Here is a 72,089-nt window from a genome sequence, read left to right as displayed (position 1 = left end):
GATGAATATGGTATCGACGACAGTGATTAGTGATGGTTGTAACTATGAATTTAGGGCAAACTTCACTTTACCTCCCTTATAGTTTGGGCCATGTGCGGATTACCCCTAACGTTCGAATATCACCACATAACCCTATGTGGTTAATGGAGTAAAATGCACAGTTAACACGGTTAATGACAAACATAAAAAGACTAATTTGCCCTTGTATATATATATATATATATCTAACCTTACTTACCATTTTCACTTCCAACAATCTTGTGTGGGAGTCGAATATATTTTTATGTATAAAAGCCAAATGAATTTGGGGAAAATCAGGATATAGGTTATTCGGCTTCGCCCAGGGGGGTCATCGAGCCGGATAGATAAATCGGCCATAGAACCTTTTGAATAAGCAGCCGAGTGGATATTGGCGTACGATAAAAGAGGCCGAATGAGCAATCATGCGATGGACTAAGAGTGGGCCCGACCATAGGGCCCAGAAGCAAATATAAATAGAGGAGCATTAGCCAAAGAGCGGTATGTGAGAATAGATTCAAGTAACTTAAGACACAAGCAAACGAGAGACATATACTAATTTGTCCATCGGAGTGCTACTTCCGGCACCCCGACCGGAGTGTTAATCCCTTTTTGAGGTGGCAATCAGAGGATCAGGAGCGTCCTTTAGGATCCAAGAGTATTTCCAAACCACATCACCACAATTGGTGCCGTTTATGGGAATACTCAAGCATATCCATGGCGGGCGTCACAGAAAATCCTCTGATAATCACTGATGAAACTATGCCAAGAGACGACTTCACTCCAAGAAACATGCTTGGATCGGAGAATATCGTCGCATGACGGGCTTTGAACTTCAATTCAGTAGCTCAGACCTCACCCTCAACCTCAATGCATGAGACAATGCAAACGATTATGGATCAAGCAAAGCAAAATGAACAGCGACTGGAGAACATGATGGCTGAGAACGAGCGCCTGCGCCAGGATTTGGCCTTGGAGGTACTGAAATTCTAACAAGCCGTATGCCAAGACCGGGGTCGACCTTCGGGAAAGAAGGATGGTTGACGACGTCGACTTCGGAAACACAATAATGATAGTGATTCTGACTCACCATCCCCGGAACCTAGAAAGAAATGATGAGTTGATGTATCCAGCTCATCTGAAGAAAGTCTGTATGTACGGCACAAACGAGGGAAGAGCGATGACTCGGATGAGGAAGATAAGCATGACCCCTTTGTGCGACGAATTGCAAGGGTTGTACTACCCAAAAAGTTCAAAGTATCGTTGTTCACCCTCTACGATGGAAAATCGGACCTTACCGATCACATTCGCCATTATAAGCAAGTAATGACACTTCATGCTGACGATGAAGCCCTCATGTGTCCAATATTTCCAAGCAGTCTGGGATCGCTGGCCGTCAGGTGGTATTATAAATTGGAGCCGGCGTCGATTAAGAGTTTTCATCAGCTCCAGAAGTCCTTCAGGGCTAGATTCATGGCTAATGAGATCCAGCCAAAGCAGGCCAATTCCCTCTGGGGGATGCAAATTAAAACAAGCGAAACCCTTCGTGAATATTCGGCATGCTATTGGGAATGCTTCAATCTGGTAGATGATGCTTGAAATGACTCCATGGCTATCACCGCCTTTAAGATAAGATTGCATCCCGATAGTCCCCTCCGCAGTTCATTAACCAGACGGCCCCCTAAAATAGTCTGGGCGTTAATGAAAAAGGTCGAAGAATATTGCAAAGTGAAAGACGATGCCCTACGGGTTAAAGCCGGACATAAAGCCGTTGAGACGACCGCGTCGGGAATCGTTCAGCTGATTAGCGTCATGCCATCCAGAAGCCTTGAGCCGCAGAATCGAGCTAAACGAGACAAGAGGCGTGACTCGCATTGATCAAACGATCAATGTTCACATCGAGCTAATGAACAGTATCAAGTGGATAGCAGGTGCACACGGCGCTTAGGCAAGAAATACACGAAGTTAACAGAACTGGTCAGTAAGATTCTGTCGAAAGTTCAACACTTTTCGTTTTTCAAGTGGTTGCCCAAAATGATGGGACCTTCCGATACAAGAAGACGGGATAAACGGTGTGAGTATCATAAAGACCACGGTCACGACACTGATAGTTGTTATGCACTGAGGGATCACCTGGAGGAGTTGGTACATGACAGCCGTCTTACACAACACGTCCGAAAGAATAATCCAACAAATACAGTAGCTCTACGGCCAGACTCACCTCCTCTTGGTGTAATTCATATGATATACAGCTCGTTGATGTCACCCGAGGTGCATACGATTCAGTTGCAGTCTAGCCCCAATAGCTGAGTCACGCCAGCGAAATGACCCCATGAAACTGGAAGGATTAGTTTCGATGATAATGACTTAATTGGAGTAACTCACCCCCACACTGATCCCCTCGTCATCGAGCTACACATAAACATGTTCACTATTGAGGGTGTTCTCATTGACCAGGGCAGCACTTCGGAAATAATGTATTACAAAACTTTTGTCAAACTTGGCTTCACTGACTCAGATCTGTCCCTGGCTGATTACCCGTTATTTGGCTTTAATGCTAACCCGGAGTATCTTTTGGGAAAAATCACACTACCAGCTCGGGCGGGCACCAAATCAGTAGATATAGAATTTCTGGTTGTCAAGCTTCCTTCGCCGTATAATCTTATCATGGGAAGAACTTGGTTGCACACCATGCAGGTCGTACCAAGCACCTACCATCAACTACTTCGTTTTCTGACTAAGTACTGTATTGAACAAATTCAAGGTTCTCAGAAGTCGGCACAGGCATGCTATCTTCTTGCTACAAAGAGACCAAAGGAGTTGGAAGTGCATTCAATTGAGGTACCGGATAGGGAGAGCCTCGAAGACATTGGGAAGACTCCAAGTGAAAAGGAAACTGAAGCCCTGGATCGGGTCGAAATTGACGGGAATCCTGATAAGTTCTTCATGATCGACGCTTCCCTAGATAAAGCTGAAAGGCAAGAGTTTGTATCATTCTTACTCGATAATATCGATGTGTTTGCATGGTCACCATACGAGACGCCAGGAGTGGATCCATCTGTGGCCCAGCATCGTTTAAACGTTGATCCGAAATGTAAGCCAATTATTCAGAGAAGTTGGCGAGCTGCCGTGGAGTATACTTCGGCCATTGTTGAAGAGGTAGATCAGTTACTTGATGCCGAGGCAATTCGTGAAGTAACCTATCCTACATGGTTGTCCAATACTGTGGTCGTAAAGAAGAAAAATGGCTCTTGGCGTGTTTGTGTGGATTTCACGGACTTAAACAAAGCTTGTCCCAAGGACTATTTTCCCCTGCCCAGAATAGGCTAACTCGTAGATGCAACGGCACATCATCAACACATGAGCTTCTTGAGTGCCTACAGGGGCTATCATCAAATCGCCATGCATCCGGAGGATCAAGAAAAAATCACATTCCTCACCCCAAGAGGAACCTATTGCTACAAGGTCATGCCTTTTGGGCTGAAGAATGTGAGGGCAACTTATCAAAGACTAGTGACTGCTATGTTCAAGGAACAACTTGGCTGTACCATGGAAGTATACATCGACGATATGGTGGTCAAATCTAAGGAAAAACACTCCTATCTAGCCGATTTGGCAGAGACATTCGGCATCCTACGAAAGTACAAGATGAAATTGAACACCTCGAAGTGTGTATTCGGCATCGAATCCGGAAAATTCCTTGGCTACATCATTAACCACCATGGAATCGAAGCCAACCCGAGGTAAATAACGGCAATTCTAGAGCTTGGCTCCCTTCGGTTAGTCAAAGAGGTTCATAAGCTGATGGGAATGGCCGCCGCACTCAACAGGTTTATTAGTCATTTCACAGATCGCTGCCGACAATTCTTTCACACACTTCGGCATGGCAGAGCATTTGAATGGACCCCCGAATGCCAGGCCGCTTTGGACGACTTGAAGTCTTATCTCCGATCAGTACCACTCTTGTCAACACCTGCGGCAGGTGATCCAGTCATTTTGTATTTGGCGGTATCATACCGGGCGGTCAGCACCGTACTGTTAAAGGAAGAACTTGGGGAGCAGTGACCAGTTTACTATGTGAGCAAAGCAATGGCTGACGCCGAAACGTGATACCTTCTATTGGAAAAGCTTATCCTTGCTCTCGTTATGGCTGCAAGAAAACTGATGCATTACTTTCAGGCGCATACCATTGGGGTACTAATGGACTATCCCCTCTGGTCAGCGTTCCGCAGCGCGGAAGCATTGGGGCGTGTTTCGAAATGGGCTTTGGAACTCGGCCAGTATTATATCCAGTTTTTACCCAGAACTTCCATAAAGGGGCAAGTGCTCGCTGACTTTGTAGCCGAATTCACAGGATCCCTCGCCGACTTTAAGTCTGAGCAAGTGCAAACTAAGCCCAACTGAGAATGTATGTCGGAGACGTTTGGCAGATGTATTGTGACGGGTCATCCAACGAATGTGGCAGTGGGACTGGCGTAGTAATCATGACCCCCGAAGGGGCAATAATCTAACAGGCCGTCAAACTGGGCTTCGATGCATCAAACAATGAGGCCGAATACAAAGCACTATTAATTGGCTTATAAAATGCACTTCACCTCGGTACGTGACGTCTGCTTGTTTTCTATGACTCAAAGCTAGTAGTCAACCAGTTGAAAGGGGAATATGCAGCCAAAAATGACTGCATGGCAGCCTATATGAAAACAGCGAATTCTTTGCTCGTGAAATTTGATCACCACGAACTGAATCAAATAACCGGGGATCAGAACATGTATGCAGACGCCCTGGCTTGCTTAGCCTCTGCCATCAACTCAGAAATCAAGCGGACAATCGAAGTAGGGTTCGTCCCTGAGCCGAGCATTGCCTCTTCAGAATCAGTCCAGATCAACGTTATTGAATCGGGTCCAAGTTGGATGGACCCTATCGGCGTATTCCTATCCTCAGAACAGCTCCCAATGGCTAAGAAAGAAGCACACAAACTGCGAAACAAAACCCTCTGATACTACATGGATTTGCAGGGGAAGCTCTACAAAAATCTCTCTCTAGGCCATACTTAGAATGTGTTCACCCGAATAAAGTCAATGAACTTTTGTATGAAATAGATGAAGGCAGTTGTGGTGCCCATTTGGGCAGACGTTCTCTGGCCAATCGAGCTGTAACGCAGGGGTACTATTAGCCGACCATGTGAACCGATGCCGAGTGTTATGTCAAGAAATGTGAGCAATGCCAGAAGTTTTCCCCCTTAACTCATCTGCCTGCCGAGGAGTTAAACTCTATCACTAGTCCGTGGCTGTTCGCTCAATGGGGGCTTGATATCGTTGGACCATTACCATGGGCCCCAGGCAACAAGCGATTCTTAATTGTTGCGACGAATTATTTCACAAAATGGGTCGAAGCGGAGGCATTGACACATATTCAAGATTTCGATGTTAAGCATTTTGTATGGAAAAACATCATAACGAGATTCGGCATCCCAAGAGCCCTTGTCTCAGACAACGGTAACTAGTTCAACTATGGCGTATACCGAGAGCTATACAAAAATTATGGTATCCGACCCTACTTTTCGTTGCCGGCTTATCCACAAAGCAACGGTCAAGCGGAGGCCACCAACAAAGTCATTCTGGACGGCATCAAGAAAAGACTGGAGAAAGCTAAAGGCAAATAGTCCGAAGAGCTGCCTAGCGTATTGTGGGCTCACCGCACTACTCCAAGGCGATCCATTAGGGAAACTCCATTTGCTTTTTGCTTTGGAACCCAAACAATCATCCCCCTAGAGATCGGCCTTCCAACTTTGAAATAAAGGCTTTTTGACATGGGCCGAAATGACATGATGTTGGCCTTGAACTTAACTCTGATTGAAGAACGCCGGGACCGTGCCCTTGCATCCATGGCACGGTACCAGCAACAACTCGCTAAATCGTATAATCAACGTGTATAGCTACGTCGTTACATACTAGGGGAATTGGTCCTCAAGAAAGTGCTTCCCGTTACTAGGAATCCCGCTGACGGAAAGTTAGGTCCCAACTAGGACGGCCCCTATCAGATTGACTCAATCACAGGAACAGGGGCATATCGGCTTAAAGACATGGTTGGAAGAAGCTTACCGCATCCCTGGAATTCCACACACTTGCGCAAATTTTATCATTAAGCAAACTTGTACGACATGACAGCTTGTTTTGAATTTTCGCCGTATACATCTTTCTTTTTTCCAATACAATGCTTTTTCTTTCTTGCCTAGTGAGTTATGGTTGTGACAAAAAGCCTCCGAATTCGGAGTCCCATCTATGAATGCCACGTTTGGGCCGAATAATCCTCCGAATTTGGAGCGCCCTTCGTGGATATTATGATTGGCCAACTCAAAAAGCCTCCGAATTCGAAGCCCCATCCGTGAATGACACGTTTGGGCCGAATAAGTCTCCGAATTCAGAGCACCCTTCGTGGATATCACAATTGGCCAACACAAAAAGCCTCTGAATTCAGAGCGCCCTTCGTGGATATCACGATTGACCAACTCAAAAAGCCTCCGAATTCAGAGCCCCATTCATGAATGACACGTTTGGGTCGAATAAGCCTCCGAATTCAAAGCGCCCTTCGTGGATATCACGATTGGCCAACTCAAAAAGCCTTCGAATTCGGAGCGCTCTTCGTGGAAATCACATTTGGCCAACTCAAAAAGCCTCCGAATTCAGAGTGCCCTTTGTGAAAATCACGATTGGCTAACTCAAAAAGCCTCTAAATTTGGAGCCGCATCAATGAATGACACGTTTGGGCCGAATAAGCCTCCGAATTCGGAGCGCTTTTCATGGAAATCATGATTGGCCAACTCAAAAAGTCTCCGAATTTGGAGCCCCATCCATGGTTAACATGTTTGGGCTTAATAAACCTCCGAATTCGGAGCGCCCTTCGTGAACACGATTGGCCAACTCAAAAAGCCTCCGAATTCAGAGCCCTATGCGTGAATGACACATTTGGACCGAATAAGCCTCTGAATTCGGAGCGCCTTCCGTGGATATTGAGACTGACAAGCGCAAATGCGACTGACAAGCGCAAACGCGATTGACGTAAAGTAGTAGATGGTCATGACTTAATTTACAAGCATTGATTAAAATAACATAGAGACATTCAAAATAAAAAATTTTATTAAATAGATCGTGAGTATAAGATTTACACAAAAACGGAACAATGTACATTAAAATTATTCGGCTCCATCCTCGTCGTTAGTCTTCTCAGCGTCAAAAGCCTCAAACGGAAAAGTATAACTCTAATATAAAGGTGACACCGAATCAACGCCTGCGGCCTGGAGTGCCTTGATCCATCCATGCTTAAATCCACGATTTTCGCATCAACAGACTTCCTCGGCTAGTTTTTCCTTCATTTTGTCTATTCCAATTTTTCGGCCGTCATGGAAGCCCTTTTCATAGGACCTGGTCTTCGCAGCTTCTATTGTGAACATACTCGCCGTTTCTCAGTCGGCAATCACGTGATCCGAAATTCGCCAGTTTACTTGTTCTGCAACAATCGGGTTCACTTGACTCGTCGACTGAGTTTCAGAGGTATTAGCTTTCTTCAGCTCATTTTCGGCCTTCTCTGCGCGGGCTTGCAAGCTCTGAATACGACTGTCCTTTTGCTCTATCTCTCTTCGCGCGACATGAAGACGCATGCCGATTTCATAGGAGGTATATAACCCCTGTTACCCAAAAGACAACCTAAGAGGAGGGGTGAATTAGGTTTTTACAAATAAAAATAATAATACCCTAATAAAAATTATGACTAGCACAATAGATATATATAGTTAATGAAATAAAAATAATTAAAACAAGTATTCTAACAACTATGTCAGTTAATGATTTTAGCACAGTGAAAATGTGAAATATAGTTATGGCAATTGAAATAAAATAAAAAGATAAGGGAGAGAGAGACAAATAAATTTATAGTGGTTCGGCTTCAACTCGGCCTACGTCCACTCTTCAAGCTTCACTTGAGATTTTCCACTATACTCTAGCTTCACAGGGTGCTAGCAACCTTTTCACAGATGGAGCAATCCTCCACAGATTTTACAGACTTTGTAAGTCAAGAACACTGAGTGTACTACACTCTTACAAGGTTGACAAGAAGGTGTTTTTGCTTTCACAGAAAGCTATAAGAATTATCTCCCAAAGATAGATATAAAAATGAAGCTTTGGTTTTTCTGCAAACCTCATACAGGAAGGATGTGCTTAAAACTATACGTCTCAGTGTATAATTTCTGAAAGAGGATGTAAACAAAAATTGAAGAACACTTCTCAGAGAATTTTTCAGAGAATAGATGTGAGTGATTATAGATCAAAGAATATTTTTTGGTTTTTTTTGTAATTTGTTTACATTAGAGACTTTGGTATATATAATAAAACTTATAGCCGTTTATAGCCGCTGTATTCATTTCAATTTATAGCTGTTGTATGCATTTGAATATCTTCCACTCCATCATTACTAATTTGAATATCTTCCACTCCATCATTACAAATTTAAATATCTTCCACTTGAACCTTTTGAACAGCTGTTGTGCTGGGCTGTTTGAACCTCTGTTTTTGGGCTATTTGAACCTCTGTTTTGGGCTGTTTGAACTCCTGATTTAATCAATTAGTAAATACATTCTAACAACATTTAGGATAAAGGTTTAGGTGAGAAATAATGGAACAAAATAAATTTTGATTCTATTTTTTTCTTTCAAATAAATTAAAATATAATTAAATAAATCATCAAAATAAATGTTGATTCTATTTTTCTCTTTCAAATAAATCATCAAAATAAATTTTGATTTTATTTTTCTCTTCCAAATAAATTAAAACATAATTAAATAAATCATCGAAATAAATAAGTCTAACAATTTGCCCATTTTTGATGATGGCACACAATGATGTTTTGATTTGATTTGGGAGTAAGAAAAACTCCCCCTCAAGTCATGCTCCCTGAATTCCTTTCTAAATACATAGGTTAGCACATGTGTAATAAGTAAGCTTTAATTAGAGACATGATATGAGACTATGATATCAAACTATAAATACATAATCATCAGATTAGTTTTCAAATAATACCATAATTTGAAAATAATACCAGAATACATAATATCATATAATTTCTCCCCTGTGACATTATCAAAAGGAAATCATGGGTCAAAATCTGGAGGAGGAGAAGGAAAATGATAGTGATAAATGACATCTATACAATTCAAAACATATATATACATATATATACGATTCGCGCGCCTCTATCTTTTCTGTTGAAAATCGCATCGAACACGCGTTTTCTCCTCCGTCTTCTTCTTAATCAGTCTCTTCTCTTTCTGCTTTCTCATTCGCTTCCATTCCTTTATTCTTTTACATGAGAGAGATAGAATAGAGAGACTGAGCAAAGCAGAAAGGCTGCCAAAAACGACCCTCCTTTCGATTATATCTCTCTCTTCTACTTCATGGACTCGTCCTGTCCCCTTACTCTCTTTCCGAACTTGAATGATCCAGTAAGCGCTACTGGGCTGAGTGCCTCGGCTCCTATTCTTTCCAACCTTCCTATGATGTCGATTGAGCAAATAATGGCAGCTCAATCAGACATTGAAGCCAATCATTTCACAATGACGTCCTGTATAGAGACGGTGACTGCAGTCACAAAATTGGCTCACTGACTGCAGAACAGGACGAGTGAGCTCCACTAGGTCAACGCCCAACTCTCGCTGCTCCAGCGCATGTACAAGGATGCGCGAGCAGAGATTTGCGCACTGAAGGCCGAAAATAAAGAGCTTAAACGGATGACCACCTCCATGGCCCGATTTGGAGCAATGCCGTTCTTGGCCTTTGATAGTTAGTAGGGAGTCGTCGCTCTCGAAGAAAGCACGGGGGCAGGGCCTTCAAGGGCCTCCCAAGGTAATAAAAAGAGAAAGAAAACGATGGAAGATGCGAGTAATTAAGATCGGCGTATGGCTGTAAAAAAAATGAAGGGTTTTTTATTTTATTTTATGTAAATATGTTTATTTTGATCAGCGTATGGCCGTAAAAAAATAAAGAGTGTGTTTTTTTATGTAAATATTTGTATTTTGATTTGTTTTTGTTTTTATTTTTATGTTTAAGTACTGAAAAATGAAATTAAAAAGCAGAAAAAAATAAGAAAATTAAGCCCAAACAAAAAATAATAATGAGAAAAAAAATAAAAATAAAAGAAATTAAGTCTAATAGCAAAATAAATAAAAAAATAATACCAGCAGAAATTAAACTTAATGGGACGTAGGTGTTGCTGGAATGGTAATTCAAAAAAAATACCATGAGGGTTTAAAAAAAAATCAATGTATGCAAAGTTAATTTTACCTCAAGATGCAGAACCCAAAAAAAATTACACAGTTGAGAATAGTAAACTGTTAAGGAGAATAAATGTATGAAGGACTTGAGAGCATTCAACTGATATAAATGTTTCCATATCAATGTTGCAATACACATATATCATTTTAACAAAAATTCAAGTTTCAGAGTCATAACAAAACTTTTTAAGTAGAAATCGACATTCCAAACTCGCCACGAATAAAATTGAAATGATCCTCGCTTAGAGGTTTTGTGAAAATATCTGCCAATTGCTTGTCGGTGTTTACAAATTCAAGTACAATATCCCCTTTTTGAATATGATCTCTTAAAAAATGATGTCAAATTTCAATATGTTTTGTTTGTGCGTGTTGAACCAGATTACTGGTTAAATTGATGGCATTAGTATTATCACATTTAATAGGGATATGATCATAATGCAAATCAAAGTCCTCAAATTGTTGTTTCATCCAAACTATTTGGGCACAACAACATCCAGAAGCTATATATTCAGCTTCGGCCGTTGGTAAAGCAACATAATTTTGCTTTTTGCTAAACCAAGATACTAATGAGTTACCAAGAAAGTGACAAGTGCCACTGGTGCTTTTCTGTCAAGTTTGCATCCGGCAAAGTTTGCATCCGGCAAAGTCGGCATCCAAGTAACTAATTAAATCAAATGCAACACCTCTAGGATAAAACAGTCCCAAATTTTGAGTGCCAACAAGATATCTAAAAATTCTTTTAACAACACTAAGATGTGATTCCTTAGGATTTGATTGATATCTAGTACACATACAAACACTAAACATAATATCGGGTCTACTTACAGTTAAATAAAGAAGTGAGCCGATCATACCTCGATATTTTGTTTGATCAATGGACTTACCTTTTTCATTCTTGTCTAGCTTAATGGATGTGCTCATAGGTGTTCTAGCTATTTTTGAGTCATACATACCAAACGTTTTGAGTAGTTCTTTTGTGTACTTAGCTTGGTTGATAAAAATTCATTCCTTACATTGTTTGATTTGAAGCCCAAGGAAATAATTTAACTCCCCCATCATGCTCATCTCAAATAATTTAAAAATTCATTCCTTACACAAAGTTTCATTAGTAGCACCAAATATAATGTCATCCACATATATTTGCACAATAAGTAAATCATCATTTTTAGTTTTAACAAAAAGTGTTGTGTCAATCGTTCCTCTAGAAAAATTATTTTCAATCAAAAATTTACTTAATCGCTCATACCATGCACGGGGTGCTTGTTTCAAACCATATAAAACTTTTGATAGTTTAAAAACATGATTTGGAAAAGCATGATCTTCAAAACCTAGGGGTTGTTTAACATAAACTTCCTCATTTATAAAACCATTAAGAAAGGCACTTTTTACATCCATTTGATAAAGTTTGAAATCTCTAAAACATGCAAATGCAAGTAACATGCGAATGGCTTCTAATCTAGCAACCGGAGTAAAGGTTTCATCGAAATCAATACCTTCTTCTTGATTGTATCCTTGTGCAACAAGTCTAGCATTGTTTCTTATAATTGTGCCAGATTCATCAAACTTGTTTTGAAAGATCTATTTGGTACCGATAATGGTATGATCTTTAGGTTTTGGCACAAGTTCACACACTTTATTTCTCTCAAATTGGTTAAGCTCTTCACGCATAGCTATCATCCAATGTTTATCGAATTCGGCTTCTTGAAAATTTTTAGGCTCAATCTGTGAGAGAAAAGCCAAGTTACTACAAATGTTTCTAAGTGAAGAGCGAGTTTCAATACCTTGTGTAGGGTCACCTAGGATTAAATCCTTAGGGTGATTATGAACAAACTTCCATTCTCTTGACAAATCACCATTGTTTCCTCCTTCTTCTTGAGGTGGGAGAATAGGTTGTTCAATCTCTTTGTTCAACTTACATGGTTGGTTCTCTTCTTTGTAGATACTTGAATCTTCCACATTTGGGTCCAAATCTATGTTATCACTAACAATTTGCTTTTGAGCAGAGATGTTAGTTTCATCAAATGCCACATGTATAGATTCTTCCACAACAAGAGTTCTTTTATTAAAAACACGATAAGCTTTGCTAGTTAAGGAATAGGCAAGAAAAATTGCTTCATCAGATTTTGAATCAAATTTACCTAAGTTATTCTTACCATTATTATGCACAAAACATTTACAACCAAAAACATGCAAATGACTAATGTTGGGCTTTCTATCATGCCAAAGTTCATAAGGAGTCTTTTTGAGAATAGGTCTAATTAATGCACGATTTAAAATATAGCATGCGGTGTGAACGGCTTCGGCCCAAAAATATTTAGGAAGATTATTTTCGCAAAGCATTATTCTACTCATCTCTTCTAAAGTTTTATTCTTCCTTTCTACTACACCATTTTGTTGAGGGGTTCTAGGTGCTGAAAAATTATGTTCAATACCATGCTCATCATAAAACAATTCAAATTTATCATTTTCAAGTTCTCTACCATGGTTGGTTCAAATATTAGTAATAAGAAAGCCATTTTCATTTTGAATTCTACGACAGAGTTTTGTGAAAGAAGAAAAGGTTTCATCTTTGTGTGCTAAAAACGTAACCCATGTAAATCTTGAATAATCATCAACAATAACAAGACAATAATATTTACCACCTAGACTAGATGTCCTTGAGGGACCAAATAAATCCATATGCAATAGTTGTAAAGGTCTAGTTGTGGAAATGTGAGATTTTGATTTAAACGATATTTTAGTTTGTTTTCCTTGTTGACAAGCATTACAAAGATGATCTTTTTCAAATTTAAGTTTTGGAAGTCCAATGACCAAATCCTTTCTCAAAAGTTTAGCAATTTAATCCATATGAGCATGACCAAGTCTTCTATGCCATAACCAACTATTTTCATTATTAACATATAGATATTTAACATCACTAGCATAGAGATCATTGAGATGAAAAACATAAACATTATCGTGACGATTACCAATGAATAAAGCTTTATGATCATTTGTGCTTTCAATTGTGCAATGTGATTTATCAAAAATAACTCGATTACTTTGATCACATAATTGACTAATACTAAGTAGATTATGCTCAAGTCCATCAACAAGTAAAACATTTTCAATAGAAGGGTTAGGAGAAATACCGATGCAACCAATACCGATGATTTTTCTTTTCTTGCTGTCTCCAAAAGTAACAAAGCTCCATCTTTGGATGACAGTGTAGTAAAGAAGGATTTATCTCCGATCATATGTCTGGAACATCCACTATCAAGGTACCACTTCATTTCTTTAGCTTTGGACTTAAAGCAAACCTACAAGATGACAATCAAGTGTTGGTTTTTGGTACTCATAGTTTCTTGGGTCCTTCTTGGTTAGTTTTGTTAGATCCCTTAATAATCCAATTCTTTTTAATTCCCATGTTCGTATTCTTTTTGAATGGACAATAAGATATATAATGACGTTTCTTTCTACAATAATGACAAGTAATATGTGGGTGTGTCATGAGAGGTGCCTTTTCAAAAATTGTATTAGGATTCTTTTGTTTCTTAATAGGGTCATATCCAATATCCACTTTATCAAAAACACATCTTTGATTTCCAAGAAGCATGTTGAGATTATCTCTACCTTTTACAAAATTTTCAAGTGTTTTTGTTAAATCATCAACATTGTTTTTTAAAGTAGTTTTCTCATTAGAGATAGTATCAAAATCATTTTTCAAAACAATTTTTTCTTTCTTTAATTCTTCTACATTAATAGATAAAGATGCAACAGATTTCTTCAACACGTTATTTTTGGCACAAACTTTCTTAAATTCATCTTGTAGTTCATGGAATGCACTTTCAAGTTCTTCATAAAGAGTAGTTACCTCATCTTGAGTAGAGTCTTCATCTTCAAGAGCCATGTGTGGAGAGATTTTTGACTTCTATAATGGCCGTGACCTTTGCTTCCCAATTCTTTGGTAAACACCTAAGAATTTTTCTCACCAACTCACTGTTAGTATAAGTTTTTCCAAGAGATTTCAAAGAGTTTACAATTTCAGTAAATCTAATAAACATTCTTGAAATAGATTCATTAGAGTTCATTTTAAACAATTCATATCTATGAACAAGCATATCAATACGAGATTCCTTCACTTGGTTTGTACCTTCATACGTTACCTCAAGTTTGTCCCAAATTTCTTTTGCTGAATCACAACTTGAAATTCTATTATACTCCTTAGAGTCTAATCCACAAATAAGGGTGAGTTTGGCTTTAGCATTGGCTTGTAATAATTTATGATCCCTCTCTTTACATTCATCTTCAGTTTTAGGTACACTAATATTGTCTACTAATTTGGTAAGAATTCTTGGACCTTTGGTGACAATAATCCACATGGCATAGTCAGTGGCTTGTAGGTATAGGGTCATCTTATCCTTCCAATGACTATAGTTGTTTCCGTCAAACAGTGGTGGCCTATTTGTGGCTTGTCCTTCAGCTAAGGTTGCCATGGATCGAAACTCCCTGATAGTTAAATCTAAAACAAGAGTCTAGACTTTGATACCAATTGTTACCCAAAAGACAATCTAAGAGGGGGGGTGAATTAGGTTTTTACAAATAAAAATAATAATACACTAACAAAAATTATGACTAGCATAATAGATATATATAGTTGTGGGGGCCGAATATTGGAAGTCATAGGGATTCCGGATATTCGAACCTGGGAGATTCCAAATTCGTGGCACTCAGCATCGGCTCGCAAACCCGAATCCAACTTTACTCCGCCGAATGGTCGATTAAGCAAGGGGGGCCGAGTAAAGATCGTCATTACTACAAAATGTGCCAAATAATCAGTTGGAAATGGACCTTGTGGGAGCCGGATAATTGAAAGAATTAGAAGCGTACTCTAGAAGTCAGATATTATTCGGCTCTATCCGGCACAATCAGGATGCCGAATAAAATAGATAGATAGGCCGAATAGTTATTGAACTATGGAGCCGAGCAAATAAGAGGATAATGAGTGAAAAGTGGCCCTGGCCCCGAGGCCCAGGGAACAAGTATAAATAATGGAATAGCAGACTTAGAAAGGTATGTAAAAAAAATTGTTGTGCTTAACTTAGAATACAAGCAATCTTGAGTGCGAGACTGACTTGCCCGTCGGAGTGCTAATTCCAACACTCCCGACCGGAGTGTTCATTCCTTTTCAAGTGACTAGAAGAGGATCAAGAGCGTTCCCTAGGATCAGAAGAGTATCTCTAAAACCATTTCTCCACAATTGGCGCCGTCTGTGGGAATACTCAAGCATATCCATGGCGGGCGTGACGGAGGACCCTCCAATAGTCCCCAATGAAACTACATAGATAGCTGACTTCACTCCACCAAGCTCGCGTGGACCGGAGATTATCCCAGCAAAGACGCGCTTTGAACTTCGCCTCACCTTCAACTTCAGAGCATGAGGCAATGCGAACGATCATGGAAAAAGCAACACGAAATGAACAGAGATTGAAGAACACGATCGCTGAGAATGAACGTCTCCGTCAGGATTTGGACTTGGAGGTGGAAAAGTCCAAACGAGCTGCGCGCCAAGGTCCGGAACAACCTGTATGGGCGGGTGTTCGACAATCTCGAGCATGACAACACGACACTGATCGCGATTCTGACTCATTATCCCCGGAGCCTAAGAATAAAGAACGATATGAAGTTTCCAATTCTTTTGAAGAGAGTTCGCATATAAAGTGGTCCCTCCCGCTATTCACATGGCCAGCGAAATTGGAGGGACCTCCTGATACTCGAAGATGGGTTCGGTGGTGTAAATATCGAAAAAATCATGGCCATAAAACTGAGAGCTGTTATGCATTGAAATATCACCTGGAGGAACCAATGCAGGGTGGTTGGCTACAACAGTATGGTCGACGAGACAACCCAACCAAAGCAATGGCCCCAACACAGGACTCTCCTCCTCTCGGCGTCATTCATATGATATACAGCTTGCCAATGCCCCCAACTGTGCAAACAATTCAATCACACCCAGTACCCCAAAAGCAACTAACGCCAGTAAAAAGGCCATAGGAAGTTCTGAGTATTACCTTCGACGATTCTGATCTTATCGACATAACGGTCCCCCACATTGATCCACTGGTCATTGAACTATGCGTAAACCAATTTACCGTTAAGCATGTTCTCATAGACCAAGGGAGTACATCGGAGGTCATGTACCACAGGACCTTTCTCAAACTCGGCTTCAATGAGTCAGACCTGTCTCTGGCTCCTTATCCATTATTCGGCTTCAACGTAAATCCAGAGTATCCGTTGGAAAAAATCACGCTACCCATTCGAGCGGGCTCCCGAACAGTGGATGTGAATTCTTGGTCGTCAAGCTTCCTTCGCCGTATAATCTCATCATGGGGCGAACTTGGTTGCATACTATGCGGACAGTGCCAAGCACCTATCATCAGCTTCTACGCTTCTCGATTGAACACGACATTGAGCAAATCCGTGGTTCCCAACAAACAACACAGGCATGTTATCTCCTTTCTGGAAAGACGCCAAAGGAGTTGCGAGTTAATTCTATTGAGGTGCCGGATCGTGACAGCCTCGACGATGTCGGGCGACTCCCAAATGAGAAAGCCATGGAAGATCTAGACCGAGTTGAGATTGATGGCAATCTAAAGAGGTTCTTCATAGTCGGCGCCTTCCTGAGTCAGGTCGACCGACAGCAGCTAGTATCCTTCTTGCTCAGCAATCTTGATGTATTTGCGTGGACCCCGTATGAAATGCCGGGTGTAGACCCATCTGTTTCGGAGCACCGTTTGAATGTTGATCCTAAATGCAAGCCGACGCTTAGCCGTAGAGCACACTACCGCCGTCGTTGAAGAGGTTGACCGGTTGCTTGATGCTGGAGCGATCAAAGAAGTGGCTTACCCCACGTGGCTCTCCAATACTGTGGTTGTGAAGAAGAAAAATGGGACTTGGCGAGTCTGTCTCGATTTTACGGATCTAAACAAAGCCTGCCCCAAAGACTGTTTTCCTCTTCCCAAGATAGACCAACTTGTAGACACTACGGCCCGTCATCAACGTATGAGCTTCTTTGATGCCTATAGAGGTTATCATCAAATCGCTATGCATCCGGAGGACCAAGAAAAAACCGCATTCCTCACCCTAATAAGAACCTATTGCTATAAGGTAATGCCTTTTGGGCTGAAGAATGCAGGGGCAACCTACCAGAGACTGGTCACCACCATGTTCAAGGAGTAACTCGGTAAAACTATGGAAGTGTACATTGACGATATGGTGGTCAAGTCCAAGGAAGAGCAGAATCATATAGCCGATCTGGAAAAGACATTCGGCATCCTATGCAAATATGGAATGAAGTTGAACGCTTCCAAGTGTGCGTTTGGTATCGGCTCTGGCAAATTCTTGGGTTACATTGTCAACCACAGAGGAATCGAAGCCAACCCAAGGCAAATCACAACAATCCTGGAGCTCGGCTCCCCTCACTCAGTAAAAGAGGTTCAAAAGTTGATGGGGATGGCCGCCGCACTCAACAGGTTTATCAGTCGGTCCACAGATCGTTGCCGACAATTCTTCCATACACTACGGCAGGGCAAAGCTTTTGAATGGACCGCCGAATGCGAAACCGCTCTCAATGGCCTGAAAACCTACCTCCGCTCAGTACCACTCCTGACAACACCCTCTGTTGGTGACCCGCGCATTCTGTATCTAGTAGTTTCTGACCGAGTCGTTAGCACTGTACTGATAAAGGAAGAGTTAGGGGAGCAGTGGCCAGTGTATTATGTGAGCAAGGCCATGGTTGATGCCGAAACACGCTACCTCCCACTGGAAAAGCTCATTCTAGCCCTGGTCATGGCGGCAAGGAAACTGATGCATTACTTCCAGGGGCATAGCATTAGGGTGCTAACAGATTATCCCCTCAGATCAGTACTACGCAGTACGGAAGCGTTTGGACGCGTTTCAAGGTGGGCTCTGGAACTTGGCCAATACGACATTCAATTTCTACCCAGAACCTCAATCAAGGGACAAATGCTTGCCGACTTTGTCATCAAATTCACTGGGGGCCTTGCCGACTTCAAGTTTGATAAAATTCGACCGAAGCCGAGCTGGAGGATTTATGTTGGGGACATTTGGCAGTTGTATTGCGACAGATCGTCCAATCAGCGGGGCAGTGGAGCTGGAGTTGTAATCATGGCTCCCGATGGCGCAATAATTGAACAGGCCGTCAAGTTAGGCTTCGAAAAATCAAATAGTGAAGTTGAATATGAAGCCCTTCTAGCCGATTTGCGAAATGCGCACATTCTGGGTGCTCGGCGTTTGCTTGTTTTCTGCGACTCGAAACTGGTGATCAATCAGCTAAATGGGGAGTACGCGGCAAGAAACGACCGTATGGCGGCCTCCATGAAAATGGCCAATTCCCTGTTGGCAAAATTTGACCATCGTGAGTTGAACCAGATAACACGTGATCAGAACACCCATGTAGATGCCTTGGCTTGCCTAGCCTTCGCAATCAACTTAGAGATTAAATGGACCATCGAAGTAGGTTTCATCCCAGAGCCAAGCATTGGCCCTTCGGAGTAGGTCTTGATCAACGTTATAGAATCTGTACCAAGTTGGATGGATCCCATTGTTGCAATCCTATCTGCTGAACAACTCCAAAAGGACAAGAAAGAAGCGCACAAGCTGTGAAACAAAGCCATGCGATACTACTTGGATCCGCAAGGAAGGCTTTATAAAAAATCCCTCTCTGGCCCATATTTGGAATGTGTCCACCCGGACAAAGTCGAGGAACTTCTGTCTGAGATACATGAAGGCAATTGTGGTGCCCATTCTGGCGGATGCTCTCTGGCCCATCGAGCTATAATGCAGGGGTATTATTGGCCGACAATGAGAGCGGACGCCGAGTGTTATGCAAAAAAGTGTGAACAGTGCCAGAAGTTCTCCCCGTTAAACCATCTGCCTGCTGAAGAGTTGAACTCTATCACCAGTCCCTGGCCGTTCGCCTAGTGAGGGCTTGATATTGTAGGACCATTGCCGAGGGCCCCAGGGAACAAGCGATACCTGATCGTTGCAACAGATTACTTCACGAAATGGGTCGAAGCGGAGGCATTAACACACATTCGAGATGCCAACGTTAAGCGCTTTGTGTGGAGGAACATCATAACACGATTCGGCATTCCAAGAGCTCTTATCTCAGACAACGGTACCCAGTTTGACTGTGGCGTGTACCGAGAGCTATGTAGCAAGTATGGTATCTGGCCTTATTTTTCCACGTCGTCTTATCCTCAGAGCAATGGTCAAGCCGAGGCCTCTAACAAATACATCTTGGACGGCATAAAGAAGAGGCTGGAGAGAGCCAAAGGCAAATGGGTTGAAGAATTACCGAGTGTGTTGTGGGCTCATCGAGCTACACCAAGAAGATCAACTAGAGAAATGTCGTTTGTCCTCTGCTTTGGAACCCAAGCGATTTTACCCCTGGAAATCGGCCACCCGACCCTCAAGTCGCAAGTTTTTGATACGGGCCGAAACGACATGATGCTGACCTTGGATTTGATTCTGATTGAAGAACGAAGAGACCGAGCCCTTGCGTCCATGGCACGGTACCAGCAACAACTAGAAAAATCGTATAATCAACGCATTTAGTTGCGCCGCTACACACTAGGAGAGTTGGTCCTGAAGAAGTTGCTCCCAGCTGACAGGAAACCGGCCGATGGAAAACTGGGTCCAAACTGGGACGGCCCCTATCAGATTGATTCTATAGCGGGAGCGGGGGCATATCGGCTGAAAGATATGTCAGGGAGGAGCCTCCCACGGCCTTGGAATTCCACGCACTTGCGCAAATTTTATCATTAACCCGACTTGTGGGACATTATGCTTGTTCTGAACTGTCCACCATGTACATCTCTTTTTCTGTAATACAAAGACCTCAATTTACTCGTTACAAATTGCAGTTCAACGATGTTCCAAAAAAGCCTCTGAATTCGAAGCCCCATCGGCGCGTAACATTTTGGGGCCGAGAAAGCCTCCGGACTCGGAGCGCCCTTCGTGGATATCACGATCGGCCAAAAAGCCTTCGGATTTGGAGCGCCCTTCGTGGATATCACGATTGGCCAAAAAGCCTCTGGATTCGGAGCGTCCTTCGTGGATATCACAATTGGACAAAAAGCCTCCGAATTCAGAGCCTCATCGGCGTGTGATGTCTTTGGGCCGAGAAAGCCTCCGGATTCAGAGCGCCCTTCATGGATATCACGATCGGCCAAAAAGCCTCCGGATTCGGAGCGCCCTTCGTGGATATCATGATTGGCCATAAAGCCTCCGATTTTGGAGCCCCATCGGCGCATGACGTCTTTGGGCCGAAAAAGCCTCCGGATTCGGAGCGCCCTTCGTGGATATCACGATCGGCCAAAAAGCCTCCGGATTCGGAGCACCCTTCGTGGATATCACGATGGGCCAAAAAGCCTCCGAATTCGGAGCCCCATCGGCACATACGTCTTTGGGATGAGAAAGCCTCCGGATTCAGAGCGCCCTTCATGGATATCACGATCGGCCAAAAAGCCTCCGGATTTGGAGCGCCCTTCGTGGATATCACGAATGGCCAAAAAGCCTCCGATTTCGGAGCCCCATCGGCGCATGACATCTTTGGGCCGAAAAAGCCTCCAGATTCGGAGCGCCCTTCGTGGATATCACGATCGGCCAAAAAGCCTCCAATTTCGGAGCCCCATCGGCGCATGACGTCTTTGGGCCGAAAAAGCCTCCGAATTCGGAGCGCCCTTCGTGGATATCATGATTGGCCGAAAAAGCCTCCGGATTCGGAGCGCCCTTCGTGGATATCACGATAAGCCAAAAAGCCTCCAATTTTGGAGCCCCATCGGTGCATGACGTCTTTGGGCTGAGAAAGCCTCCAGATTCGGAGCGCCCTTCGTGGATATCACGATCGGCGAAAAAGCCTCCAGATTCGGAGCGCCCTTCGTGGATATCACGATTGGCCAAAAAGTCTCTGAATTCGGAACCTCATCGGCGCAAGACGCTTTTGGGCCGATTAAGCCTCCGGAAATGATGCCAGGGCGGTATAACATGTATGTTGAGTATATTTAATGAAGGGCTCTCCGTTACGACGAGCCGACAAAAAATTGTTTATTCCAACAGTGTTGATCCAACAAAGCTCATTTATGTAAAAAATGACTTTATTCAAGCATTTATGAAATAAAGCACAAAACATGGAAGCGTAAGTGTGCTAAAGCAAAATTATAAAGCAACAGGAATGAGCAAAATAAAGCATTTTTATTCATACAACCAATGATTACATAAATCCGCGATTGAACATTACAACGAATATCTTTATGCGGCGTCTCCCTCATCGTCGCTCTTCTCGACTTCATAAGCGGAAAAGGGCAAGTGATCATGTTGGAACAGTGGCAACGCCGAATCGACACCCTTTGCTCGGAGAGCCTCCGCGGCCTGAAGTGCCGCTATCCAACCGTGCTTAAAGCCCTAATTCTCACATCAGCAGACCTCCTCTGCAAGTTTCTCTTTCGTTTTTTCGATCCCAACCTTCCGGCCCGCATGGAAGCCTTGCTCATAACCCTTGGCCCTCGCATTTTCTACGGCAAACATGCTTGCCGTATCTTGGTCGGCGATGGCATGACTCAATAGTTGTTGGGTCACCCTCTCCCCTACGATCGGGTTAGATTGGGCCGCCGCATACAATTCGTCGGCCTTAGCTTTCGTAAGCTCTTTAAGCTCGCGCTCGGCTTTCTCCGCACGAGCTTCCGAGCTGCGGATTCGTTCATCCATTTTTCCTATCTCCTGCCGCGCGGCGCGCAGGCACATGCCAACTTCGTAAACAATGTACAACCCCTTCACTGCCCCATGGACGCCCTTTCAAAATACGTCGAAATCCTGTCGACCAACCATCGATTGCTGGACCTCTGGCGGAAAAATCTGTCAAGCAAACTCGAATGCCACACCTAGGTCCTTGATAATGGAGTCTGCCTCCATCATCGGTTTATTCCCTACAAAACTGCAAAGCTCAATGGCCGCAGCGCTACGTCGGTCTCATTCCTGGGTCGCGATCGCGGAGAACTTCCCCATTGCTGTTTCTCCTTTCGGGGTGATCTGCTTCGACGACTTGAAGGCTGACGTTTTTCCTGTTCTTTCGACGCCCAACTTCTTACACGATTGGTCTCTTTGCCGCGATTCATTACAGTATCAAGCTCAGCCAAGGTTCGAGCTTCGCCTCTGCTGTTGAAGAAAACTCTATTTGACATTCGGGACAAGTTGTTTCGAATTGAGTCTGAACGCAGAAAGTGAAGGTACTGGCGCCAAGAGCCCATCCCATTTATTTCTAATGCTTGCAGCAACCCCGAGGTAATTTCATTGACGCTACTCCAAACGACGAATGCCAATTGATATGTGCCACAACCACTCTATGTACTAAGTTTTGGCTTTATAAATGGCCTAATTATGTAAACGGCAGTTATAGATCAATGCCTTGGAGTTCATGCACTGGCTGGGGCAACGCCAGATTTATTAATTTAACCGGCCGACCATCTTGGCCCTATGCCGATTGATACGTGCCACAACCACTCCATATACTAAGTTTTGGCTTTATAAATGGCCTAATTATCTAAACGATAGTTATAGATCAATGCCTTGTAGTTAATGCACTGGCTGGGGCAAGGGCAAATTTATTAATCTAACCAGCCGACCATCTTGGCCCCATGCCGATTGATATGTGCCACAGCCACTCCATGTACTAAGTTTTGGCTTTATAAATAGCCTAATTATCTATCCGGCAGTTATAGACCAATGCCTTGAAGTTCATGCACTGGCTGCGGCAAGGGCAGATTTATTAATCTAACCAGACGACCATCTTGGCCCTATGTCGATTGATACGTGCCACAACCACTCCATATACTAAGTTTTGGCTTTATAAATGGCCTAACTATCTAAATGGCACTTATAGATCAATGCCTTGGAGTTCATGCACTGGCTGTGGCAAGGGCAGATTTATTAATTTAACCGGCCGACCATCTTGGCCCTATGCCGATTGATATGTGCCATAGCCACTCCATGTACTAAGTTTTGGCTTTATAAGTGTAATAGCGCCCGTGGGCCTCATGCTACAGTTCGGACTCGATTTGTGTCACGGTTCTAAATCTGAAGCAAAGAGTCCAAATCCGGCAAATCGTTTTGAGAAAATAGATTTTTTGAAAGAAGTGCCAAACATGGACTGCTTTGCCAGATACAGAGTCGCCACCTAAATATTTTTTTAATGGGAAAATTTAGGAAACCCTGACTCGGTGCCGAAGGCCACAGGTCCATCATCACCGGAGTTGTCTCGGCTCGGGAGCTTGGGTACGATCGGGGAAGGTCAGCTATGAGCACCCCCTTTCGCCCAGTTCGAAGACCGGCCTCTACTAACCGTGATATCCAATTTTGAAAACGTTATGTGTTCTTATTCCGGTTATTAACCTAGAATTACTATGTTATGCGCGCAGCAAACAAGTATAGACTAGATTGCCTAATTTGGAAATAAGCATTGCATATCCGTTCGTTTTGAAAAGTGCTTTGGGGTTTGCTACTCGCAAGTAGGCTAAAATACGGATTTCAACGAGTTTTCCCAACTCAAACAATCCAACCTTCACCCACAGGCATTCAAATAATTTAACACATAAGCATTTAGCTGCATGGCAAGCATACTGTCATGGCAACACTCACACGCATGCGGGATGCTAAAGCATAAATACTTACATCGTACTCCGTGCCAAAACAATAAACTAGTTAGCAAACATGCATGGCCTAGTTCATGTTGAAATGACTAATGCAACACATACAGGATGCAATTAGATAGGCTCGGCTAACCTAAGCATGGTATATGAAATGCGATCAACTATCACATATTCAATTTTTGAATTGAAGTACAAATGCAGTTAGCGTGATGTACCGAGCCTAATGCATGCAATACAAATGCATGAATGCACGCATGCATAGCATAAGGTATGCTAAATTAAATGTGCCCTAATATTAACCAACAAAGCAGGTAAGTAAAAGGGAAGAAAGAAGTGGGGATTGGAGGACATACACACCACTCACACACACTTATTACAGATTTGCCCTCACTCGGAGGGACCAAATAAATAATACAAATTAATTAACTACGCAAGCTAATTAAATATTACAAATTGCCTAATCAACTAAGCAAATTAACTAAAGCTAGAAAAATAGTAAACCGCCTCGGGAGGAGAGCCTAATGCAATGCATGTTCGATCCCGCTCGGAAATGCACCGCCATGCATAGGCTGCCTCTGTTTTCCTTCCTTCACTCCTCTGGAGGTTGCCAAAATCTCAGGACTGGTCCCTTGGACATTGGGGAACACCACCGGCTGAATGGAATTGCCACCGGCAGTGGGATGTGGCCACCGGCCATTGGTAAAGCTATCGGCACAGAAGGTATTGCCGGTCGGCACTTGACACTGCCGGTCGGCAGAGTGTTCTTGCAGAATCTGCAAATGACAGTAACAGAGGGCAAGGCAAAGCATGGCAGCACAATTCAAGGCATGTATGCACCAACCATGTCCCTTACCATGGTAATGACTCAAAGGGGCATGTGCCTCGATTCTCGGACCACCAATCACGCATTTCCATGCATGATGGCCCAAGTGATCAAATGTGCAACTTTCATGTCAAATGAAATGCAAACCAAACAAACAAACTAAGGCCCAATTCCCATCACCAAATCAAGGAATAAGGCATGCATGCAAGATGCGATGCAACCTAGGCATACAAGCTAAGGATGCAACATGGCATGGCAAGGCACTTATGCAAGCATACAAGCAAACATGAGGCAATGCTAATGGATGGCAAGATGGACTTAGGCATGATTTAGGAAACTCTAATAAAGCCCAAAACAGTAGCCAAAATGACCAAAACAAAAGACCAAAACACATACACATATGCACACAATTAAGGGCCAATACTTAGGCGCAAATTGGACAACTCTCAAGTGCACTTGAAAGAGGCATAACATGGACTAATTAGCATGCAACATAAGCTTTGAAAATCATGCTAAGATGGTATCAAACCAAGCAACAAGATAGGCTAAACATTAGCATGCAAATGGTCCAAGTACTTGGAGCAAGTCAAGGGGACTTGAACCATGGCTAAGCCAACCAAGCCTCACAAGGCTAAGAGGGCTTAAAATAGGTTCAAGACAAACCTAGACCATGCAAAGGGGACTCCCTAGATGGCATCTAAGTAGCTCAATTTCAAAGCATGCACTATGGCTAAAACATGGAGCATACTACACATGCTTTCAAAGCATTAAAGAAGCATTCAAGGCAAACACATAGGCATGAAAATGGGACTAAAATAACTTGTAGGGTGGCCCCAAATCACCAAATCAATGCAAAGATGTCATGCTATACATGCACATACTTAAGGCCAACAAGCCGGAATGCAAAGAGGCTATACTGAGCATGCCAAATCCGACCCAAACAACCATGGACAGACCTAAGACATGGCAAAATACGCACAAAATCTTCACAAGACTAAGCCCAAAACATGCTTGAACAAGGGCTAACAACCTAAGGCATATTAAGGCATAAACATGGCATTACAAGGTAGGTATGCCAAGCATGCATGGTGTACCAAAACCAACAATAAACAGAGGTATATTATGACATACTAAGCATGGAAAATAGCCAAGACATGATCAATACACACTCTAACATGGTGCTCCCTCAAGAGGCCAAAAATGGTCCATTTCAAGGACAACAAGGGGAGGGGATGGCCCTCCCCTTTTGGAGACTTCAAGGCACCATCTTTACCATTGAAATCCCTCAAGATTTCAGTGGTGAAGAGGCCCAAACACCAAAGTCTCGAAACTTGCACAAAATAGCACAAAATGAGGCCTTTTAAGGCCTAAGAGGGGTCAAACACCTCCAAACCACAAAACACCCTTAATAAACAATCAAGAGGGCCTAAAAACAGAACTTTTTTGTATTATACACTAAGCTCAAAAACGATTTTAAGATAGGTAAAAATACAATGCAAGATTGGGGTAAAATGGGACTAGATTCTCACCCTTGAAGACCTCTTCAACAATGATGCTCCAATGGCCCTCTTTGGCTTGAAATCAACTCCAAAACTTCAAAACAAACCCCTTAGAACCTCAGTAGCTAAGTGAAGGTGAAACACTATGTGTTTGTGTGCAATAGTAAGACACAAACACACTATTACACACACAAGAGGGAAAAAGAGAGAGATAATGTGTATCAAACCCTAACCCTAGAACTCAAACCCTAACAATGGCTGTCTAAGCTCTCTCAAGTGTCTCAAGTGTCTAACCCAGCAACAAGAGAGAGCCCTTCTCTTTATGGAAGCTTTTGTCTTGTAAAGCTTACAAGACAAGCTTCATAAGAGGGAGATCCCTCCATACACGTGTATGGAGGGGAGCAAAAAGCAAGACAACTGTCTTAAAATATCTGCAAAAGCAGATGCACAGTAGTCGGACGGCCAAAGATGCCATCTTGGCAAAAAAGAGTGCCGACCGGCACTAAATAGTGCCGACCGGCAATATAATATGCCGACCGGCAAACTATAGTGCCGATGGAAGCAAAAACCAGCCGGTGGCCTCTAGCCACTGCCGGTGGTGTGTGGGGATGCCTTACAAGGCATTCCCTGCCCTTCCAAGGCAAAACACAAGTGTTTGGTGCAAAACCAAACACTATACGGTCGAGTTCGGAGATCCTGAGGCAGGGCGCGTAGCCGAGACCTCCGGGAACTCCAAACGAACACAAACATAGATGATCACCGAGTGTTCAAACGGTGACGTCCAAGTCTTGAGGACGGTCAAAAATGGAGTGTCTACAATAAGTAGCCTAATTATCTATCCGGCAGTTATAGACCAATGCCTTGGAGTTCATGTACTGACTGGGGCAAGGGCAGATTCATTTGGTTTGTGAAATGGCCTAATCATCTAGTTGGCAAATATACAGAACATTTTACCCAAAACAGCAACAAAACAATACCATTCATTAATAACAGCAAAGCACAAAACAAATTTTCATTAAGTAAATTAGGCACAAATTGTAGCCACTTTACATATGAAAATTACTAAACAAAAAGTTGTAAAAAGCTGAACATTTCTAAACAAAATTTCTAAACACGCACAAATCCTAAAACAAAAACAAGAGCTGCCTAAATTAGCCATCGGAGTCAGACTCCAGCGGCTCAACATCCACTTGCTCAAATGGAATTGGCACAGCCAATGTCACATCAGCAGCAGCAAGGGCCTTGAGCCAGCTGTGTTTGAATCCCCGATTTTCAAATTTGGAGACTTCGTCTACATATTCATCAAAAGTAGATTTTCTCCCGGCGTCAAATGCCCTGGAAGTCTCCAGGTCGGTTGTTTCCTTCGCCTTCTTTATTTCCTCCAACTCAGCCTCCAATTTAGAGATCGCCTCCTGGGCCAATTTAAGCGCGTCGTCGCTCGCAGCCGCCCTCTTCTCGGCGACCGATCTCAATTCTTTAGCATTACGGGCTCTCTCTATCTCGGCCTCGGCCCCTTTAACTTCGGACTCGGCCCTACTCTTTTGTCCCTCAACCTCCGCTTGTAAACGGCCAATTTGCTCGATGGTATTGTGATGGCGACGGCCCATCTCGGCAATCCTTCCGACGGCCTGCAAAACAGGAAGTTAAGACCAAAGTAATATTTGCTTAAAGTGAAAAAACAAAGTCAAGATATATACCAAAAGAGTTGATTGCGCGGCCAACGCAATTGTAACCAGATCCGGCTCTGCCCGAAAAGCCGCCTTGTCAGCAGGCAAAGAAACGAACGTGGCCAAGCTGAGTGCGACCGCTGGATCTCTGATTACCGAAGCATCAGAGGAGATCGACGTATTTTTTATCTTCGGCTGAATAACAAAAGGTACATTCATGTCTGATTCCACCAAACGAGGTCATTTGTCGGCGTGGTCGTCTTCTGAGCCGGCCTCGAACTCGGCAGTGCGCTTCTCCACCCTCTTCTCAGCTTCTACACTTGCCTGCACAAAAGGTTCCGCCTCGGTACTTTCATTTTTCGCCGTTCCCTCCTCAACAACAGGCAAGGAGAATTGGGACTGAGATTCGGCAAGAGTCTGGGAGGGCTGAGATTCGGCAGCCCGAATCTCCTCCGCCCTTCACCGCACGGCCAACCTTTCCGCGTTTGCCTTCTTGGCAAGTTTAGTGAGGCTCAACCCAGCCATATCTTCTGAGTACGCGCCAGGAAGATCCTCCAGACCGTGAAAAATATCGTCAAGTGGAAGGTTCCCTCGACCCGAAGTGGACGGAGGATCAACCGAATTGAGGTCGGCCTTTTCAAATGCTAACTTTAAAGCCTCGTCGACCTCGACTTCTGATTGGTCTGATTCCGCGGCCTCAGCTACTTCCGGTTGCTCCGAATCTGATCCCTTGAAACTGACTTGCCTCAAATTTTTGAAATTAGTCAAGATAAAGGCAATAAGAAACTCCTTACCTTTTGGAATTGGGATGTTTTTCGCCGCCGAAAAGGTAGTATAAGTCAGCTCATAGCGAAGCAGAACATGGGCCGTCCTCCCCTGCTTCTGAAGACTCGGTCGGCCGAAATATTTGAGCGCAGCCTTGATATCTGAAAGGACGCCGTCATCGGTTGAGTTTAAGATTTTTTTCAAATCGTTTCCTGCAAATGCAAAGCCATGAGGTCCCGAAAATGAAGTTTTATAAGTATGACAAAGTAAATAAATAAAAGAAGACACTCGGCCACCTGGTTCACCCCTTCGTCTAGGAATACGATCAAGGCGATCCTCGTCTTCGCCGAATTCCTAGTTTCCTTGGACGATGACCATAACATCATCGACTCGCTTCCCAGAGCTGGAAAGCATAGTCACTAGTTGATGGTCGGTGTCTCTGGCCCTAAGGAAATAACGCATGTGCCGACCAGAAGACTTGGCCAAGGCGTAGCAGTGCCGAATAGTAGGAATGCCAAGGTTAAGCCTAAGGCGGCTATTTAGTGCGTTAATCCCTATCACGATCCTAAAGAAGTTGACGTTGGGCTGGGAAGGGATTAAGTCCCAATGGCAAAGAACAGCCCTAAGGAGTGGGTGAAGGGGGAAATGGACTCCACTTTCTACGATTGATAGGAGAGGGAAGAAGATCGTGGTTTCATCAACCCTCTCCATATCAAGGGTGCCGTCTGTCACAAATGACAGGCGGACGTCATCAGTAATGAAAAAGTGGCGTCGGAAGCCAGAAATTCGATCCGGTGAGAGGAGATCTTTCAAATGTTTCGCCATTTCCCCCAGCCAACAAGAATATGCTAAGCCCAAAAACAAAGCAAGAAAAGAAATTCAAAGCAAAGAAGGAGAGAACTTACAAGAGGTGAAGAAGATAGAGAAGAAAAGTTGCAGAGGTAACTCGGAAGGCAGTCCAACGACAAGCGTCTAAAAGTGTGTATGCATTTGAAAAGACGTTGAAATTTTAAATCACAATAAATAGAAGTGTACGAAGAGGCGAGAAGTTGAGGTGATAACTGAGAAGTGTGGGTTCAGACATTTGCATTGGGATACGGTCAGCCGCCGAGTTTCGGCTCTGACTTTTCGAGTTCGAAGCCAAACACTCCAGCCAACTGTCATTAGTGGAGTGCTTAGGGGGGCAATTGTGGGGGCCGAATATTGGGATTCATAGGGATTCCAGATATTCAAACCTGGGAGATTCCAAATTCGTGGCACTCGGCATCAGCTTGCAAACTCGAATCCAACTTTACTCCGCCAAATGGTCGATTAAGCAAGGGGGGCCGAGTAAAGATCGTCATTACTACAAAATGTGCCGAATAATCAGTTGGAAATGGACCTTGTGGGAGCTGGATAATTGAAAGAATCAGAAGCGTACTCTAGAAGTCAGATATTATTCCGCTCTATCCGACATAATCAAGATGCCGAATAAAATAGATAGATAGGCCGAATAGTTATTGAACTATGGAGCCGAGCAAATAAGAGGATAATGAGTGAAAAGTGGCCCTGGCCCCGAGGCCTAGGGAACGAGTATAAATAAAGGAATAGCAGACTCAGAAAGGTACATAAAAAAAATTGTTGTGCTTAACTTAGAATACAAGCAATCTTGAGTGCGAGACTGACTTGCCCGTCGGAGTGCTAATTCCGGCACCCCCGACCGGAGTGTTCATTCCTTTTCAGGTGACTAGAAGAGGATCAAGAGCGTCCCCCAGGATCAGAAGAGTATCTCCAAAACCATTTCTCCACATACATATATTTTGTTATATATATATATTTTTTTACCTCTAATGAAATATTAAAGTAAAAATAAGTGTGAAAGAGATTTAAGAAATGAAATTTGTTATAAATTAATGTTATATACATAAAAAAATATTATGTAAAATTAGTTAGTGTTATATATATGTAATGCTTGATAATTGTTTAAACTTATTCTTCAATCAATTAGCAAATCGAAACTGCCTAAATCGTTCAACCTGCGGTTTGGTTATTTGTCAATCTGCCATTCACGGTTTGATTTATAATTGGGCTCTTTTTTGATAAATCCTATTTGTAACTGTTTTATTCCATAAGACCCAAACTATTTCTGAATATTCCATTAGGTCCATTAATTGTAAAAGGACGAAATAACCTTTCTCTGCCTCTCCCGTGTGTAATCGATTCTGCAAAACCCATTCCCATTCCAACTATTCAATCCACAAAATTTCCAAAACAAAAACTGAATCCACGAAACCAGATGCACATTGCCTCCAGTAACCCTAGATTCATATCGCCTCACCAACGTCGTCGTCGTCCACCGTCCACCGTCGACCCCAGATTTCTCTTCATCTCATCGCTGCGAAGGTTCACATCGGAAGGAGGGTGCTTCGTCATTCGAAAATTCCTGTCGTTGGATTGAGTTTATTTCATCCACTGAGTGTGGTCCATACCCACCCACCATGAGGAACAAAAGTAAGCAATACCATTCCACTTTCTGCTTTTCAATCATAATGTGATCATCGATGTATACATTTACATTGCCCTATAACTGTTGTTGTTTTCGGATTTGAATTTGTAAACATAGATGTTTTTGGAATTGATTTTGTAAACATAGATGATGTGAACATTCACATTAGTGTTCATTACTGGCTAAACTTACATTAGTAGACGCTAATGTGAACATTCACATCAGTGTATAATGATGTGAATGTTCACATTACTGTCACTGTTGATATTGTTGATTGTTGATGTCTATAGAACCCCTAAACTTCACTCAACAATGTGATGGAATATGATGTAAATATTCACATTGTAACATCAATGTCAGACTTGTTTCTGTTGTTGGGTGTTGTTTGGTGCTGTTGGTTCCACCCTTTGATTTTTAGCTAATTATAACATAATGTGATCACCCATGTAAACATTTACATTGCCCTGTAACTGTTGTTATTTTTGGAATTGATTTTTGTAAACATAGATGATGTGAACATTCACATTAGTGTTCATTATTGGGTAAACTTACATTAGTAGACATTGATGTGAATGTTCACATTACTGTCACTGTTGATATTGTTGATTGTTGATGTCCATAGAACCCCCAATCTTCGCTCAACAATGTGATGGAATATGATGTAAATATTCACATTGTGACATCAATGTCAGACTTGTTTGTGTTGTTGGGTGTTGTTTGGTACTGTTGGTTCCACCCTTTGATTTTTAGCCAATTATAACATAATGGGATCACCCATGTAAACATATACATTGCCCTATAACTGTTGTTGTTTTCGGAATTGATTTTGCAAACATAGATGATGTGAACATTCACATTACTATATTGGGTAAACTAACATTAGTATACACTGATGTGAACATTCGCATCAATGTACAATGATGTGAATGTTCACATTACTGTCACTGTTGATTGTTGAATGTTGTTTGGTGCTTTTGGTTCCATCCTCTGTTTTTCAGCCAATTATATGTTCTTATTTGAACACCCAGGTCTTCCCCATAGATTTGATGGCAAGCGAAAGAGAGGGGAATCCCGTGCCAAAGCCAAACCTGATCAAACAGCTGTTCCTGAAGAAGTGAACATGAAAAAAGTTAACTACCGGTCAAATATAACTGGATTGGTCAAACTGTTAAAGGATACAAAATTTACAGGTAGCCAATTGAAGTGCCTTAGAAAAACATCGTTTTGGCCATTATTTGATTGCTTGATCAGTAATGAAGTTGACCTCAACCACTGCATGAAATATGATGATGTCATTGTACGTATAGTGCAGACATTCAAGCCATCTAGTGGGAGGTTTTACATTGGGGATAAGAACATCCAGATTTTTAGAAGCGATGTATCACTGATTTTTGGGGTAGGCTGCGACACCAAGTCGATGGACCTCTCTTATGGTGCAAAACCAACAACCGGCATCATACACCGAATGTGCAAGGATGTTAGTCGGTTAAGTGCTACCAAAATACGAGAAAATCTGAGCAAAACATTAAAGGGCACGAAGAAACAAGACAATGAAGAGGTCGCAAGATTAGTTTGCATGTATGCATGCGTCAAGCTATTCTTTTCTACGTTCGGAGAAACAATTGGATGGGCTTTCTACTCATACATGGACCCATTAGAAAACATGATCGAGTATGATTGGGCTGAGAGCATCCGGGCAACCCTGATGGGTTCATTGGGCCAAAACTATGGAAAACCAGGACAAGTCACAGGATGTGTGATCTTGTTAATGGTAAATCTCATAAAACTCTGAGGAAGTTTAATACTTAATGGGTTATTGGGTTTCAAATATGTTATTGATGAATTGATCATGAATATAAATAACAGAATTTTGGATTAAGTGGATAAACAAACATCCAAATTGCACCATTTTTTTTAATAATTTATATATCATCGAAATATTTTAATGAAACACTTCGTTTCTTATGTTATGATATGATGAGTCCTGGTTTGGCATAAACTAATAAGTACACACTTTTTATCTTTTTATTTTTTTTTTGGATCACATCACCTCTCTACTTTTTTGCACATCTTTTTGTAAAAAGTTAAAAAATATGTATAACTTATAGAAAGATACACATAAAAAGTATGGGAAATTTTAAATTAATGGGATAGTAAAAGAATATTTACATTTTCATGAAGGTTGTAAATTTTTTGTCCGCATGGTTCAAAATATTTTTCTATGTCAAAGTTGCACTAGAAATTTTTTTATCTATAATTTAATTTTTTTTTTCACAATTTCATTAATTTGTAATTTTTCCTAAAACGAAAAATAAAGGGAGAATTTTGTACAGGGGACTCACCACAGTTGCCACTTTGACGTTTGGATTATTCATTTTGTTAGACCAGAGTCGGCTTAAGCCTCTACGAGGCTTAAAGCAAAATTTTATTGCAATCCTTTTTATATTTTAAAGTTAAATGTAAATAACATTTATTATTTTTAGTAAATTATCATGTAAAATTCATGTCTCTTCCATTCTCATGACTAAAATTTAGAAGTTATTTAAAATATTTAGTTATGACCAAAAAAAAAATTAATCAATTAAAAGTGCCAAAAGTTATCAAATAAATAAAATTTAAAAATTCAAAACGAAAACCAATAAAGGTTTGAAGAACCTATTTTAAATTGGCGGCGTTTCTTTTAAAGTGAGCTGTCTTAAAATTATGTATTATATACTTTTTAAAATTTATGGAGCCCTTTTCACTATGAACCTTTATATATATATATAAGAAACAAAAACGAAAAAATGTGTGCATATGACAAACATATACAACACCGATGGACATTTTTACCAACATTTTAAAACTTGTATTTATGCTCATGGAAATATATATATTTTTTACATTTTTCTTGTGTTAGTTTTGTGGAGGCCTTCAACAAAGTAGTCCTTATGAGAAACAATTGAATTTTATTTGACTTATGGTTATATACGAAAATTTTGGGGCCATTTTGCAATTGAGGCCTAAAGTCATTGCTTCAATTGCTTTAGGCTTTAACCGGCCCTGTTTTGACCCTGTCCGCGGATCATTTATGATAGAGGTCATTCAACTATTAGGTCACTCAACATGTTGTCTAAAGTCACTAAAAAAATTGCAAAAAATTCTTATTGTTGAAGGATTTGAATTTTCAATGGCCCTGTAAAATAAGGTCTAGTTTTAACAATTAGCCTAAAGTTTCAAAAGAGCCTTGGACCGTTATTAATTTGTGAAAAATAAATCAAATTGATCTCATAATTAAATGATGTTATTATTATTATTATTATTATTTTGTACTTTGATTAATTTCAAAAAAGAAAAATGATAGAATCCCTAAATATTTTACCAAAAAATTTAAGCATTTAGTAATTTTTTTGATAAAATATTTAGCATCCCTAACATTGTTGTTCAACAAATACAACTGAAGAGTTTGATAAACTTAGACCTCGTTTGGAAACATGCTATTTTAGTAAATTTTTGGCTTTTTAGCTAAAATATGGAGTAAAAAAAATTATATGTTTGGAATGATATTTTGATTTTTTACGAAAAGATGTGTAAAAAGTAAAGAGAAAAGAGAACATTTGACTTTTTGACATAGGTTATAGGCTTTTTGATTTTTTTTAAGGGCTTTGATAGAGACCCCCTCCAATCACCATCCCCACCACCGCCACACACACGTGGCGGGTGGTGATTGGAGAAGAAGGAAAAAGAAAAAAGAAAAAACTAGCCAATCATGTTGAGAGGGGGTCAAAGGGGGTGGGGGGAAAGGGGGTCTGGAACATTTTTCTTTTTTTCAATAATTTTTTTGGCTTTTAAACTAAAACTATTATTTCCCAAATGAGACCTTAATTAGACTAGGCAAGTACATGAAACTCAAATTTTGTAAACCCAAATAAATGGTATAAAAGTTGTTTAATTTTGAATTTTTAAGGTAGATTTATGAAAATGGTTCCACTTCTAGTTGGCAAACTTAAATGGACCATTCAATTTGGGTTTGTGGCCTATTACTCTGGGAGCAAGATCATATGGTGTTTTATGGTATTATAATTGGTGAAAAAAGTATAGTATTATAAGTTTACATTAGGTGGTTGAGAAAAATCAGGAAGCATGGTGAATGATGAAATAATTTAGACACTATAAAAAATTGAGGTTTTCGAGACCAAAATTATTTTTTAGGGGCCTAATATTTTTGTTGCGAAAAGTGTCGTTATTATATTTTTTGCAACAAAAATTAGACATTAGTGATAAATTATTATCTTTTTTGGACCAAATTTTTTGTGTCAAAAAATAAACTATTTTGAGACTAAATTATTTTGTCCCTAAAAGTGTATTTATTAGTTACATTTTCAAAATTTTTTTGCTAACAGCCTTATTTTTTACTTTTCGGGACGACCTTTTAGTGACTATTCTCACGACGATAGAAATTGGTCCCTACATGTCTTTTGCAACAAAATTTTTACTTTTAGAGACCAAATTATATGTTGTAATGACACGTGATACTCCAAGAGTACCTATTAATTTTTTCATTATAACTACATCTACGATGATTATGCCTACTCATTTTTTAGGATTCTATGTGTTGGTTGGTAAGAGTATATCTCCAGCTCAAGCAAGTAGAACCCACGAATGAAAATAGAGGATAACTTGCCTTTCTAACTGAATCAGTTAGAGAGGTCTGTGTATGTATAGATTATATATATGTTTGTTAATAGTTGGTTAGGTTGCACTCTTGTATTATAAATACTTATGTACTGGTTTGTTGTGAAATGAGATTGAAGATTTCATTTTCTCATCATGGTATCAGAGCAAATTTACTCAAACGAGTATCGATCCTTGTTCATCTTCTTTCTCACATTATATTCTTGAGTTCGAGTTCTTGAATTTGTTTCAATGGCTTCTCTTCCTCCTAATCTCACACTTCTGATTTCAAGTCTCAATTCTTTTGTTACTATCAAATTGGATTCTACAAATTACATTGTTTGGAAAACACATCTCTAAAATATACTCAGAGCCATGAATGTTGTCCGCTATGTGGACGGTACTGTTGCTTGTCCATCTGCAACGATCACAGATTCAGAAGGTAAAGATGTGATCAATACTGAATTCTGAGTTGGACACAAATTGATTCACATTTGCTGAGCTGTATTACAGTAACTCTAACTCCCACGGTGTTTACATCTGTGTTTCATTGCAAAAGCTGTCAAGAAATCTGGAAGTGTCTTGATAAGCGCTTCACGTCACTCTCTAGATCTCACATACACTAACTCAAGAACAAACTCAGTAGTATCATGAAGAAATCTGAGTCCATGGAAGAATATCTTGCTCAGATCAAGAGTCTTGCTGATAAGCTAGCACTTGCTACCTCTCCTATTGAGGATAAGGATCTAGTCTTGATTACTCTAAATGGCTTTCCATCTGAATATAATGCTTTAAAAGTAGTTATTCGAGCTCGATCAGAGGCCATCGCTGTGGAGGATCTTGCTTCTCTTCTCTGTTCAAAGGCCTTGCATATTGAGGTCGATCATAAATCCTCTTCTTCAAATCTTACTTTTGCTTACACTGCAACTAGAAATGAGACTTCAAACAGGTCATCTTCTTATCAGATTGGGAGTCGTGGAAATATATCATCATACAGAGGCTCTTCTCATAGAGGAGGAGGTAGATATTTTTCTAAAAATACTTTCAATCGAGGTTGAGGAGGAAGATCTTCATCGTTCCATCATCCATCACATTTATCTTCCTCTTCTTTGGTCTGTCAGATTTGTGGCAAACCAAACCATACTTATCTTGAATGCTGGCACAGATTAGATACTTCCTATCAAACACCAACTCCAAATCCATCTCCTGACAAACCTGCTTTTCTTACATCTTCATCTCCTTCTTCCTCTAATTGGTATGTGGACTCTACTGCCACAAATCATGTAACTCCCGATCTTAATAATGTCCAAGTCTATAGTCCCTATCATAGCCAAGATCATGTGATTGTTGGAAATGGTAGTCATCTTCCTATTCACAACACAGACAATGGTATTCTTCCAACCCCATCTTTTCCTTTCAAATTGACTAATGTTCCTTATGTTCCACATATTTTATCTAATCTTCTCTCAGTTCATAAATTGACTTCAGATAATAATTTCACTGTTACTTTTGATGACAAATCATTTGTGGTTCAGGACAAGACTACCAAGATACCTCTCTTCAGAGGTATTCATAGTCAAGGCCTTTATCACTGGCCTTCATCTTCTTCACACATTTCATCACCATAGCATTCTTCAGCCTTCTACTCATGTTGTTTCTGCTTTGCCTGTAGTGGTTCAGTTTGCTTGTGGCCAACCTGCAGTTATTCAGCCTACCCCTTGGCCAGCCTGCTATTGCCACTGTCTTCCTTGGTCTGCTTACCACTGCCTTGATTCTATTTTCGGCTATATCCCCTTCTATTCATATTTCCTCTCTAACTATTGATCTCCCTTTTGTGCATCCTATTGCTGTTTTCCCTGCTCCTTCTCACTCTTCTCTAAATATTCATCCCATGACTACCAGGTCCAATTCTTCGTCTTCTACTCTTCTCTCTACTATTTCTCCTCTTGTTGAACCCACTTGTTTCTCTAGGTTTAAATACTATGTTTTGTTCATTGATGAATTTAGCAAATTTACTTGGGTTTGTCCTCGTTGCTATAAAAGTGAAGTGTTTGCCAAATTTATGGAATTTAAGGTGTTTGTTGAAAATCAATTTGAGACTACTCTTAAAAATTTTCGGACTAATGGTGGTTTGCGAGTACACTAGTTCTTAGTTTGAGATTTTTCTTAGAACACATGACATCATTTATCAAATGTGTTGTCCACACACTCTTCCCCAAAATGGAGTTGCCGAGATTACACAGGCATATTGTCACTACTACCATTGCTTTGCTACGGCAATCAGGTCTTCTCCTTGCTTATTGGTTTGATGTTCTTGCTACTTCTGTCTTTCTTATTAATAGGTTGCCCAGTTCTAAACTTCAAAATCAAACTCCTTATGAGGTCCTGTTTCATCATTTCCCTGATTTTGCATTTCTTAAAAGCTTTGGTTGTAGGTGCTTTCCTTGGCTTTAACCCTATTCTTCTCATAAGCTAGCCCCTAAGTCAATTCCTTGTGTCTTCATTGGTTATCACCCCTTTATCAAGGGATATCATTGCCTTGATCCAATTTCTAGCAAAATTTATTTGTCTAGGCATGTCACATTTGATGAATCGACTATAACAAAACTGAGTTTTTACGGCTCCACATTAACGACATACAGTAAATGCAAGCCGTGGTTTCTCACTTTTACGACTTACTTTTTTTGCATGTTGTAAATAATTTTCCAACCATGACAAGTCTATTGCGTAGGCTGTAAATGCTAATAATGAAGATTTTTTTACGGCTTGCAATGTTAGCCGTAACTAATAAAACTTTTTATGACGTGCATATGGCATGTCGTTAATACATTAACTATACACGACGCGCATATACCAGCTGTTAAAAATATTGAACATTTCACGGCGCACAAAAAGCCAGCCGTTAAAAATTACACTTTCCACGATGCACGAAGGCTAGTCGTTTAAAATATTACACTTTCCACGACTTGCAATTGCTGTCGTGAAAGGTACGACCGAAAAAAAAATAGCGCCAAAATAAAAATTTTGAGTGCCAAACACCAAAAAAATTTAAAAAAGAAAAGAAAAAGAAAACGATCGAAAGCCCTCTTCATCCCCAAACCAAAAGCCCCAACTCCTTATATCACAGATTCATATTATATTTTTTTCCCCAAACCAAAACCTAATCTCTCAGTAGCAGCCTCTCTCTTCTAGATCGTTCTTTGATCTCTCATCTCTCTCTTTGGCAATTGGTGAGGCCGGTGGTCAAACTTGCGGCAAAACCTCCAGCTACGACACAGTTGTCGTCACTCTTTCACTCTCTTTTACTCGTTCTTTCCTCTCTTCTTCATCAACACCTCTGGACTGGTTGCGGCTCCACACCATTGAGGTCAGTCAAATCAAAGACTCACTTGTGGAAGATTCTGAAGTTAAGCAATAGACTCACCTGTTTGGTTCGGTGAGCCTTTTTATCATCATCATGTATGTTTCTATATAAGTAGAACCCAAACAGCAATAAAAAATTCTCTCTTCCTTTTCTTCAATTGAGAGAAGCTCTGGAATTGTATTGGGTTTGTGTCCATTGACGATAATGTGGTGCAGCGGGTATTCTAAGAAGGGGGTCGAGATTTCTACCAACAACCCTCTAGTTCTTCATCTTCATCTTCAATCATCCAATCCCTACCTCTTCATGTGGTATGCAAAATTAAAAAATTTCTTTCTTTTAATCATTCTTGTGTCTGTTCTGCATCTGGGTTTCTTCAAGTTTTTGCAGATGTTTGATTCACTTTTTGTTTTCACTTGAAATTTGAATTTGTTCGTCTGGGTTTTCTTGCATATGTACATATTAGTTGGAGAATACCCATTTGAGAATTTCTAAGAATTAGATGTAGATTCTTTATGTGTTGGTGGTATTTTGGTTCCAATGGTAGGAAATTAAAAATGAGACTACTTTGAGAAATTGGTGTAAAATTGTTTAATTATAATTGGGTATGTTGAACGCAATTTCATGATAATTGACACCCATCTCAGGATTATTAGAATTTAGGATCTCTTAAAAGTGAAGCAATTTTTTGAGATATACTGAAAGTATGTCTCTGATTTTGTTGTTCTTTTATTGATTTTTAATGGCATTGAAGAATTCAAAATACCCATTTGAGAATTTCTGAGAATTAGGTGTGGATTTTCTTTGTATTGGTGGTATTTTGGTTTGAATGTAGGAAAAATTAAATGTGAGACATTTTTGAGAAATTGCTGTAGAATTGTTTGTCAATTAATTAATTTTTTTTATTTGGTTATGTTGAACGCAATTTCTTGATATTTAAGACCCATCTCAGGATTATTAAAATTTTGGTTCTATTGAAGGTTAAACACTTTTTTTGAGATATACTGAAAAGTGTGTCATTGATTTTGCTATTCTTGTATTGTACTTTTTAATTTCATTGAAGGTAATTTCATGAATCCTGTACCCACTTCTGATTTTTTGAGAACTTGCTGTGGATTGTATAGATTGGTTTAAGTGTTACTGACTTTAATTTTTCTAAATTTCTCTAAGCATTTAAGCTCTTTAGGGATTTGTGGTAAATGCTATACAATAATATAGACATAGGGGTTAACAAGGAAGCCATTTTTTAATGTTTGGGATCCACTTGAGATTTGGCGAGCATTTGGTTTGGGTGTTGTTGAGTGATATTCGTTAACAGATAATGTTTTCATTTTGGGCTTTCTTTGGTTATATTTTAGCAAGTAATACTACGAACCGAGACTTATCAACCCAGAAATTATTCAGAATTATCAACTTGTGGTTTAGATTTATTCTACACATGAACCTTACACTTTTCAAATTTAATCTTCATTACACAACACACAAGTTATGTCTGGGAGAGTAGCTTTTCTCTATTTTAGAAGGCCTCTAATGATGAATTGGAAATCATATTAGTTTTCTTGAAAATCAATTGGGCGTATAATGAGAATTTGTATTATGTGGGTTCATTTTCCTGAGAAATTATGAATTAGATTTTCTGCAGCCTTGAAGCTACTGTTTTTGCAAAAATTCTATACTCTTAGGTAGTGTTTGGTTTATTGGAATGAAGTGGAATGGAATGATCATTTCCTCAAAATATTCATTCTCATGTTTGGTTAGACTAAAAATATAATGACAAATGCATTACAAATAGAATTGTCTTTCACTATGTTAAGGGAATGGTCATTCCATAAGAAAGTCTAAGGAATCACCATTCCATTTCATTCCAATGAACCAAATAGAGCATTATTTATGTTCTTTTTCAAAGACCCTCTTGTGTTGTTTCACCTGAAGAAAGTGATAGATATTGTTTGTTATTTGGAAATATTTCACAAAGTGTTCTAATCATGTGGTTTGGTGGGCATGAATTAAGATGGGTATTGAAGTGCTTACTAGTATGTCCTCAAAGTGGCTTTGAGGAAGAAATTGGTGGTTACTTGTAGCTTGTTATAGTGCATATATGATTTATGGTTAAACACACTGCTTAGGCTTGCAACTTCTTGTCATGCGTCTCTTTTAAGTGTTGTTGGACTCCCTAAGGTTGTGTTTGGATTAAGGATTTGACTAGGGATTTGGAAATGGAAAGAAAAAGACGAGTAAAATGTGAAGGAAATATTAGCTAATTTTTTTTCTCAATTTCCCTCAAATTTTCCTTTCCCCTTCCAAATCCTTACCAAAATCCATGATCCATAGGGTAAGTTTCTCTTTGGAAGAGGAAAATCCTTTGAGATAACATTTCAGTTGGGAAGTTCTTCCTTTCATTTCTTTGTCTTTGTCTTTTTCTTTTGTAAAGATGTAATCTTTATTCTTTTATTTTCCATGTAAAATGTGTGATACCAAGCCGAGTGCCCTATGAAAGGGATTAAGATGCATTCTAAGTACCAAAAAAGACAAGGGTCCCTTGTTGTGTGAAACAGTTATCTAGTTTTTTGTTTTTTTTGTATGACTAGTAATTTATTTGGAAGACAAGGCCCATTTATAAGCCAATGTGCAATAAAGAGAAAAGTACTCAAATCGAAGAAAAAATTATCAATAATGTCAACCAAGAACCATCTCTCTCTCTCTCTCTCTCTCTCTCTCTCTCTCTCCAAGCTTTTGGAGGAACTCAAAGGGAAAAGCTTTCTGAGCAAAATAAGCTTCATGTTTACATCCTTACATAATCTTGTTTCCTCTTGCCCCTAAATTGTACCTCTCTGCTTATTTTGTACTCTTCTTTTGCAAAGAACACTACTCCTTGTATGATTTATTGTGCCATAAAACTCTATGCTACATTTTATTACTAGATCATGGACCTTCCAGTCGGAATCTTCATGTTAAAGTAGAATTTATAGTTGCAATAGTTTGCTTCAAGTTTTGCTTCTTTGTGAATTTGCTCTTTTTTTCCCCCCTCATAAAAGTTTTCTTAATGAACAGGTTATGGGCTAGCTGGGTATGCTTTATTTGTAGCAGTGTATGCTGGCTTAGAAGTAAGAACTTGCCCTCTCTCTAAAGCATAATATGTTTACAAGGCTTCATTAATCTATCACTAACATCCATCATGTCATCCTTTAGGAGGTTCATGTTAAAAATAGTAAATGTTGTGTCTTTGTTTCTCATATCACAAGCTAAAAACAGTTGAATGAATTTCATTTATCATTTTATTTCAAGTCACAAATTCTCAGCAGATCTAAACGTGAGAATTATCTTAAATTTCTATAAATAGTCCCTTTAATCATAAACAATATCCAGCATGTGCAGAGTTCCATTATAATATATGTATGAATTTTTTTTTTTTTTAATTCAACTTTACTGACACTTTGACTAATATGTTTTCCTAGATCCTTGCAATACCAGCTATCCCGTTAACCATGTTAGCCGGTCTGCTATTTGGTTATATTATTGGCACTATCATTGTCTCTATTAGTGGAACGGTAAGTTGGAAGTTTTGCCAGTATGAAAGAACAAATTTTAAGGAAATGGGGTGTACTTGAACTTGTATCTTCTTTCCCTTTCAGGTGGCTGCAAGCGTTTCCTTTCTAATTGCCAGATATTTTTCCCGTGATCGTATTCTTAAATTGGTGGAAGGAAACAAGAAATTTCTTGCGATTGACAAGGTAATTGGAGAAAATGGTTTTAGAGTTGTTACGCTTCTCCGTTTGAGGCCTTTGCTTCCTTTCTCTCTTGGAAATTATTTATATGGACTTACATCAGTGAAGTTTGTTCCATATGTGTTGGGAAGGTTTGCTTCTTGTATATATTTATGGGAAAGAGCAAAAAAATATTTGTTCGGATCAAATCTTCAAATTTGTGTGGAGGCAACCATGATGATCTTCAAATTTGTTGATGTTTTAAAATTTCTTGATCATTTCTTAATACCCCAAGAAATATTTTTGTCCCTGAGTCGTTAGTTTTTGTACTTATGTGAAGTTTCCTTTGTCATGCAGACAAGAAATGCAACAGGGTTAGTTGCTCCAGCTATTGCCGTGAGTATAGGTGCCTTAACATATACATTGGGCACCCTCGTCCCTATGATAAGAGCAAGTGGATTTGCTACAGCTGCACCTGTAACTGCTATAAAACTGTTGCCGGTAGTTTTAGATAATCTCTCAATAGTTATCGATATGTTTAGAAAGCTAGATATGCATAGTTTTGGGTGGTTTAAACTTTTTGTACAGTTTAGAACTTAAAGATATAGTTTTCGAATCTTTAGAATGTATAGACAATTGTTGATTGTTTATTATTTATGGATATAGTTTCTTTTTGATGTTTCAAACAATATTTTGGTGGTTGATTGATATTTTGTGATGCTTGTTTGTAATATTTGTTAGATTGTACAAAACTGGTCAAATAGAACCTGTTGAATTTAAAAATAAAAAAACTGCATATTCTACGGCAGGCATAATAAGTAGTCGTATTACATATTTTATGGCGCGCAATCAGCGTCGTTATTTGTCTTACCAATTAACGACGTACAAAATCTGCCGTTAAATAGTTTTTAACGACGTACCATAGTATGTCGTAGAAAAAGTAACAACGACGCACAAAATCTGATGTTAAATAGTTTTTAACGGCGTACGAAACATGTCGTTGAAAGTGAATGACTTTCCAGGACTAATCATAATATGACGCGCGCTGCACGTCGTAAAAGAGTTTTTACGGCATGCATTGTGCGCCATTTTCCTTTTTTTACTCCATCTATTTCTACCTCTACACATAACTCTACCCCTACTCCTCCTCAACTACACTCCTTTTTCTAGTCCTCTTTCTAGTCTGCTCCTACTTCTGTTTAGCCATCTGCGGTATCAATTCGGCTTCTATTCTTTGCTTTCAGCCTTCTACTCCTTCTGTTTCTGCTTTGCCTACAGCAGTTTAGTTTGCTTTTGGCCAACCTGCTGCTGCCACTGTCTTTCATGGTCTGTCTGTTACTGCCTCTTCTCCATCTTCTACTGTCTCTCCCTCTATTCCTATTTCCTCTCTAACTATTGACCTCCCTTTTGTGCATCCTATTCCTGTTTTACTTGCTCCTTCTTACTCTTCTCTAAATATTCATCCCATGACTACCAAGTCCAAGTCTTTTTCTTCTTCTGCTCTTTTCTCTACTATTTCTCCTCTTGTTGAACCCACTTGTTTCTCTGGGTTTCAATACTATGCTTTGTTCATTGATGAATTTAGCAAATTTACTTGGGTTTATCCTCTTTGCTATAAAAGTGAAGTGTTTACCAAATTTATGGAATTTAAGGTGTTTGTTGAAAATCAATTTGAGACTACTCTTAAAAATTTTCGGACTGATGGTGGTGGCAAGTACACTAGTTCTCTGTTTGAGATTTTTCTTAGAACACATGGCATCATTCATCAAATGTGTTGTCCACACACTCTTCTCCAAAATGGAGTTGTCTAGAGAAAACATAGGCACATTGTCACTACTACCATTGCTTTGCTACAGCAATCAGGTCTTCCTCTTGCTTATTGGTTTGATGTTCTTGCTACTTCTATCTTTCTCATTAATAGGTTGCCCAGTTCTAAAGTTCAAAATCAAACTCCTTATGAGGTCATATTTCATCATTTCCCTAATTTTGCTTTTCTTAAAAGCTTTGGCTGTTGGTGTTTTCCCTGGCTTCAACCCTATGCTTCTCATAAGCTAGCCCTTAAGTCAATTCCTTGTGTCTTCATTAGTTATCACCCCTCTATCAAGGTATATCGTTGCCTTGATCCTATTTCTAGAAAAATTTATTTGTTTAGGCATGTCGCATTTGATGAATCACTTTTACCTTTTCTTACTCCATATATTTCTAACTCTACCCCTACTCTTCCTCAACTACACTCTTTTTTTTGGTCCTCTTTTCAGACTGCTCCTGCTTCTGTTCAGCCATTTGTTGTATCAATTCAGTTATCTGTTGTTTTCTTTCAGCCTTCTACTCCTGTTGTTTCTACTTTGCCTGCATTAGTTCAATTTGTTTGTGGCCAGTTTGATGTTGTTCAGCCTACTGCTGCCCTTGGCTTGCCTGCTGCTGCCATTGTCTTCCCTGGTCTACTTGCCACTGCCTTGTCTCCATCTTCGGTTGTCTCTCCCTCTATTCCTATTTCCTCTCTAACTATTGATCTCCCTTTTGTGCATCATATTCATGCTTTCCCTACTCCTTCTCACTCTTCTCTAAATATTCACCCCATGACTACCAGGTCGAAGTCTTCTTCTTCTTCTTCTTCTTCTTCTTCTTCTCTTCTCTCTACTATTTCTCCTCTTGCTGAACCTACTAGTTTCTCTGAAGCTGCTCTAACTCCTGAATGGTCTCAAGCCATGCAAGAGGAATTTTAAGCCTTACAAGCCCAAGGAACTTGGTCTCTTGTTCCTCATCCCCCTCACAAGCAAGCTATTGGCTGTAAGTAGGTTTTTCGCTTGAAGAAAAATTATGATGGCTCCATTGTTCGCCACAAACCTTATCTTGTGGCTAAGGGCTATCTCCAACAGGAAGGCATTGATTATCATGAAACGCTTAGCCCTGTCACCAAGCAACCCACAGTCTGAGTTCTCCTTAGCATTGCCCTTCACTTTAATTGGTCCATTAAATAATTGGATATTTCAAATGCTTTTCTTCATGGTCTTTTTCAGGAAGAAGTTTATATGGTGCAACCTCCAGGTTTTGAAAGTTCTTCTTCTCCTCATCATGTGTGCAAATTGAAAAAGGCTCTCTATGGGCTTAAGCAAGCTCTTTGCGCTTGGTATTTGACTTTTCCTCTTATCTTGTCTCCTCTGGCTTCACAAATAGTCATTGTGACTCTTTCTTGTTCATACAAAGAACTTCTACCACTATTACTTTTCTTTTGATCTATATGGATGATATTTTAGTTACTGGGAATAGCGCTGATCATATCACTTCTCTTATTCATTATATGCACAAGCCTTCTCCATGAATGAATTGGGTGATATTTCTTATTTTCTTAGTATATCCATAGCTCGCATTGCCTCTGGTTTGTTTCTCTCTCTGCCCAAATATCCCACTGATATTCTCTACAAGGCTGGTATGATAATTTGTAAACCATGTTCTTCTCCCATGGCATCTAAATCCAATCCTCTTTCAGATACTTTGGTGACCTTTTCTCAGCTGTCTCTGTATCGTAGTATTGTGGGGGCCTTACATTTTATGACTTATTCACCCAAGAAAAAAAAATGGTGTACTCTTCACTTCTGGCTCTTTAGATTTGCATGTTTTTTCTGATTCGGATTGGGCCAGCGATGTTCTTGATCGTAAATCTACCATTGGCTATTGTGTCTTTCTCGGCCCTAACTTGATTTTATGGTCTGTGAAGAAACAATCAACTATTTCTCGGTCCTCCACTGAAGCAGAATACAGGGCACTTGCTCAAGCTTCAGCTGAACTTCAATGGATTCACATTCTTCTACAAGAACTTTCTCTTTCTTTTGCCACTCTTGTTTTATGGTGTGACAACCTTTCCGCTATTTCTCTTGCCTCTAATCCTGTTTTCCATGCTCTCACTAAGAACATCGAGGTGGATTATCATCTCATACAGGAGCAAGTTCTTTCTCACAAAGTTATGGCTAAACTTGTGCCTTCCTCTGATCAGGTGGTTGACTTATTCACCAAACCCCTTCCCATGGCTCAATTTTCTTATCTTCTTCCCAAGCTTATGGTGCATTCCTCACCCATTCGCTTGCGGGGGTCTGATAAGAGTATGTCCCCAGCTCAAGCAGTATATCCCCAGCTCAAGCAAGTAGAACCCACAAATTAAAACAGAGGATAACTTCCATGTTTGTTAATAGTTGGTTAGGTTGCACTCTTGTATTATAAATACTCATGTACTGGTTTGTTGTGAAATAAGATTGAAGATTTCATTTTCTCATCATTGGTTACGTATCAAAAAAATAATTTAATAATTGTAGTCACATAATTTTATCATATTAGTGTTGTAATAGTTTTTTAAATCATATGTATCATTCATTTATTTGAGAAGAAATATAAATGATATCATGTGATTATCTTATCAAATCTTTATCTTTCATATTTTTTAAAAATAGTGCCTAAAAAATAAATAAAGTAGATTATCGAAGTGAGAAGATGGTCTAATCAATCCCACCAAGGAGACAAAATGGACTCTTAAAATAAAACAAGCTCTAGCATTGTGAATTGAAAATTTCAATAAACAAAATAATATTTTCTAATCACAATATATATAATCATCAGTAAATATTCTTCATAGAATTTAATTAGAATCTTTCAAATATCAAAATAATTCCATTCACCTTGTTCGAAACCATTTATAAAATATTTGGCAGCCTAACTAATTGATAATAAAATAAAAAAAAATATTCAAAATAAAAAAAAACAAATTTTTTTTTACATTTTCTAATGTTACATCTTTTGCTTGCCCTCTCTTTGAGTCCTTGTATCACTAGAAGTGGATACATTCAACTTTTGCACTTTGTCATCACCAAAGCCAAGTTCACTTTTATCAAACCCCATCTATTACGTACCTATGTGTAGTTCAACTTTTTCGCGCCCCGTTTCGGAAGTTTGAAACAAGCCCTACAGTTCAGACTCTCGTGGTTCTGAATTTGATTCCACAAGTGCAATGTGAAATAGATAATCACCAAAGAGTCTAAATCCGGCAAATCTTTTGAAAAATCGATTTTGAATCAAATTGCCAAAAATGGACTGCTTTTCCAGATACAAAGTCACCACCTAAATATTTTATTTTGTGGAAATGTAGGAAACCCATGACTCATGCCAAAGGCCACGTGTCCGTCATCACCAAGATTGTCTCGGCTAAAGAACTTGGGTACGAGAGGGGAAGGTCATGAATTGAGCCCCCCCGCTCGCCCGATCAAAGATCGACCTCTACTAATCATGATATGATTCTTATCAACATTATATGCTCTTGTTCCGGTTTGTTAGGCTAGCATTTACTATGTAATGCACACACACAAGTATAGACTAAATTACAAGAATTAGAACATCTTGAGTCATGTTTGCTTTGAAAATTGTTTCAAAATATGTACCACTTGAAAAAGTGATTGCATATGAACATTACTCAAATCATCCCAATCCAAGCAATAAGCCTTCATCCACAGGCATACAAGCAGTTTAGCACTTAAGCAATTAGCCCCATGGCAAACATGCTAGATATGGCAACAATCATACACATGTGATTATGCTAAAGCAAATAAAAGCTTATCTAGTACTCCAAGCCAAAACAAACAAAAGAGTTAGAAAAAAATGCATGATTCCTAGCTATGCAATATGACTAATGCAACACATGCAATATGCGATTAATATGCTGGGCTAATAAGCATGGTACATGAATCAATGAAATAGCATGCGGTCTAAGTACGTATTCAAAGAAGTATTAAACTAACAATGCAGTTAGAATGATGAACCGAGCCCCGGTGCATGCAATACAGATGGATGCAAACATGAAGTATGCTAAACGAAACAAGATGTCCCTAACTAACCATCATAAGCTAGTAAATAAAAAGGAGAAAGACGTGAGGTTGGAAGACATACACGTTATTACATTGCGCTCTCATGAAAGAGAGTCTGAATGAATAAACTAACTAACTAGCTATGCTACTTAAGCTAAGCTAGGCTAATTAAAGGTAAGCTAATTAGGCTATTACAAACCGAAATGAATAAACTAGCTAGGCTACTTAACTAATTATTACAACAAATGAATTAACTATTCTAGTTAACTAATTAATTACAAAACGAAATTGAATAACTAATCTAACTAACTAATTAGTTACAACACTTATCAAAATTTACTAGCACAAAATTAACTAGCTACAACTAATTAATTACAACAAATATTTAATCTAAATATTTAAACTTTAAATAAACTCAGAATGTGAGGGATGATCACGCACGTGCTCGGTTTCCACCTAAAAAGACCACCATTTTGCTTCTGGAATGCCTCTGTTGCACAATAGAACACTGACACTACTGCTCACTTCGAGAACAACTCTGCTTGGCCAAAGGAACACTCTGCTGAAATTTGCATCAGTGGCCGGTCGGCCACTGCTGCCCGGTTCTCCTTGCTACAACAGAGGACAAATAGAATATATACAGGGTATTTCAAGGGTTTGTTTGCATAACTCATCCCTCCTTTTCATGAGCAAATCAAAGGATTGGTGAGTTTAAGCCACAAACCACCAACTCAAGCAATTTCATTGCATGATGGCTTGTGATTTAAAGTGTGCAATCTCAATGAATGCAACAAAATAAGACTGATATCTCCTCCCTTTTATGAATTGATCAAGGGAAGTGGTGACCTTGGAAACTTAAACCATTTCATCACTAATGAGTATGAAATGCTTCAAGCTTCCATGTGTTCAATTAATGTCCGATTGCACAACCAGATTCTTATCTTGCACCATTTTAGTCCCATTTTAATACTTCATTTTAGATTACCATCCATTCTTTAGTAAATTGAGTCCAAAGGGTGAATTTAAGTCCTCTAATGGAGTGAAGTACCAAACCAAGAGTTAACTTAAGACATGAAAGAGATGTCATGCCGTTGATAATGAACCCCTAAAACATTAAGCATGACAACCTCAATCTCATGCTTAAAAGAACAAGAGGCTTGAAACAACTCTCAAAGCAAAGCAAAAACGCCAAGAAAGGAGGGAGGTTGTAGAGATTATTAGTGCTGAAAATAAGTGAGAAAAGCATAAATAAATGCTATCAACTCAAATAAGATGGTATCTAAGGCCCAAAACACCAAGCTCATGAGGACAATTACACTACAAGCATGCAAAGCAAAGCTCAATGCAACCATCAACCAAAAATAGTCCTAAAACAGTCTAAAAATAGTCCTAAAACATGTTGGAATTGAGCTAAAAAAAGCTAGATTAATAAGCTAAAACATAGCACAAGCTAGGCTAGTAAGCAAGACACAAGGATGGGAGGTTAACCTCTCTAATTTTGGACTTAAAAAAGTGTTTTTAGCCAATGAAATAACTCTGAAATTCAATATTTAAAATCTCAAAAAAAGGTGACAACAAGGTGGGAAACACAAGGGCAAAGGCCTTGGAAGCTAGGTAGAAGAAATGGTGAGCCACCCCTCCACCCTTATTGGCCTTAAACCACAAGTTTCAACCCAAAATTTCAGAGTTTAGACAGTCCAAAAATAGTATAAAAATGTACTAGAATGAAGACAAAGGTAGCTAAAATAATAAGCTAAAACATGTAGCAATTTAAGCAAGTAAACAAGCCAAAGGAGGGATGACGAACCCCTCCATTTTTAGGACTTTAAAACCACTTTTTTAGCCTCTGAAAACCTCTTAAAATTACTGGTAAAAAGCTCAAAAAATTTTGAGAAAAGAATGAGAAACACAAGGGCAAAAGCTTAGAGAATAAGGTTCAAGGAAGGGTGGTTAACCCCTCCACCTTTGGTAGCTTTAAACCACAAGTTTTAGCCCATAAAAATAGGTTTTACATAGCTCAAAAAATAGTAGAAAAGATGGAAAACAAGTGGTGTAAAGATGGTACAAAAGCAAGAGAAGGTATACCTCTTAAAGATGAATGAACCCTTAAGTCATAAACCACCAATTTCACACTCTCAAGTGCTTCAAGAGCTCAAATTCAAGCTCAAATTATCTTATCAAGAAGTTCTCTAGGTTTGGTTTAGAGTGTTTAGGCATAGGCTATGCAAGTTGCAAGAGAGAGAGAGAATTGTAGAGAGAGAGGATATTTTTCAAAATTATTTCATCATTCCTAAATGTTTCTAACCTTGAAAGAAAGAAGAGAGGTCCTCTATATATAGAAAACATGAGCCTTAGGTTGAAAATATCTAAAAAGGGATAGCTAGAACTTGGTGGAAACAGTTGGAGAAAATATATGGGTTTTACACTAGTGGCTGGCACATGACCGGCTAGCCAGAAGTGTGCATTGCTGGCCATCAATGGTGGCCGGCCGGCCATCTGTCGGCCACCTGCCGGCCATTAAAAATCTGTTTCTAGGCCTGACTTCAAATGAGCATATCTCCTTCATTCAGACTCCTTTTCAAGTCATTCTTCAGTCTAAATTGAAGCCCATAAGTCTAGTTTCCAATGGTGGCAACCTCACATCTAAATTCTAAGTATGAAAAGAGATATGCCTATTTTAGTGAAGGTTTCTCAATTTTGGTCTTAATCGGATTGAGGCCTAACTCCAAACAGTCATATCTCCCTCATCCGAACTCGATTTTAGGAGATTCTTGAGTCTAAAATGAAGCCTCGGAGGTCCACTTTCCAATGGTGGTGGCATCAGAACTAAATTCTAAGTTTACAAAAAGATAGGCCTAATTTAGTGAGGCTGCCCAGTTCTCTCTTAACGGTTTCAAGCGCAACTTCTTCCCCGACTAGTTTTCTTCACTCTCATCTTCAACAAGGGCAAGTTTCCTCATAAGGGAGTTTTTGCAGGCCAAGCCGGATGAGTTCCATGGTGGCCCCAAGCCTAAGAAAGCGGATGAATGGATCGAACAAACAGTGAAGACATTTGAGATGCTCCATATCGAAGACAATGAGCTTAAAGTGACTCTTGTGAGTTACTACCACAAGGGGGATGCGGGTCAATGGTGGAAATACGCCAAGGGCCGAATAGAACCGACATGGGAAGCATTTGTAGTGGCTTTCCAAGACAAATACCTACCTCCCACTACTAGGGAGAGGTTAAGGCAGGAGTTCCAAGGCCTTAAGCAACTTAATATGTCTGTGGCCCAGTTTGAAGCGGCCATCTCCAGTTTGTCCCGAAGTAGGTAGCGACAGAAGAGCATCGTTGCATTGAGTTTGAAAAGAAACTTAGAACCAAGATCTTGTTCAAGGTTGCCAGGAACATGATCTGGAACTATGATCGGCTTGTGGAAGCGGTAGCACACATAGAGATTACTGTGGAGGCCGAAGAGGAGAGAATTCGGGGGTCAAGGTCGAGGGGTCAAGGGTCACAAGGGGACAATAGGCCCAACAAGAAGAGCAGAAATACCTTTTCATCCCAATCTCAACCACAATAGTCTAGATCTACCTTTCTCTTGCCTAGTGCGGGCCTGGGGAAGAGTGCACCGAGTGGGTTTTCTTGCTTCAAATGTGGCCAACTGGGTCACAAGGCTTTTGCATATCCACAGAAGGAAGGAGCACAGTAGATGTTGCCACCACCACCACCTAACCGATCTTAGAGTCAATCTCAGAGTAGGGGGCAGGGGCCTACTTGCTATCAGTGCGGTCAGTCAGGGCACATGAAGAGAGCTTGCCCGCAGTTGGGAGGCGTATCTGGCACATCAGGGTCGAGCCAAACTCAGAGCCAGCAATAGGCTCACTCAGTTCAGACTTTGCGAGTTAATCAGGAAGCCGCTTCGGCTCAGTCATTGTAGCAAGCTTATGCTCTGAGAGATGAGCAGGTTGATCAGAGGCCATAAGGGCGCGTGTATACTATCACCGCGCCAGAGCAGTTGCTAGGATCCTCAGTTGTGAGAGTTATTTTTGTGCTGTGTAACTCTTTGGCTAACGTATTGATAGACACGGGTGCATCTCATTCATTCATATCTGCTGTATTTGCATCTGCATTGGGGTTAGAGGTGGCATGGTTAGCGTCTCCACTCAGAGTTGAGTCACCGATTGGGGGTACAGTTGACTTAGATCAGAGGTGTCATGGTTATGAGATAGAGGTTGCCGAGCGTCGACTCCAGTTTGCCTTTGTGTTTCTAGACATGTCGAGTTTTGATGTTATTCTAGGTATGGATTGGTTGTCTTCGTATCGAGCAGTGATTGATTATCTCTCAAAGATAGATATAAAAATGAAGCTTTGGTTTTACTGTAAACCTCACACAAGAAAGATGGGCTTAAAACTATACGTCTCAGTGTATAATTTCTGAATGAGGATATAAACAAAAATTGAAGAACACTTCTCAGAGAATTTTTCAGAGAATAGATGTGAGTGATTATAGATCAAAGAATAGTTTCTGATTTTTTTTGTAACTTGATTACATTAGAGACTTTGGTATATATAACAAAACTTATAGTCATTTATAGCCGCTGTATTCATTTCAATTTATAGTCGTTGTATTCATTTGAATATCTTCCACTCCATCATTACTAATTTGAATATCTTCCACTCCATCATTACAAATTTGAATATCTTCCACTTGAACCTTTTGAACTGCTGTTGTGCTGGGCTGTTTAAACCTCTGTTTTTGGGCTATTTGAACATTTGTTTTGGGATGTTTGAACTCCTGATTTAATCGAATATTAAATACATTCTAACAACATTTAGGATAAATGTTTAGGTGAGAAATAATGGGACCAAATAAATTTTGATTCTATTTTTCTCTTTCAAATAAATTAAAACATAATTAAATAAATCATCAAAATAAATGTTGATTCTATTTTTCTCTTTCAAATAAATCATCAAAATAAATTTTGATTCTATTTTTCTCTTCCAAATAAATTAAAACATAATTAAATAAATCATCAAAATAAATAAGTCTAACAACCCCTTTACTGCTCCATGGACGCCCTCCCGAAAAACTTCATAATCAGCCTGGCCGACCATCGACTGCTGGACTTCTGGCGGAAAAATCTGTCGAGCGAACTCGACTGTTACATTTGGGTCGCGGATAATTGAATCCGCTTCCGTCATCTTTTTGTTCCCAATGAAGACCGATAAACTCAACGGGCACGGTGGCCCACTGGTTTCTCCTCTCGAACAAAGGGAGTTACCTTGTTGATGTTTCTCCTTCCTGGGTGACTTACTTCGACGACGTAGGGAGTGGCGCCTCTCACGCTCCCCCGACGTCCTACTCCCCGTGCGCGTAGGCTCGCCACCTCGATTCATCTTTGCGTCTAGTTTCGCCAGTGTCCTACCCCCCTCTGCTGTTGAAGAATAGTCTTCTTGCCATCCACAGTCGTCCACACTATTGAAGAATAGGCTCGACACACTACTTTTTTCCCTCTCACAGTTTGTTGGATTTGAATGCGAAAATGGCACCTACGCGCACGCAGCCCCCACCCCATTTATTCATTACGGGTGCAGCACTCCCGAGGTGTTCTTTTCAATGCTCTGTGACCGATATTCGGCGGTCCAGTTCATTCATTAGCTGGGGTAAGGGCAGATTCATCAATCTTCTCGACTAAATTTCAAAGCTTTGTGCCGCTAAGTTGATGTGCCCTAGCCCATCCAAGAGCCACCGGTATTTGGCGGTCCAGTTCATTCATTAGCTAGGGCAAAGGTAGATTCATCAATATACTTGGCTAAATTTCAAAGCTTTGTGTCACTAAGTTGTGCCCCAGCCAATCTATGAACCACCGATATTCGGCGGTCCAATTCATTCATTAGCTGAGGCAAAGGCAAATTCGTTAATCTACTCAGCTAAATTTCAAAGCTTTACGCTGCTAAGTTGATGTGCCCCAGCCAATCCATGAACCACCAGTATTCGGCGGTCCAGTTCATTAATTAGCTGGGGCAAGGGCAGATTCATCAATCTACTCGGCTAAATTTCAAAGCTTTGCGCCGCTAAGTTGATGTGCCCCAGCCAATCCATGAATCACCGATATTCGGCGATCCAGTTCATTCATTAACTGAGGCAAGGGCAAATTCTTTAATTTATTCGGCTAAATTTCAAGGCTTTGCGCTGCTAAGTTGTGTCCCAGCCAATCCATGAACCACCGATATTCGGCGGTCCAGTTTATTCATTAGCTTAGGCAAAGGCAACTTCATTAATTTATTCGGCTAAATCGCAAAGATACGCAGTTATTTTATCAGATGTTTAATTTACTCATTTCATGATCTTACACCCTACGAAATCGTTAACTAGCACATACAGCAGACAAAAAGGCAAAGGAAATTTCCATTAATAAATTGAGTATAGATAGTAGTCATTTTACACATGAAAATTACCCTACATTTAATTTCTAACAGAAACAAATAAACAAAAATCTATCAACAAAAATCTACAAAAAACTACGCACACAAGATGCCTAACAAAAATCAAAATCACACTCTAGTCAATCTTCAGGGTCAGATTCCAGTGGCTCAATGTCCACCTACTTGTAAGGAATCGGCTGTGCCAATGTCACATTAGCGGTAGTGAGGGCTTTGAGCCAGTCGTGTTTGAATCCCCAATTCTTGAACTTGGGTACTTCCTCCACGTAGTTCTCCAAGGCAGCCTCCTTTCCAGCCTGGAATGCTTTGGAAATCTCAGAGTCGGATATTTCCTTTGCCTTCTTCGATGCTTCCAAGTTAGCTTCCAGTTTGGCAATCACCTCCTTGGCTAACTTTAGCGCGTCTTTGCTCGCGTTTTCCCTCTCTTCGGTGGCCAACCTGAGTTGGTCGGAATTCTTGGCCTTTTCTGCCTCGACGTCGGCCCTCGCACGTTCTTCCGCCACTTTCATCGCCTTGGACTTGGCTCTTACAGAGGCCTCCACGGCCTTGCTCTTTTCATTTTTAACTTCGGCTGTGAGAAAGCCGATTTGTTTAATAGCATCATGTTGACGGTGGCCAATCTCAGCTATCCTGCACACCGTCTGCAAAATAAGGAATTCGAGTTAAATAAAAAAAATATATATATATATATATATAGGCAGAAGACTGCAGACAAGGCTCAAGTCATGTACCAATAGGGCCAGTTGAGCGGCTAATGCTATTGACAGCAAATCCGGCTCCGCCTGAAAGGTTACTTTGTCAACCGGTAGGAAAATTGAAGAGGCCATGCTTAAGGCCACAGCAGGGTCTTTCATAGCTGATGCATCAGAAGCAATCGACACGTTCTTTATCCTTGGTTAAACGATAAATAGCACAACCAAGTCTGAATCCTCTATGCGCAGCCGTTTATCGGTTAGGTTTTCTGCAGAGTCGGCTTCGTGCTCGGCAGGACGCTTTTCCCCCCTTTGCTCGGCCTCCTGATTGCCCTGTTGGTCGACAATGTGCTCCGTTTTAGCTGTATCAATCTGAGTCGTCTCTTCCACAAGAGCAGGCGGAGAAGATAATCACAGCAATAGGTAAAGGTTCAGATCGGTTGGTCTCGGCTCTCCTCCGGGCGGCCATCCTCTTGGCGTTTTTTGTCTTGGCCATTTGCGTGAGCGACTCCCCAGCCATGTTCTCAAGATATGCGCCAGGAAGGTCCCCTAAGTCGGTAAAAATATTTTCAAATGAGACGTCCACTCAGCCTGAAGTGGATGGAGGGTTGGATGGATTAAGGCCGGCTTTCTCAAAAGCCAAATTCAGAGCCTCGTCAACTTCCTCCTCGAGATTATCGGATCTGTCGAAGGTGGACTGATTCGGCTGCTCAGCGACTTCTTCGTCTGCCGGCTCTAAATCTGAAGCTTCCAAACCAATCTACCCAAGGTTTTTGAAGTTCGGGAAAACAAGCGTCGTAATCTGCTGTTCACCTCTTAGAATCGGAATGTTATCTGCGGCCGAAAATGTAGAGTAAGTCGGCTTGTATCTTAGAAGTATGTGGGTCGCCATCCCTTGCTTTTGGAGGTTTGGACGACCAAAGAACTGGAGCGCAATTTTGATTTGTGCAAGTACAGCGTCGTCGGTCGAGACCAAAACTTTCTTCAGATCGTTGTCTGCATAAATAAAACGGTAAGTGCATAGAATCTAAGTCGGGTAAATATATAACAAATACACATGGAGGACTATGCGGCCACCTGGTTCGCCTTTTCATTTAGGCACGGGATCTAGGCGATCTTCGCCCTCGCCGAATTCCTAGTTGCCTCAGACAACGACCATGACATCATCAACACGTTTGCTAGAGCTGGCAAGCATAGTCATCAAATGATGGTCAGTGTCCTTGGCCCTGAGGAAGTAGCGCCCCTGCTGGCCAAAGGAATTAGCCAAGGCATAGCAATGCTGAATAGCGGGGATTCCAAGATTGAGCCTAAGGCGTCGGTTTAGTTCTACAATACCCATTATGATTCGGTAAAAATTTACGTTAGGTTGAGAAGGGATTAGACCCCAGTGACAAAGGACGGCCCTAAAAAACGGGTGAAGGGAGAAATGGACTCCGCTCTCGGCAATGGACAGGAGAGGAAAGATGATTGTACTCTCATCGGTCCTCTCCATGTCAATCACACTCTCATCGGTCCTCTTCATGAGTGCTCTAGAGAATTGTAGCCCTTCACAAATCTCATAGAACCGGCCCAGTTCACACTCATAAAGGTGATTCTTATGAAGAGTATCCTGCCATACTCCACTAGGTTTATCTAGATATAAGAATCATTACAATTTTACTTAACCTAAAACGCTGCAGACATCACTATTTCATCATAGAAATGGGCAGGAGTTTGACTCCCCAATGATCCTTATGAGTCATTCATAACTCGGTTGTCCCTTTGAACCTAGATCTTAGGATCTCCAGTCAACTAGGTTGGGTTGCCGTTGTGATAACTCTTATTTAATAGGCTTTAGTCCCATTCCCCTCGATGAATTCTCAACTAGCTCTCTTGCTAACCCTTTGGTTAGTGGATCCGCTATGTTGTCTTTAGACTTCACATATTCAATGGAAATAATTCCATTAGAGAGTAGTTGTTTTACGGTATTATGTCGACGACGAATGTGTCGTGACTTACTGTTATACATATGACTCTCTGCTCTACCTATTACTGATTGACTATCACAATGTATGCATATAGCAGGCACTGGTTTTGGCCATATTGGAATATCTTCAAGGAAGTGGCGAAGCCATTCTGCTTCTTTCCCTACTTTGTTTAAAGCTATGAATTCCGATTCCATAGTAGACCTAGCAATGCAAGTCTGTTTGGAAGATTTCCAAGATACAACCACCCCACTGTAGACGCGCCCGCGGAGGGCCTCCACTACTACAGTTCGGACTCTCGATTTGTGTCACGGTTCTTAATCTGAACCAAAGAGTCCAAATCCGGCAAATCGTTTTGAGAAACAGATTTTTGAAAAGTAGTGCCAAACATGGACTGCTTTGCCAGATACAGAGTCGCCACCTAAATATTTTTAAAATGGGAGAATTTAGGAAACCCTGACTCGGTGACGAAGGCCACATGTCCGTCATCACCGGAGTTGTCTCGGCTCGGGAGCTTGGGTGCGATCGGGGAAGGTCAGCTATGAGCACCCCCTCTCGCCCGGTCCGAAGACCGGCCTCTACTAACCGTGATATCTGTTTTTGAAAACGTTATGTGTTCTTATTCCATTTATTAAGCTAGAATTACTATGTTATGCGCGCAGCAAACAAGTATAGACTAGATTGCCTAATTTGGGAATAAACATTGCATATCCGTTTGTTTTGAAAACACTTTGGAATTTGCTACTCGCAAGTAGGCTAAAACACGGATTCCAATGAGTTTTTCCAACTCAAACAATCCAACCTTCACCCACAGGCATTCAAACAGTTTATCACATAAACACTTAGCCACATGTTAAGCATGCTATCATGGCAACATTCACACTCATGCAATATGCTAAAGCGGAAATACTTACATCGTACTCCGTGCCAAAACAATAAACTAGTTAGCAAACATGCATGTCCTAGCTCATGTTAAATTGCCTAATGCAACACATACAGGATGCAATCGAAGTAGGCTCGGCTAACCTAAGCATGGCATATGAAATGCGATCAATTGATGCACGTATTCAATTTGGAATTGAAATACAAATGCAGTTAGCGTGATGTACCGAGCCCAATGCATGCAGTACAAATGCATGGATGCACGCATGCATAGCATAAGGTATGCTAAATTAAACGTGCCCTAATACTAACCATCAAAGCAGGTAAGTAAAAGGGGAGAAAGAAGTGGGGATTGGGAGACATACACACCACTCATACACACTTATTACAGATCTGCCCTCGCTCGGAGGGACCAAATAAATAATACAAATTAATTAACTACGCAAGCTAATTAAATATTACAAATTACCTAATCAACTAAGCAAATTAACTAAAACTGAGAAAACAGTAAATCGCCTCGGGAAACGCGCCGCCATGCATGAGCTGCCTCTGTTTTCCTTCCTTCACTCCTCTGGAGGTTGTCAAAACCTCAGGACTACTTCCTTGGATGCTGGGAGACATCACCGGCTGCATGGAATTGCCACCGGCACAAAATGAAGCTGTTGGCAGAGAAATGATTGCCGGTCGGCACTTTAAACTGCCGGTCGGTAGAGTGTTCCTGCAGAATCTGCAAATGACAGCAACAGAGGGCAAGGCAAAGCATGGCAGCACAATTCAAGGCATGTGTGCAACAATCATGTCCCTTATCATGGTAATGACTCAAAGGGGCATGTGTCTTGATTCTCGGACCACCAATCACGCATTTCCATGCATGACGGCCCAAAGAACCAAGTATGTAGCTTTCATGTCAAATGAAATGCAAATCAATCAAACAAACTAAGGCCCAATTCCTATCACCAAGTCAAGGAACAAGGCATGCATGCAAGATGCAATGCAACCTAGGCATGCAAGCTAAGGATGCAACATGGCATGGCAAGACATTTATGCAAGCATACAAGCAAATATGAGGCAATGCCAACCAATGAAAAGGTGGTCTTAAACATGATTTGGGCAGCTCTAAATAGGCCCAAAACAGTGGCTAAAATGACCAAAACAAGGGGCCAAAACACATGCACACATACATATGATTAAGGGCCAACACTTAGGCACAAATTAGACAACCCTCAAGCACACTTGAAAGGGGATATCATGGACTAACTAGCATGCATTATAAGCCTTGAAAACATGTAGGAAATGATGCGAAATTAACCTACTCATGCAAGCTATACATGCAACGAGGCCCAAGGACCTAAAGCATGATCATGTGACTCATGGAGCAAATGACCAAATTGAACGAAAACAGTCCCAAATCATGCAAAAACAAGCCTCAAGAATCACTTAGATGGCATCTAAGCAACCTAATCCTAGAGGTATACATCATGGCACAAATATGAAGCATGGAGCATCAACTCTTGAAGCAACAAAAGGGCCACAAAATGCAAACATTTAGGCATGCTAAAAGGACTGAAATAACATGTAGGGTGGTTCCAAACCACCGAAATGATGCGAGCAATACATACTACACATTCACATACTCGAAGCATACAAGCTCGAATGCAAAGGAGCTATACTAAGCATGCCAAATCCGACCCAAACAACTATGGACAGACCTAAAACAAGGCAAAATATGCACAAAACCTTCACAAATGTAAGCCTAAAACATGTTAGAAACAAAGGCACACAACCTAAGACATGTTAAGGCAAACAAGGCATTGCATGGCAACTATGCTAAGCATGCATGGAGTACCAAAACCAATTTAAAATCATGTTATATTATGGAAATATAAGCATGAAAAATAGTCTACACATGCTCAACACACACTCAAACATAGGCTCCCTTTAAAGGCCAAAAATGTGTCCTTTTCAAGGACAACAAGGAGAGGGGGGTGGCCCTCCTCTTTTGGAGACTTCAAGGCACCATCTTCTCCACTAAAATCCCTCAAGATTTTAGTGGTGAAGAGGCCCAAACACCAAAGTCTCGAAACTTGCACAAAATAGCACAAAATGAGGCCTTTCAAGGCCTAAGAGGGATCAAACACCTCCAAACCACAAAACACCCTTGATAAACAACCAAGAGGGCTTAAAAACAGAACTTTTTTGTATTATACACCAAGCTCAAAAACGAGTTTAAGATAGGTAAAAACAAGATGCAAAAATGGGGAATAATGGGACTAGATTCTCACCCTTGTAGTCCTCTTCACAAATGATGCTCCAATGGCCCTCCTTGGCTTGAAATCGGCTCCAAAACTTCAAAACAAACCCCTTAGAACCTCAGTAGCTAAGTGAAGGTGAAACACTATGTGTTTGTGTGAAATAGTAAGACATAAACACACTTTTACACACACAAGAGGGAAAAAGAGAGAGATAAGGTGTATCAAACCCTAACCCTAGAACTCAAACCCTAACAATGGCTGTCTAAGCTCTCTCAAGTGTCTAAAATCTCTAACCCTCAAGCCAAGAGAGAAGACCCTCTCTTATAGAGGCTTATGTCTTGTAAAGCTTACAAGACAAGCTTTACAAGAGGGAGATCCCTCCATACACGTGTATGGAGGGGAGCAAAAAGCAAGACAGCTGTCTTAAAATATCTGCAAAAGCAGATGCACAGTAGTCGGCCGGCCAAAAATGCCATCTTGGCCAAATTGAGTGCCGGCCGGCAACAAAAGGTGCCGACCGGCAACAAATAGTGCCGACCGGCAATAAACATTGCTGGTGGAAGCAAAAACCAGCCGGTGGTGTGTGGGGATGTCTCACAAGGCATTCCCTGCCCTTCCAAGGCAAAGCACAAGTGTTTGGTGCAAAACCAGACACTAAACGGTCAAGTTCGGAGATCCTGAGGCAAGGCGCGTAACCGAGACCTCCGGGAACTCCAAACGAACACAAACATGGATGATCACCGAGTGTTCAAACGGTGACGTCCAAGTCTTGAGGACGGTCAAAAATGGGGTGTCTACAGTTGCCCCTCTTTGACAGAACTCGAAAGTCATAACAATGACGGGAGTAAATGTCAAAGCCCAGAGACGACCCATTTTTGACAAGGCCGAAGACTTAGACAAACATGCAAGACAAATAAGGTATGCGCCCGGAGGCAGGGGCAAAATGCAAGACAATGCACAAAGCCGAGCATAACTTATGATCATGCAAAGAAAGCTGTAATGAAGCATACATGCGACAGTTTTAAGCTAGCATACACCAAACTACACTACAATGCAGAAAGGATGTAAGAGAATTATGCAATTCTCGATACTTCTCACTCGGAGGATACAATACCTGTGCGGCTCGTCTGGTTGCACCAACCTCAAATGAACCGTACATACAATATCATGCCTGCAAAGAAAACAAACTTTAACAGGTACAATATTGTTAGCAACATGCATGACAATGCAAATGAAAGCAAAATGATATGCAATATATACAAAACAATGTATAAACAATGCAGATGAAGATGCAATGTAATTGAAACGATGCAAACTATATGCAAAGCAATTGAATCATGATCCGATCACGAGCGGTTCGAAACCACACCTATGTCAAATAGATTGATGGAGGTAACAAGTCTGCCTACCATAGAACGGTCAACTGAACTATGAGCATTATAGACAGACGCAAGAACAAGTATTGGGTGGAATTGACACAAGTGGGGAAACGACCCGCTGGAGAAAGGACTACGATCCTAATGCCGGATATAACAACTACGATATATATGGAATGAAAATGGATACAATGGATATGGCACGCAAGCCAAACCTAATCTTGCCTAGGAAAGGCATGTACGCATACGAGCCATGTGTAACACAGAAAAGGTGCCGCAACCCTCAACCAACATACCAGCGTGGAATAGGCGCGATACACATGCAGAACTGTGTTTTAACGTGAAAAGTAAGGGCACATACCAGACCAAGCTCAATCATGGAAAGACGCGAGCCATAGATGGGAGGTGATGCAATGAATGTATGCGAACTACAATGCAATATCTACAAATATGCAATGGAATGGATATTTACAAAAATGCACGACAATGCAGTATGATGCAATCTACTGGGGAAAATGCCATGAATGCATGCAAGCTACCATGGAAATGCATGACAATGCACTATGATGCAACGGCTATGATTGCAGCTTTCCCTATCTTACCAACAGGGCGATATACTAGGTTGGTTCAATATCCAGAATTGAGGCACCGACATGCTGCCTCAATCTATGGGGCTTCCATACAGATTTCAAGCCGAGGATACACCCCTGGGTATTTAAACCAGACTTTAGTCTCGGAACTCCCGAACCTTTGCGTTCTAGGCATAAGCCATTCGAACTCCAGTTTCCACCGTCCCAGTTGGTCTTCTAGGAACTCACCGCAAACATAGGAAAGTGGCTTTACCAGACCATCGAAAGTCGTTCAGGCACGACAAACACCAAAGGAATTGCACCTTCAGAGGATTTAAGGTCTCCTAGACCGTGCGTGTTTAAGGTCTCGCCAGACCAGGGAGTGCACAAGATAGTGCGATGCAGAGTGAATGCACAAAACAGTGCTCAAACAGATGCACAAAATAGTGCGATGCGTTTAGACAACGCGAGTGCACAAGACAGTGTGATGGAATGAATGCGAAAAGCAATGAGATGCGCAAAATAGCGCGATGGAATACAATGCACAAAATAGTGCGATGCGCTAAACAACGCGATCGATATGTAATGCACAAAACAGTACGATGCGCAAAACAGCGCGATTGATTTGAAATGCACAAAACAGTGCGATTGATTTGAAATGCACAAAACAGTGCGATTGGTTTGAAATGCACAAAACAGTGCGATTGATTTGAAATGTACAAAACAGTGCGATTGATAAGGTGCGCAAGATAGCACGATGCAATGCACTAACAAGTGTAGAGAGGTGCGCAAAACAGCGCGATGGATTTGAAATGTACAAAACAGTGCGATGTGATAAACTGCACAAAACAGTGCGATGCGCAAAATAGCGCGGATGTAAACTGCACAAAACAGTGTGATGCGCAAAATAGCGCGAATGATAAACTGCACAAAACAGTGCGATGCGCAAAATAGCGCGAATGATAAACTGCACAAAACAGTGCGATGCGCAAAATAGCGCGGATGTAAACTGCATAAAACAGTGCGATGCGCAAAATAGCGCGAATGATAAACTGCACAAAACAGTGCGATGCGCAAAACAGCGCGATGCGCAAAACAGCACGAGTGATTTGAAATGCACTAAATAGTGCGATACGCTAAACAGCGCGAGTGATTTTGAAATGCACAAGACAGTGCGATACACTAAACAGCGCGATTGATATGCAATGCACAAAATAGTACGAGTGAGATACAAAGTGTAAGTGCACAAGATAGTGCGAGTGAATGCATGTTCTATACAAACGAGGCGCACATGCCGATGAAAATGACACAAATGAGACACGCATGCCCCATAAGATGCAAAATGATGCCCAGTGTGACACGTATGCCACACGGAATGTAAAATGATGCTAAGTGTGACACGCATGCCACACGGAATGTGAAACGATGCTAAGTGTGACACGCATGCCACACGGAGTGTAAATGGACTTAAATGCGTAACAACGCACGTGTTTCAGGATGCATGACAATGCATGGTAAGGGGAATGCACTACGACGCGAACGATGCGCGAGGCGACGTATGCATTGGGATGCAAGACAAAGCTTGCAATGACAATGCATGAGAGATGTGCATGACAATGCAAGGGGCGCGTGTTACAACGCATGTAGTATGTGCATGACAATGCAACTATGAGGCGCATGACAGCGCGATGTAATGCACCGAAGTAGTGCAATGAACATGTGCAACGCACACGGGGTAACTTTTGGATCTTGTAAGAAGCAAAAAGGATACCAAAGGATACAATCGTTGCACGAGTTGGAGTGCTACGCACAGCGGACGCGGTCCGAGGTCAAAACGGAGGCCGGTTGAGCATCGGAGGTACACTTTCTTGTACTTTCTTGAGCTATGAAGACCAAAAACTACTCATATGGCTTAAACAAGGTTGTGGGAACACCACCGGCCGGAAGGGGAGGCCACCGGCTGTCCACCGGCTGAAAAATAACTCCATCGGCACAAAATACTGCCGGCTGGCACAAAATATTGCCGACCGGCAAAAAGTTGCTGAGTCGGGGCAGTTTTGACAATTCACCACGGGTGTTATAAAATAGGGTTCCCAAACCCTAATCCTTACTTCCTTCACCGCCGAAAACCCATACTCTCTCTCTCTAGAGCGTTTTTCTCTCCCCGTTTCTCCGTTTCTTCGCGTTCTATGCCCGTTTCGTCGTCGGATTCGCGATTTTCTTTGCGTTTCGGACATTTTCAACCGATCACATCTTTGTTTCGGTGCCTCGTTTGGCATTCCCGCCTTTTCGGGATTTGTTCCCCTTGCTTTCCTCTTCATTCCCGTGCCTTTTCACATTCCGGCCTTTCCGGCCATTTCCGACCCTCTCGGGAGTTGACTTTTCGGTTGACTCTTCGTATTCCAGCCCAGTTTCCCTTCCTCCGGCCATTTTCACAGCATTCCTGACATGGCGGACGACATTCCACGCGGTGGGACTCCCCCGGACCACGAGATGGATCCCGGGGTCGAGCTCCTACCATTGAGCGAGCACCCGTTCGACCCGGCGACCTACCGACCGGCGATCCATGTTCTGCCCCCCGACGGCCTGCGTCAGTTCCGGAGCTTCGAGAGGCACGTGGCGCCCGAGCTATTGCTGCGCGAGCCTACCTCCCACCTGTCCTTCGGCGCCTGCGTGGTAACTCTCTTTCCTCAACTTTACTTTCTGCAATGTAGGATACAAAAACTGTCATAGTTAGTTGTACTCTTTAACTGCTTGAATCTGATATGCTATACACCGTAGTTGACTGTAAACATACATACAACTGACATCTGCTTGAGACTGACACATGCACACACACTGCACTAACCCCGAATCACTCAAACACACGGCGCACACTGTACTTCACTGCATTTCACTGGTACCCAGTATTTGCTTGAGCCTGTTAAACTTGCACGCATGCTATATCTGTTCTGAACCCCCCCAAACATGCTGACGCATCACACATTGTAGTTCACTGTAAGCACACCGGCACCCAGTATTTGTCAAAATCTGTTAAACTTGCACGCATACCATATCTGTATGCTTCTCAAAACTGCATTTTGAATGTTGTCTTGCAATTGTTATTTTCTGTTCACAGGAGGATTCCCATACCATTCGCGGGTATGGGAACACTGGCGCTCGGGAGTGGTACGACGAGCTCCCTGACGCAGTCCGTCGTATAATAGATCGAGCGGGCTTCGGCGCCTTTGCCGAGGACTCTCCAGGCTTTCTACCTGCAGACCTCTCCTTGCCGCTCTGGCGGAGAGGTGGTGGGACACCACTGATTCGTTTCACTTCTCCACTGCAGGGGACATGACGATGACCCCTTACGATTTCTCGATGCTCACAGGCATCGGGGTAGGGGGTGATCCGATCCCCTTTGATATCGACATGGATGAGTGGACCGCCGCTCAGGTCCATCTACTGGGGGAGGCCCCACCTCTTGCTCGTCCAGGTTTTGTCCGATACTCCAGGTTCGAGGTACAGTTTAGGGTCCAGCCCGCGTTGGAGGAGGAGGCGCAGATGACTCAGGAGGACGTGGAGAGGTATGCGCGCGGCTTCCTCATGTTCCTGTTTGGGACGACCATCTTTGCCGACCGGGCGAACACCGTGCCTCTCTGCCTTCTCAGCGCACTGGTGGACGTCCGGGACATTTGCACTATGATTGGGGTGGCGCCGCTCTGGCCACCCTCTATGGATACATGAGCTCGGCTTCTCGCGGCAGCGGCCAGTTGCTTGGAGGCTATTGGCGGGCTTGGGAGGTACATTTCTTCTCCGCTTTTCATTTCTGTCCCATACCTTCTGTACTCTGTACACTGCACACACTGTAGTCTGCTTTATACTTGATGTATACTGTACACACGGCACACACATACATTCTGCTTTACACTGACTGCACACTGCTCACACTGTACACTGTACACAATACACTGCACAACACACGGCTCTGCCTTTTCTGCTTTATTCTATATTCTGCTTTATCTGATAAATGCACTGGTATTTATCTTGCTGTTGTGGGTTTACGCCTACTTTCCTAGGCTCGCTCCCGTGCCAGTCACAGAGACTCCTCTGGTCGTCCCCTTTTCACGCCGCTTTGATGGGAGATGCACCCGGCGACCACGAGAGACATTCGACTTTTTCCGCCGATACTTCGACACCATTACCCCTGCCGAGGTATGTTTTACTTGCAATCCATTTAAGCTTCGCTTTTCCCCCGCATGTTTCAAAAATAGTAGATAACAAACTGTCTGTCACTTTCAGATCACATGGCGGCCGTGGGCTCCGTTGCCGGCGGTGACGCGGGATCAGTTTGCCGGTGCGGAGGAGACCTCGGGTTTCCGGATCTTGCTGGAGGGCCCGGTCTGTCTGGCTTGGTACCTAGGAGAGCGTTTCCTACGCCAGACCCTAGGGTTACCTGAGCAGATAGTTTCGGTTCACCCTCCTGCGGACATGAGGGAGACCGAGAGGCTCACCACCGAGCAGATGGACGATTACACCGTTGGGCATCGACGACTACCGAGAGTATGTGCAGATGTACCTCATGCGACCTCTGAGCAGCGGGCGTCGAGCAGAGGGATCCAGGCCGGTGGCGCCAGCGGCTGGGGCGAGAGCTGGAGCTGGAGCAGGGGCTTCGAGGAGGGCCCGAGTTCGTGGCAGAGGCGGAGTTCAGGGAGGACGGGGGGTTGGCTGGCCCACCCTGCCTGCTGCACTGACTTTCCGAGGGCAGGGTGGGGCGACCTATCAGATCCCCTTCGCCCCTCCGCCAGCTGATCATGAGTTCATCGGTGTCCCCGACTTACCTCCGGTATGTATTACTTCATTTTGTACAGTCATTTCATTTCAATTTATTTGATATTCCACAGAATATTGATGCATCTGATACTTTTGCAGGCTTCTTCTGAGTACACCCGTTAGTCGTTGGCGATGAATGCCTCGATGATGGGAATGCTTCAGCGGACATTTGACCTCCTAGCCCTCTACAGCATTTCGGTATGTTCTTCTGACACTAGCCTCAAACCATTCATACACTGATTCACGTAATCTGATGCACGGCACAACACCTGATACACTGATCTCACAGCATCTGATACACTACATACACTGCATTCTGCACTGTACTCTGCACTGATAAACTGCTCACGGCATTCATACACTGTACTCTGTATTCTGCACTGATAAACTGTTCACAGTATACACACGCTGTACTCATACACTGCATTCTGCACTGATAAACTGCTCACGGCATACTGATGCATCTCCCTTTTATGTACCTTTTCAGCCTCCTTTCCAGATTCCTGCTGTAGGAGGCATTCCGGCTGGACCTTCCGTCCCGGCTCGAGGGAGAGATGAGGAGGGTAGAGTATTCCCCCGCACGAAGGCGGGGCGCACTCATGTCGGGAGTAGCTCACGAGCTCCAGTCCCGGATGATGATGACGACGAGGAGTCAGAGGCGGAGGCAGAGGCGGAGTCAGAGTCATCAGAGGAGGAGACCGGAGGAGGCACTAGCTAGGGCTCTGACGACGATGCTAATGATGCTCCTGGACCCTCATCCAAGAAGAGGACTAGGACAGACTGATGCCCCCCCCCCCCGAGTGCTCGACACGGATACAGATTTTTTGCTTATTTTTCTTTTTGCACTTTTCTCTTTTGTTGGTAGTTAGATTACCTTGTACTGCCGCAGGTAGATTTTTGTTTCCAAAACTTGTACTTTTGAAAAGATGATGAAATGAAACAGACTTTTTATCTGAAAAAGTGTTTACATCCATATGTCTTTACATTTCAAACTTTGCATCGCATCACACCATATTACACCTCAATGTAAATGAAATCGATTGGTTGTCTGAAAATTGAACACTCGCACTGTAATAATCAGATAACTAAACAGCCAACAACAAAATAACCCAAGCAACCCACTGCCTGATTCTGGACACACAGCTCTTGCTCTACTGGGGATTAATCTGCATACAGCCCGTAACCCAACACTTGGTTCATTCTGCACACAGCGAACTTTGAACAAAATAGCCCAATCTGATAAGATGGACTACGGAGGTGAAACCAACTGGAGTGGAAACACAATCGAATATAGAGAATGGCACAACATTCCGAGCATAAACGATTTTTGAAATTAAATAAGGGTTTTTCAAACCGGGGCATCGAGCCTACAACTGAACACAGCAGGGAGGACTCAAACAAAAGGGGTACTCGACCTAAAACACGACGAGACGCGCTCGGGAGAGACCTAAAGCAAAGGTTATGGTAAACAAAACAAAAGACACGACACACAGGCGTGTCAACGACGATGGGGGACCTCAGATCACGAGGAGCCAGTTTCTCCGGGTATTGCTTCCCACCCTTTTCTCATTTGTGATTCTCACATCACTCGGCCCTCAGGCTCCGTTTTTCTCTCAAAACCCTCTGGCTCTCTTTTTCTCTCAACTTACACCTCTTTATTCTTTATTCTCTCATTTTTCGTCCCTCCCCAGGGTGATTAATAGATGAATAGGAAGTTGCGGGTCCATGCCTGATGCTGTTAGCTCACAGCTATTTCTTCTGATGGGTAGAGTGCCCTTCTGGCTAGTACGTCGGTGACGGGGGAAAGACAGAATGCTTGACTCAACTGTGCCCCTAGTCCATCACTTTGACCATTTTTTTGTTTTTGCTTTCCACTAAAAACAGTTTTGATCAAGATGAGAGTTGGATTAACGTACTTGTTCGATTTTTGATTTGAAAATCATGCAAGTCAGGCTGTAAGCACTGAAAATTTTCCTTTTTGGGTCCAAGAAAATGGTCCAGCTTTGGAAAACGAAATAGTTTTCGAGAAAATAGTCAACCTTAGTAAAAATTTTCAAAAACTATTTTTGCAAACAGCTGATGCTCAACGAGCATGGAACTTACCCTTTTGAGATGCGCAACCTCGGATCGAAGGCAATGGAAAATTGCCCCTAGCTTGAAGGAGGTGGATGGCAACAGAAAGTTGCCCCTGGTTTGAATGGTGGCCCACGGCGACCGGTGGCAACGGAAAGTTGTCCCTTGTTTGGATGGTGCCGCAGCAATCCGCAGACAGTCTTTATTGGTGGTGGCCGAACTCCTGGACACAGAGATGACGAAGACGGTCATAACAGATATATGGACACAGTCGCCTTGGAAGGCGTTGGCGACCGGACCTTGGGATGAAATCAAGACCATTGCATGGACTGGGACGCTATGAAAGCGTTGGGGGCTGGACTTCAGGATGAAGTTGCCTACGTATCCCAAACATGGGAATCAAGCCTTATGTAGTTCCGGTTAAGGTACACTCGGGTATTTTAACCTTCACTTTTCAGGCTCTAACTTTTGCCAAGGCGCCCGATGCGGGTTTTCGACCTTGCGAGCTTCTTTTCATTTTTCTTTTTTTCTTTTTCTTTTCTTTTCTTTTTATTTTTTTATTTTTTTTTTTTTGTATTTTTTTCTTTTCTTTTCTTTTCTTTTTGTATTTTTTGTATTTTTCTCTTGCTCTAACTTTTGCCTGGGTCGCCCTTCCGGGTTTTCGGCCCAGCGAGCCTCTCAAAGGGTAAAAGTGTAGCAAGTCCATGTCAAATGGTTTTTGAAATTGAAGCCTCTCTGTATCTAGGAGAACGGCTGTTGCAATGTTTTGCAGAAAAATCAATCCCGGTTGCTCCACAAGCTCCTTCCGGCGAGATCTACTCCTTCTGATTCGGCTTGGGTGCCTCTTGCTCGAGGGCTGCTTCAGATCTGGCCATACAGACCTTGCATAACATTTTACCGTTGAACTTGCTGAACGGGTTCAAGGTTTGAAACGGACGGGTTGAATCTTGAGGCCGAGAGCGATCCTAGGCTGCACAATCTCAAGAGCGGTTCCACACAGGTCTTCACAGGGCCGTGTAAAACATTTGTTTTTGAAAGTTTTTAAGAAAGCGACGAATCGCTCGTGCCGAAGATAGTATGGAACCAATCTGGATCAAGCCAGGGTCCTTCCCAGTACTCATGCCGACAAGCATAATCTCATTCATAAAAAGGCTTAGCATGCCTCTCTTTTTCTCAAAATGATCAAAATTTTGCAAAACCCGAGGAATTCCTTCCCCTTCGTTTTTATCACCGCAGTGTTAAAAGGGGGTTTCGAAAAACTTAGGCTAATGCAATGAGTTTGGCGCGCAGGAGAGCAGGCGAGATGTACTGTCAGCCCATTCGAATCCTCTGGCACAACTAACTTATACTGGAAGCAAGCATGAAAATGAGATGGCCGCGGCTGTTTCATTCAGATATGTTGGTGTAACTGGCTCCTCAGCAGAAACAAATTCAAAAACAAAAACAGGTAATTACAAGACAAAACAGTTTTCGGGACAACAACCCCAGAATCACCTGGTATTCTATACGAAGGAGACCGACTTGATACAACAAGACAGGCCCTTAAGCAAAAAAGACAGACTCAAAACAAGGAGACAGACTCAAAACAAAAGACTGACTCGATACCCAAGCCAGAATTTACAAAACTCAGTTTCACCGATGCTCAAAAACACGTGCCAGACGCTACATCCAAAATACACCAAATGCCGCCCGCAGACGGTTCACTCTCTGATTACACACTCGCAATATCTATGTCCTCAAAATCCAATAATTGGGTCGTAATGGACTTGGCTGAGGTGGGCGGGAGGATAACCTCGTTATCGATCAAATCTTGCACCTCATGGCGGAGGCGGGAACAATTGTCGGTTGGATGGCCTGTCTGCTGATGGTACGCGCAGTACTGAGTAGCATCATGCGTGGCAGGAAGATTCTTCGGGAGTGGCCGAGGCTCCAAGGGTTTAAGATGCCCCTTCTCGGCAAGGATCTGGAGTGCCTTGGACAGAGGCATGTAGAGAGCCTGAAAGGCCCTGCGCCCTCAGGGCAGGTACTTTGGAGTCTGGGCACTCTTACTAGCCGCACAGGCGAAAGGGTCGGCAGGCGCCACCTTAGCTTTATGATCTTTCCCGGGTGCAGGGGCGGGAATAGGAGGAACTGTTCTGGCATGACGGGGCCCAACCCGATTCTCTAACTGACTTGAACTACCCTCAGGTGG

At 41.6% G+C, this 72,089-nt stretch overlaps 2 protein-coding genes across 3 annotated transcripts; both read left to right on the top strand.

Annotated features, from left to right (window-relative positions):
• Positions 1 to 36,587: 36,587 nt before the first annotated feature.
• On the top strand, positions 36,588 to 37,565 carry LOC145791697 (uncharacterized). The gene is made up of 2 exons (XM_082872113.1): positions 36,588 to 36,886; positions 37,103 to 37,565. The coding sequence occupies exons 1-2, from the start codon at positions 36,588 to 36,590 to the stop codon at positions 37,563 to 37,565; spliced, it is 762 nt and encodes a 253-aa protein (XP_082728239.1).
• A 1,516-nt stretch (positions 37,566 to 39,081) lies between these two features.
• LOC114311038 (uncharacterized) lies at positions 39,082 to 43,691 on the top strand. 2 transcript variants are annotated; one of them, XM_028257123.2, is made up of 5 exons: positions 39,082 to 39,609; positions 42,350 to 42,402; positions 42,754 to 42,846; positions 42,931 to 43,029; positions 43,360 to 43,691. In XM_028257123.2, the coding sequence occupies exons 3-5, from the start codon at positions 42,784 to 42,786 to the stop codon at positions 43,600 to 43,602; spliced, it is 405 nt and encodes a 134-aa protein (XP_028112924.2). In that variant the 5' UTR covers positions 39,082 to 39,609; positions 42,350 to 42,402; positions 42,754 to 42,783; the 3' UTR covers positions 43,603 to 43,691. The 2 variants fall into 2 exon arrangements, with proteins under 2 accessions (XP_028112924.2, XP_082725952.1); XM_082869826.1 differs by having other exon boundaries at positions 42,931 to 43,154.
• The last annotated feature ends 28,398 nt before the right edge of the window (positions 43,692 to 72,089 follow it).

Source organism: Camellia sinensis, chromosome 5, assembly GCF_055761805.1.
Source record: "Camellia sinensis isolate YWXY chromosome 5, ASM5576180v1, whole genome shotgun sequence".
Taxonomy (NCBI): Eukaryota; Viridiplantae; Streptophyta; class Magnoliopsida; order Ericales; family Theaceae; genus Camellia; species Camellia sinensis.
This window is presented reverse-complemented; position numbering and strand designations above follow the sequence as displayed.

What these genes read in the sequence shown, in the direction of transcription:
- LOC114311038 (XM_028257123.2), top strand. Translation starts at nt 42,784, where the DNA reads ATGTTAGCCGGTCTGCTATTTGGTTATATTATTGGCACTATCATTGTC. An exon ending in TTGTCTCTATTAGTGGAACG is followed by an intron (nt 42,847 to 42,930) that starts GTAAGTTGGAAG and finishes TTTCCCTTTCAG; the next exon opens with GTGGCTGCAAGCGTTTCCTT. An exon ending in AATTTCTTGCGATTGACAAG is followed by an intron (nt 43,030 to 43,359) that starts GTAATTGGAGAA and finishes TTTGTCATGCAG; the next exon opens with ACAAGAAATGCAACAGGGTT.
- LOC145791697 (XM_082872113.1), top strand. Translation starts at nt 36,588, where the DNA reads ATGAAGAAATCTGAGTCCATGGAAGAATATCTTGCTCAGATCAAGAGT. An exon ending in AGAAATGAGACTTCAAACAG is followed by an intron (nt 36,887 to 37,102) that starts GTCATCTTCTTA and finishes ATGCTGGCACAG; the next exon opens with ATTAGATACTTCCTATCAAA.